Source organism: Sphaerodactylus townsendi, linkage group LG07 (genome assembly GCF_021028975.2).
Source record: "Sphaerodactylus townsendi isolate TG3544 linkage group LG07, MPM_Stown_v2.3, whole genome shotgun sequence".
NCBI classification, from domain to species: Eukaryota; Metazoa; Chordata; class Lepidosauria; order Squamata; family Sphaerodactylidae; genus Sphaerodactylus; species Sphaerodactylus townsendi.
The window spans coordinates 117,547,216-117,617,794 of NC_059431.1; the positions used below are offsets into that span (position 1 = coordinate 117,547,216).

A 70,579-nucleotide genomic window follows, 5' to 3' on the forward strand; every position below is an offset into this window, starting at 1 on the left:
TTTAATTTTAATAGAATGCAATAAATATCCATTTTTATAAAGATTTAATTTTTGGCTATGATTTTCTGTAAAGGTCTATTATAATTATTTTACATTCTGTTATTCTTTTCAATATAAAATAAATAAAACATTTTAAAACAGTCCATTTGAAATTTAATTTGCAATATATTTTATTTCTGCATGTATTTCTTTTGAGAAATTTAGAATGCAATACATATCAAAATTCATTTTTCATACAGATTTAATTTTTGGCTTTCTATCTGTAAAGGTCTACTTACTTGCACACTATTATTCTTTCTAATACAAAATCAATAACATTATTAAAATAAATAAAAATACATTCCTTTAGGATGTTGATAAAAATTAGGAGTCTGAACATTTGTTATCTAGCAATATATTCCCCCAACAATCTTTTTTTTTTACTTCTAACAATCTTACTGGAAAATTACAGATATAATGTAAAAAAAAGATAAATATCAGTAGGATAAGAGATAATTGTTAACGCTACGTCCAGCCTCCCATAAATAATAATATAAATGAACTGAGACAAGTGCATGCGCAGATCGACCGAGGGTTGCCGTGCCTATGAATAAACTGCTCTGGGGCGCATCAAACTACAACACCCAGAATGCATTGCCACGCAACTGCCGCAAAAAACCCTCCGCCGGTCGATCACCGAAGAGGAGGGGAGACACAGTAACGCACGTTAGAACTTTCCGATTCCGCCGCATACCAGGCGCGCCAATTAAAAAAAAACCGAACAGCCGCTCCACCTCCCAAATCTCTATGATGCCCTATCTTGTTTCTTTGCCCAGGTCTGTCAATCGGAAACCGGAAGTTTCCTACGCCCGCCTTTGAATCTACGCCTCTCCCTTCGGTGACAGCCTGAGATCTAAGAAAAGCGCGTCGCGGCGTCTGTCGCTCCATGGCGTGTTGCGTGCGCGGCGTGCGATTGGCCGCCTCTCCCTGCGGGTTGCTAAGCGACCAAGCGTGTGTGGGCGGGGCCGACTTCCTCGAGTCGGCGGGCTTTAACCTAACAGGTAGACGGAAGCTGCGCCAAATGGCTGGCGCAGCGGCGCATGCGCACTGGGGGCCGTCGCAGCCGGCTTCGCCGCGCAAGGACTGAGTGGCGGAGGGAGCGGCCCGGAGAAGGAGGATCCCCCCCCCCTTCCTCCGCAGCACGAGGCCGCCTCAACGGCCGGCCGGGCTGGCAGGTACCGAGAGCGGGAGGCGGGTGAGGAGCGGCCGGTGGGCCGAGAGGGAAGCCGGGAGGGGCGGGTGTGGCTCGGGGCGGGGGGGCGTCGTCGTCGTCGTGTCTCAGAGTGGGCCCGCGGGAGCCAGGTGGACGACCGGGAAAGCCCCCCTCCCCACACGGCTCCGGACGCCGCCCCCGCCCTCACGCTCTCCGCCTGCGCCCAGCGGAAGCCGCGATACTCTGGGGTACAAAAGGCCGGCCCTACGAAGCCTTGGGTGAGAGAGGCGCCTGTTTCTCCCGACTGAAGGTGGGAACGGACTTCGGTGCCTCCTAAGGCGGGCCCTGCTGTATCTGCCCGGTGGTCCGTCTGGCCCAGCATCCTGCGTAACGCACAGGCCGACCGGTGACCAGGGAGGGACAACACCGGGGCGCAGAAGCAGCCAGAGAGGCCGTAGCTCAGTGGGGTGTCTCTGCTTGTCACACAATTCAAAGTGCTGGTGCTCACTTATAAAGCCCTAAAGTCCTAAACGGTTTTGGTCCTGAATACTTTACAGAACACAGCTGCCCATTCCTGTCTAGGCACTGATGTCAGAGGGGGAGGCCCACCGGGCAGTCCCACCCCCTTTGAAGGTGGGGGGAAGCCCACAGGGCCTTCTAAACAGTGGCCCCTGCATTATAGAATGCCGTCCAGGTAGAGGCCCGTCTGGTGCCTTCTCGGAGTTTCAGTAGCTGCTGAAAACGAGCCTCTTTGCCTGCTTGTTTGATTGATTTCCACCGGGATGGGGAGGAATTCAGAGTGGCCTGTATACCCCTCCCACTTTTGGGGGTGGTTAGGTGTGGGAATGCTTTAGTTTAGAACGCATAATGGTTTTAGGTTTGGTTTTATTGTCATGTTGTATGGTTGTCATGTTGTATGGTTGATTGGTTTTATTGTCATGCTGTATGTGATTTTATTATGGCTTTTATTGTAACCCGCCCTGAGACGGTTGTAAAGGGCGGGGAATGAATCTAAATAATGAATGAACGATTAATAAATAATGCAGAAATCACCTAGTTTGATCCCTGGTGCTTCCGCTTGACAAGAACAGGTTGTCAACGATGGGAAAATCTTCTGCTTGGGAGCCTGGAGAGCAGCTGCCAGTCTGAGTCTGGATCTTGATGAATTGAGGTTCTGATTCATTATAAAGCAGGTTCATGTGTGTTGACTGCCTCTGAATGTGGAGGTTCCCTTTATTCACCATGAAGACTAATAGTTACTGATAGACCTGCCCTCTGTGATTCTGCCACAGAGAGAAACACATCTAGCTGTGACATACCTCCAAAGGCAAAACGTTAGAAACAAAAGCGTCCAGGGTCTGCAACCTGTGGCTCTCCAGATGTTCATGGACCACAATTCCCATCAGCCCCCTGCCAGCATGCAGGGGCTGATGGGAATTGTAGTCCATTAACAACTGGAGAGCCACAGGTTGCAGACGCCTGGTCCAGGCCATGGCCACACAGCTGAGGAAACCTAGAACAGCCATTCTGTCTAATCTCCTTTGATGAGCATGGCTTTCACTGCATCCATTGGTGGTGACTCTCTTGACTTTGGCAGTGACCAGGTTAGAAGAAGACCTTTTCTAATTTTCCATCCTGCCGCTGGTTTAGATTCCTCTCCAAGGAACTTAAAGCCCTCTGTTATTTTTTTACTCTAGTTTTGTCTTCATGACCACCCTTTAAAGAAGGTGAGGTTGAGGAAATGGTTGATTGGTTTAAGGTCTGCCGGAAAGGTTCATGTCTGAGTGGACATTTTCAGTGAAACTGTAGTTTGGTTGTGGAACACGTGTTTCAAACGGGGGCAAGTTTAGGTGACGAGGAAGATCTCTCCCGCTGTTGGATCTGCTTAGACCAGTGGTCTGATTGTATACAAGGAAGGTGTGTGTGGCTTGAACCTGGGCCTGACAGTTCATAGTCAGACACTAACTGTTAAATCACACTGGCTCTCTTAGTAGCCTTGCACCTGTAAGTGCAGAGATTGAATATGAAGAGCCTTGGTGAATCTGGCCACTGGTCCATCTAGTTCAGCATCCTGTCTCACAGTGACCAGCCTGTTGCCTTGGAGGACCAAAAAAGAAAACATACAATCTGAGACTTTTTCTTGTTGTTGGTGTGGCTGTAACTTTTATTTCTCTGTGTCTGATAGCCATTGATGGATCTCTTCTCCGGGAGACTGTCTAGTCCCTTGACAAATCTGCGTATGCCCCTGGCCATCACTATGTCTGGTGGCAGTAAATTCCATAATTTAATTGCTTGTTGAACTAGTTCATACTTCCTTTTGTTGGTTCTGGATCTGCTTTACTCCTGCATTCTAGTACTCCGCCATGGGCTGTTCCAGGAGTCTGCAACCTGTGGCTCTCCAGATGTGGCTCTCCAGTTGGCCATGCTGGCAGGGGTTGATGGGATTTGTAGTCCATGAACATCTGGAGAGCCACAGGTTGCAGATCCCTGAGCTATACTGTGTCTCACCAAAAGAAAAAAACAAATTGTAACTTCATTCAGGCCCTAGGACCCAAATGGAGCAATCTAAAACAAAGATGGTCCTGCATGGGACAAATGAAGTTACAGTTTTGTTTTGTTTTTCTTCTGGTGAGACAGCGTATAGTCAAACGCTCGCAGTGTGATCTACCTCACACACCTGTTGAGAGGATAAAATAGGGAACAGTGTAAACCACTTTGGATTCCCAGTGGAGAAGATGGGGGATGAAGCAAATATTCCCAGCTTACTGCGTTTAAGGAAATGTTTTGAAATAAGTAGCAGGGGAAAGCAATTGGAATGCAGATTTTTAGAGACTGTCTAGCTGATTGTGATATATGTGCAATATACTGCTTCCCCTGTAATCCTTTCTGACTTCTGGAATATAAGCAGTTGCTTTTTAATCCAGCAGTTTCCATAAGTTAAGTAAACAAGAGAAATATGTTCTGAGGCTTCTTCATAGTGCTAGGAAATGCCTTTCTTGGCATTTCTGGCAGAAAGTTTGAGCTTAAAATTCAAGTCAGGTAGGTTTCTGTCCCTAACCTAAAGCCTCTTCTAACTTTCAAAATAAGAATTGTGTGTGTTTTTTTTAATTTGCTGTGTTTATTGGTGTGTGCACGCGCACAGTATGAACAGACTTTTTGCTTTTTGCCTATTCAGCCACTGGAACTGAAGATACGGAGGCATTGTAAATAAGCAGCAGCTACTGACGAGGCTGTTGTACATCAGTCAGGGTTTGGGAGTTATCAGTGCTTTTAATAGACTTGATTATTTGGCCAGACCAGCGTATATTTGAAAATCAAAGCTAGTATAATACTCAATTTGCTTGTTTAGTCAGCGTAACTAGAGTGTCTTTAAAATTTATTACAGTAACAGCAGCTGTTAAACAAATCTGTTTGAAGAGCCCTGAAATAGGTTCGCTGTAGGGAAAGCTGCGCTATGCTGCTCGACTCCCCCCTGACAGCTGCAGGGATGGGGGGCGTACCACCCTCCCTCCTGCATTTGTTCACAAATGGTCCTCCAAGAAAGTTGGCATTCTCGATTTTCACGGGATACTGAACAAGATACCAGTATTCATCTCTAGTAGCTGTTGTTGTCTGGTGGGTTGTTCACAGATGTTCCAGCACCTGTCCTTCTACACTGGTGGGTGGCAAAGGTATACTCTGGAAGGGTTTTTTGGGGGAGACAAGAGAAAGCAGATATAAGGAGGCGGGTCTTGTGGGCCCTTGTCGCTGGTCTACAGGGTTGTCTGAGCAAACTATCCCACATGCCTTTATCTTCACTGTGTTACATTCCTAAGGTACTGATCCCCCCACCCCTGAAAATATATAGACAGAAGGCTACTTTAAGTGCGTGCACATTTTTATATAATGTGATAAGAGTTTGTATGCAGGTTGGGAAGCTTTGTGATACTTACTTTTCTGTGCTTCCATAGCAGGTTCATGAATGTGAGCCTGAAAAATATTCAGAACAATGTCAATATCTTGAACACTATGAAAATGTTAGGTGCCATCCGTGTACGGCCAGAACAACTAATAAAAGTACCTTGGTGTAAGAATTTTCATTTTCAGGGAAGCAAAGGTACCTGCTCACCATGGAACTTTCTAGCAAGCGCAGGTTCTTTCAATTTCAGCCATAGATTTTCTACTTGAAAACTGCAGCTTTTTAACTTTGCCCCATCTGAATGCAATCCAGAACAATTGTTAGATAAACAGGCATACAGTTAAGGAAATAAGAGCCTCTATTTTGAAATGGTTAGGTGCATGCGTCCCGCTCTTTACATGAAAGGTTCTGATAACTTTTTTCCACTTCATCTGTTTTGCACCTAGTTTGATTTCGATTAAGTATCACAATTGTTTCTAGAATGGCAGCCTCTGCGTTCTCCAGTTTGAGCGAGCAGTAAATATTTAAAGGTTCTAACTTATGCATATGAACGAGTGTAAATCCTATTAACCCATACAAGATTTATGTCTGAGTAAACACACCTAAAACCAGACTGGAAATTACTTAAATCTCTTGTCAAGACATGTCGAATCAAACTCCTGTCATGTTTATATACACTAATTCCTGACCAGCGTATATTTTCTGCTCGTTTATTGTCATTGCTACTTTCTGCCTTTCTTGCTCCTGACAGCAAATATTTCCCTTCTCTTTACTGATGCTCTTGTTTAGTTGGTTTGGCATTTGGGAACAAACAGATTTCTCTGTACAGAGTATATCCAGCTACTTATTTTGGCTTTCTGAGGCAGTTCTTGCTGAACACATAGGTGTAAGCAATAACTTGAAGGCAGTTCAGCATATAGCACAGAAATTATCTGAAGTGAAGGACAGCTGGGGACAGAGGTTGTAGAAAGCCAGTGAAAGAGAAGACCATAGTAGCCTCTCTCACAAGAGAGAGTATTTAGTTGATGAAAAACATGGCAACAATTTGTTTCCAAAGACTACCTTTGCTAGGTTTTAAGATGGTTCACGCCAGAGTGCTGGTAGCTCTGTTTACAGTTTGGTGAAGTCTAATTTGTGGCCTGTTTTAGGATGATCTCATTAACATATGTTTAATAGCAATTTGTCCTTGTCAATGAGAAATGGGATATGTGGAAACACCTCTTCCAAATTTGGATGGGATGACTAGCAAATAACATCCAGCCAAACGCTCAGTGAATTGATGCTGAATAAATTGCTAAGCCAGCAAAGAGGGTAGAAGGAAGGGGAAGTTTGCTGCAGTACATGTGTACACTTTGCACATTTTTGTGGTGTCAAAGTTGCAGTGCTCACAGCAGCTCAAACACTCTAGTGATCCTCCATCTCTCGGTGCCACGGATCATATCCTCGAAAGGCACTGTGTTCTTTGTTCAACAACTGCTAAGTGGCTCATTGTGCTTTACATTTTGTGGTCATGCCAATAAGTGTGGCACTGAAAACTGGACTATAGACAATGTTAATTTTCAAAATAAAATGATATCCTAGAGTAGACATTCAACATTTGAGACGTCTTCCAAACAAAATAACATCAGTATGAATAATTTTTAAAATTTCCAAAATCTACCACATAAAACCCATTCCAGTGAGCATCAGCAGATTTTCCTAAACATTTTATCGGTACCCAAAAACCCGTAAAATCCGGAGTGGTGGAAGAAACCCGAACTGGGAGAATGTGATCAGAAGGTGCAGCAATAAACAAAGGAGAGCAGCTTTCTTTCACTGGAGAGGAGAGAAAAACAGCACACAATTCTTAGCAAAAACCCTGCAAAAAAACAGGAGTGTTATTTTAGGACAACCCAAAAGTCTAGGTTCCTGGTGAACCTGCGTGGGGAGAGCATTCTGCAGCGGCAGTGCCATCACTGAAAAGACCCTGTGCCTTATTTTCTCTCATCTTGCCCTCACATGCAGCGGGGTGGGTGGGCAGGAGAGCTTTGCAGGCAAGCAGGTTCTGGTCGGCTGGTATTTTTGGCCTTAGGGACGGGATCAGGTGGCCTTGTATGATAGACATATACACATTTTTATTTACATTCTCCTTTCTCGCTGAGACTCAAGGTAGATTGCAGAACATAAAAAATTTGATCAGACAGCGTAAAAAATCCAGTGAACAATTCATTCATTAGAACTAGGATTACAGAAAGCGACTTCTTGTGAGATAGGGGGAGGGAAGGAGGGGGAGGGAGTGTGGGGTGGCATGCAAGGAAGGGGAGGGGCCCCGGCATCTGGATCTGGCCCACCCACCCTAGCAGAGGGAGGGGGAAGGAAAGAAGGGGTGGCATGCAAGGGACAGGGAGTGAGGGAGGGGAGAGGGAAGGGAGGGGTGACGGTGACATGCAAAGGAGGGGGGACCTGTTTAAGGAACGGCAATATGCTGAATGGACAGGGCTGGATACAGTGAAAGCGACAGCAGGCATATAGTCCAATTCCCTTATAAAGGTGACCTGGCGAGGGTCCCGTTATGCAACAGTTGTAATCCCTTTATAAGAAGGTTAGTGATCTGTAGGGTGTGGCTTGCTTATTAGCCCACTACTGTTTTCTACTAGCCAGCTGTAATGTAAAATCTGTCACTGTATTATTGCTTGCAACAATCAGTTAATCTGTAGATTAAGTATGTTCTCCTGCATGGCAGGAGGTGGAACCCAGTGGCCCTTGTGGTCTCTCCCACCTCTATGATTCTGAGGAATTCAACTTCCCATCTTCAGTTTTATCGATCTTAACGAATATATGAAATACATTGCCTTAAAACTGTTTTGCAATTTCTTTTACCCATTTGCCATTTCAAACTTAATTTTTTTCAGCAAATCAATAATTTTCATAATTCTCAGGTATTGTACAACATGTACCTTTTCTGGAAAGGAAATGTTCTTAGAATGCCAAGTTCTTTAAGCCAATTAATTTGGGATTTTGCTTGTATCACAAGACGTACGTGCTGTACAGTGAAGTCATTATAATGAAGTCATTATAAACACTGCACAGTTGCTGCAAAATAGTTAATTTTGGAAGCCTGAATGAAGTAATTTATCACAAAAGCGAACTGACAGGTTTTTAAAAAATGAGTTCTTGGGCAACGTAAAGGATAACATGTTTTCGTGGCAAGAATTCAGTGTGTCCACTTTTTTGGGTACAGTTTTTCCAGGTAAGGAGAAAGGGGCTGTCACTTATTTTGGAGTCTATTTTGTAGCTGCAAACAAATTCAAACACTTGATGTTCTTGCGGAAGGGGTGGTTGGGGAGATATCTGGCACAATGGCTGTGAGTTCCCTTGAACTCCACTGCCAGTCTAGACCCATGGAGTCCAGCCTTTTTATCAATAAGCTGGCTCAGTTTAAGAAAGTGACTTCCTGTTCACAGTGGAACTTATATCAGTGCTAGCAGTAAAGCCCGTTGTACGAACAAATACAACGGGCTCTACAAAACTGTTGGAGAGAGAATGGTGCCCACCAAGGGGGCCAACCCCTCTTGCCTTTCCTCCCCATTTGGTCCCACAATTTACAATTGATAATGAAAACCTATCTTAATTATTCAATTTTTTTAAAAAGCTTACTTACAAATTCCCCCCACACACATACTAAGGAGAAGCACGTAGTGGTGGGAGAAGGGCAGTATGGCTTCCTACAGCAAGAATTGCTGGGAAGTGTAGTTCTTGCCCCTCCAGGAGGAGCTGGAATCTGGGCCCAGATGACTACAATTCCCTGTAACTTTCTGGTTCATCGTCAAGAACACAGTGCTCAGTTATATAATAAGATATTTGCACATGATCTCACTTTAATATGGCTTCTCTCTACATTTTATCCTCACAACAACCCTGTGAGGTGGGTGATGGTGAAAGCATGTGACTTCCCCAAGATCACCCAGGTAGTTAGCATGGCAGAGCAGCGATTTAAATGTGTGTTTGATACTAGTCTGATAGTATCATGAAGCCATGCCGTATCCCTACTGAATCTCCTGTTGGGTTTGAAATTTTGTTTTTAATTCAAATCAGTTTCAAATCTGATTAGGGTTTTTTTTAAAGTCTCCATCACCCTGGGATGGGCAAAATAGGTTACTTTTAGTATTGGTGTTATACTTTGTCTTGTTCTTTTTGGCCAATGATAGAAAGGAAAGCAGCAAGCTGTGACAACAGTAGCAGTAAGGAAAGCAGGTTTTTTTGGATGCACAAGAAATCCTTGATGGACAATTAAAATAATAGTTTTGTGTTCCTAGTGCTGAGAGAGTCTTAAGAGCCCAGTGCAGCAAACTCCTTGACCTTAAAAACTCACGCACCAGGCTGAAAACATCCTTGCCACTGGCAAGTGCTTTTGTGGAACTGTGTTATTAGTACTTGTTTAGGGATGCGACTAGAAAGAAGACAGCAGTGATTCAGGCAAATCCGGGACCTAGCCTTAGTTTATTGAAAACCCTACAGGGTTTTCTAACTGGGACTCCGGGTGGATGACATCGAGCCTTCGATCCTCCCAATGTGAGATATTCAACAAACTTCTGACAGCCCCTCAGCTTGGCTTGGAAGCAAGAACAGCAAGGAAGGAAGCAGAAAGGAGCTGAAAGCGTGATTAATCCTGGTGCCTGGATTTTGCCCTCGTTTCTTCATGCTACTAGAACAGAGAGCAATCAAGGGAGTGCCCAATCCAGTCTGAAGGTCCCATTCATAAACGCAGTTCCGTCGATTATCGCCGGGTCTTCATACTTCACAATATTTGCCTTGATATACAGTATATACTCATGTATAAGTTCACCCGAATATAAGTTGTGGCACCTAATTTTACCACAAAAAACTGGGAAAACTTATTGACTCGAGTGTAAGTCTAGGGTGGGAAATGCAGCAGCTACTGGTAAATTTCAAAAATAAAAATAGACACGGTCAGGTGCTATTTGGGGGTTTCTGCCACTGACCCACCATCTCACCAATCCCAAGGTCTCTGCCACCGACCTCTCCATCCCGCAGCTTGTCCAGCTCACCCAGGTCGACTGGCTGTCACCCGCCGAGAGCCAGGGGCCGGCCGCTGCCGAGAAGGCTGCAGAGGCAGAGAAAGTGGGTGAAAGGGGGAAGGCAGAGAAGAAGGCAGAGGAGAGCGAAGCAGAGAAGGTGGCTGAAAGGGGGGAGGCAGAGAAGAAGGCAGAGCAGGGCAAAGCAGAGGCAGAAAAAGCAGCTGAAAGGGGGAAGGCAGAGAAGAAGGCAGGAGAGAGTGAAGACGGGAGAGGGAGAATGCCACACAATAATTAAGTGGGACCCTCACTCGCGTATAAGTCGAGGGGAGGCTTTTTCAGCACAAAAAAGTGCTGAAAAAGTAGACTTATATGTGAGTATATAAGGTAGTTGACCATTTTATAGCAGTGACTTGAATTCCGCTGTCGCCGTAATAGGTTATGAGAAGCTGGGAACACCTTGCCATTTCCATGTGTTTATCTTCAAGATAGTGACCTACTCATATTCATCACTAGGTCCGATTCCCCAGCATGTTGCTGAGTAGTTCTGTATCCAGCAACAGCATGATAGCAGCTTTGTCATCATCCATTTACAGCAGATACTATCTGGATGCCTCTGGAAGTTCAAAAGCCAGGGCATGAAGAGACAATATGGTGGATGGTGTTTGACTAGGATCTGGGCTCAAATCTCCACTCACCATGACACTCACTGGGTGACCTTGGGCTAGTCTCGGCCTAATCTTTGCCACAGACAGGAAGGGAGAGGACAATGTGTCCTGCCTTGAACTCCTTAAAGGCGGGGCAGACTAAAACGATACTAAATAAAATAATTATAACTTATTATTTGTCCTCCGTAACTAATAAAGCATGCTGAACATGCTGTGTAGTTATCATGGCCAATTCATAAATCTTTCTCTCTCTCTCTCTCTCTTTTTCGTAGCTATATAAGCCAGTGCTCATTGCTGTCCCTTTCAGTAGTAAATTCTGTCTTGGTTAGTAGAAGGAAAAGGAGAGAAGGGAGCAAGAAAAGGGGAGAAGATATAGGGGCTGCCAGAAGGAGGGACAGGGGAAATAGTGATTGAAGGGACATGGGGGGAAAAAGATGCCCCCTCTTTCCCTTCCCTGGTAGCCCCTATATCCTCTCTTCTTTTTCTTCTCTTCTTTTCCTCCTGCTACCCAACCTACTTCTCCCCCCAATTTTCAGATGAGTTTATTCATTTATTCACCATTTTTCTCTTCAATGGGGACCCCAAGCCTCCTACATTATTCTACTGGTCCTTCTTTTTATCCTCACAACAAACCTGTGCAGTAGGTTAGGCTGAGTTTGTGTGACTGGTCCAAGGTCACCCAGTGAGCTTCCATGGCGGCGTGGTCTCCCACATCCCGACCTGAAATACTAACCAATGCACCACACTGGATTTCATGCAGTGGCAGCTCTTGAATACTAGCGAGCAGCCAGGCCCTGCCAGTGGTTGCCGCTGGACCTGGCTATCATGAGTCCTCTGGCAAAGGTCTAAAACAGGCCTGGAAAGAGCCTTTCCCTCTCTACCTTTTACTAGACGAAACCAAGGCCTGAAGGCTGACAATATTGTTGTGATTTCTTAGCAACCTCCACAAAGCCACTTCATTTGTTTTTTTTTAAAGGTACAAGCCCTACTTCAATTATTTTGGGTTTTTAAAATCTCACCCCAGGTTTTTGTTTTGTCTTTCTTTTTTTAAGATTTCAGATTTTTCTGCAAGCCTGGGGCTTTTCTTGGGTTTATAGAAAGAGCTGCCTTGCTATTAATGGCCCCAGTCTGTCGATTTAAATATATGCAGATGGGACCATGTTGAGAATTAGACAGGTTGGTGATATGAGGATGCTGTTTTCCTGTCCACTTGCCCAGGGCTATTCACAATTTTATAAATCTCTGTCTGACTCCCCTTTCTTACTAATGAAGCTTTTAAAGTGGAGAACGGTCCCATAGATTGATTTTTTTTGCCTGATAAGATTGTACTTCAACTCCTTAAATGCTGATCCACCAGAAACAGTCTTTTTCCTAATTACAGGTAGTTTAGATCCCTACCCCGGATGTTACAATATATGATGTTACAATAAACCATAGCTTGTGAACAGTGCTTTTTTAAAACTTTTAAAATTCAGGCCAACCAACAAGCTGTGGTTTGTGATGGCTGAATGCACAATTCCTTGTTTGTTCAATAGCACTGCGCTCGTCAGGCAACTAGAGAGAGACAACAGCATAGGACAGCAGAAATCCTTGCTTTCTAATGGCACTCCCTCCTTCCTTCTGCCTTTTCTGACGCCCCACCCGCCAGGGAAGACTCACCAAGCAGGATTGTGTTTCAGAAGCTTCAGCCTCTCCCATGGGGAAATGTTAAAAGGTAGCCAGACTAGGCCCTGACATGGATGGTCCAAGCCAGCTCAATCTTGTCAGATCTCAAAAGCTAAGCCAGGTCGGTCCTATCTGGCACTTGGATGGGCGACCACCAAGGCATACCAAGGTCACTGTGCAGAGGATTCTAGATCAAATCAAGAAGAAGAAGAGTTGGATTTATATCCCCCCTTCTCTCCTGTAAGGAGACTCAAAGGGGCTGACAATCTCCTTTCCCTCCCTCCACCACAACAAACACCCTGTGAGGTAGGTGGGGCTGAGAGCTCAGAAGAACTATGACTAACCCCCAGAAGCAAAGTTCACCAAGCCTGGATTCTATTACCAGGAGGCCTCCTGGAGCCACCTTGAAAGGCTGGCGCCTCTATCTTCAAAAATGGGCTGCCAGTGCTTACACACTCAGAAATTCCCCAGAATCTGCCAGGCTCTTCAGCAAGTTCTATGGTGGGATAAATAACTTTTCTCATCATAGACTTCAATGGGGCTAGCTGTTATGCCCAGCTGACTCTGTGGTAGAGGTTTCAGTGGGGAGGCAATCTGGTGGGGGTCTTTCTCTGGGTAGGGGCACTTATTTCCTACAGGGCTGCTGCTGTGAGTCTCCTGAAAGGAACCTGCCAAATTTGCTAAAGTTTACTTGGGAGGGGCAAATGCTGTGGGCATCAGGTTCACCTTCAACTGGGTGCCCACAGCATTTGCCCCTCCCAAGCAAACTTTAGCAAAGTTGATTGGTTCCTTTCAGGAGACTCACACCAGCAGCCCTGCTGTAAATTAGGCACCGCTACCCAGAGAAAGACCCCCACCAGAATGCCCCCCCACTGAAACCTCTACCACAGAGCCAGCTGGGCAAAACAGCAAGCCCCTTTGAAGTCTATGATGAGAAAAGGGTGGGGGGGAGTTGAGAGAGTTCTGAGAGAACTCAGCCTGCAGGCTTCATGTGCAGGAGTGGGGAAACAAAATAAGCTTTTTTGGGGCCCATAAAATTGAACCCCCAGAAGAAAATTTCACCAAGCCTGGATGCTATTACCAGGAGGGCCTCCTGGAGCCACCTTGAAAGTCTGGTGCCTCCACCTTCAAAAATGTGCAGCCTGTTTACACACTCAGAAATTCCCCATTGGCTACAATGGAGCCAATGGAACCAAAGCAGAGAATCTGGGCAAATTTCCTGGGGTCCTTGTCAGGGGCGCACTTTTAAAGCTAGTGGTACCAAAATTTCAGGATATATTCTAGAGACTGTCCTGATGATACCACCCGAGTTTGTTGAAGTTTGGTTCAGGGGGTCCAAAGTTATGCATCCTCAAAAGGGTAGCCCCATCTCCTGTTAGCTCCCATTGGAAATGGGGGATGAGGCACCCACTTTGGGGGTTCATAACTTTGGGCCCCCCTGAACCAAACTTCACCAAACCTGGGTGGTATCATCACGATAGTCTCTGGATGATACCCTGAAATTTTTGCGCCACCTGCAGACTAAAACGTGAAGAACTCCCAAAAATACAAAAAAATTCATACGAACCCGAATTTTTCGGATTTACCCAAATATTCGGGTTTATATGAATATGTTATCTTATTCAGGCATACAGATAATTTTATGCCCAAATAAATCCAAATCCGAATTTTACGGAATTTTTAGGATATTAACCTACCCTAATGGTTACCAGAAGGAGCTGCGTGGCGTAGTGGTTAAGTGCTTGCACTGCCACTCACACGGTCAGGAGTTCGAGCCCCCTGTGGGTCAGATATCCTGGCAGCTGGCTCATAGTCAACTCAGCCATCCATCCATTCCTTGGTCGGTAAATGAGTACGTAGCACATAGCTAGGGGGTAAAGAATAGCTGGGGAAAGCAATGGCAAACTACCCCACAAAAATGGCTTGCCTATGAAATCACTGCTTACAGTGGTACCCCAGGGTCGAACACGACTGAAGGGGAAACTTTACCTTTAACGGTTACCACAATTTTTTTTTAAATATTGTTTATCTCTCCAGTGTAAGAACATTTCCAAATGTTTTGTTGAGAAAGTCCTCCGACTTTTTCCTGCCATATACTTAGAATGAATGGCCTTGTTTTTCACACTAGCAAAGAGAAAAGATTTCATGGTAGGTTTTTTCCAGTCCTCGAATTGTCCCTATTTTTCCATTGGAAAAATATTCTCAACGTGGGTTTTTTTTTCATATTCTGCACTTTAGAGTATGGAAAACCTTGCCTTGAAAAAGCCCTTTACTTTCTCTGCAAGGGAAAGTGTTTCATAGGATTTTCTTTGAATTATTCACTATGCCTGTTTACGTTCTCATGAAGGACAACTCTTTTGCCTGGTAATCTCACTCCTCGCTTCTGGAAAGTTTTGGGCACTTGGCACAAAGTCCAGTGTGTCTCACACTCTCCTGGTCTGCGGCCTTTGTCTTCTAAGCGATCTTACTCTGTGACTTGGCATGTGAACACTGATCCACACAGAAATCCCCTCATTTAGCAGTTACCGCTTGTCTCTTAAACAGGAGGAACTGAGCTATGCAAAAGCCATAAGTCCTGAACAGCAAGGAGTTTTTGATTGCGCTCCTTAGTACAGAGGCTGCATTTAGTCAGAAGTAAATAATTTCAGTTATTTTATATAGCAACCAGCTAGCGTGTACGCATATGCTGGAACTGCATGAATGACCAAATGGGAGATTTTATCTGACTCTAATTTGAATTGGTCTGGGTGATTGAAATTAATCTGCCTTGTCCCATCAGGATGAACATGGTTCAGTTTTTCATCCCTAAACGTATTTTTCTGCATTTACTTATTTTAAGGAATGTCCTCCTAAGGGCCACCGAGGCAGCTACAAAATTAAAAACATGCATAATAAAATTAAATCTTAGAAAACATTAAACCTAACAGGAGCACAATGTTAAAACAACCAGCTTAGATTTAGTTTGTATTTTGATGACTCGCGTTGTTTGAAAGGATCCGTTTGATCCTCTGCATACCCAGTTTGAACTTTCAACGTCATGAACGATTGGATGTCACCACAGAATTGACTGCCAACAGTTTCTCTCTGCCACCAGATCAAATGAGTTAAAATAATAAATAGTATTGGTTTCAGTGTGTGCCCATGGGGTCGCCGGCTGATTTCTTCTTCCATTGTGAAAACCGTTCATTTAATCTCAGCTTCTTTAATCAATTTTCATTCTGACACCCATGGCTGCTAGATGGCCCTTAGCTGTGTTTGTTCAGCAGACATAAATAATTTTTAAAGTTTGCAGTACAAGATTTCCCTTTGCAAAGCCATGCTGACTTTCTGCATTTTGAAATGGAAGACAATAAAACCACCACTAGCGGTACCCATGGGACCCTGATCTAGCCTGTATCTTCTGATACAGATTACCTATTTATGTGAATGCTGGTGTGTGTGGTTTCCAGAGCCTTTTATCTGTTGCCCATGTGCGGTTCTAGTGATCCAACAGTCCCTATTTATCACTTTTGTTTTTGTTTTTTAATGTTTCCTGCACTTCCTCAAAGATGCTCAGGATGATGCAAATTATTCTCCCTTCCTCCATTTTAACATTGTTTATTTATTTTCTATTATATTTATTATATTTATTTTGTATTTATTTGCATTTATTCCCCGCCCTTTGTTTCATTCTAACTCTCAGGACAGATTACAATAAAAACCATACAACATTTAAAATACCAACAGCAAAAATCCAGCCACAGTAAAATCGCAATAAAACCCCATCCTAAAAAGCCGACACAGTCTAAAATCTCCCGCACCCATCCACAAAAAGGGGACGAGTGTACGGATATCTCGGGGCCCACCTCCCAGCAAGGGGAGGCAGCCAAATGCCTGGATGAAGAGGACAGTTAAGAGAGTAGGTGCCTGGTGAACCTGTGGAGGGAGGGCATTTCACAGTGTAGAGGCCACTGTAGAGAAGGCCTAACCCTGTTCACCTCCAGAGGGGGCAGCACATCATGACAGCCCTGTTAAGTAAGTGAGGATGAGACAGAATAACTGGCCCAAGGTTCACACAGTAAATTTCGCAACTTTTTATTTGTTACTTATTCAGTACACTGTTACCCTCCCCTTCCACCCATGAGACAAGTGGCCATTTGAACCTGGTTCTCCTCAGACTGACACTTGCTAACTACTGCCCCAGACAGACAGTAGTTGAAGGCACAAAAATTGCTTGCTGGATGTATATATATATATTTTTGGGGGGGGGGGTATATAAAATTAAATTGCTGTGTAATTTCTTCTTAGTTTTCTTTTGAAAATTCATTCCGATAGAGAAGTACTGCAAAGTTTGAACTCTGAAGAAAAGAGTAGATTGTAACCACTAGAATACATTTAAGAAATAACTAATAAGAAATATAGTCTTAACTATGTATGCATGAACCTAGAGATAACATTTAATCAGAGCTGGGATAGCTGGAATTCAATATGTGATGTGTAGTGGGTTGTGGTTTTTTAAATGTTTGTATGTTTTGTTTTATGTGTTGGAAAAAAACCCCAAATTTTTGAAGTTGCTTCTTAGTTTTCTACAAGTGTGGTGCCTCTAGTCTTCAGCTGTAACATGTTAGGCCAGTGGTTCTCAACCTGGGTGTCGCGACCCCTTTGGGGGTCGAACGACCCTTACACAAGGGTCGCCTAAGACTCTCTGCATCAGTGTTCTCCATCTGTAAAATAGATAAATGTTAGGGTTGGGGGTCACCACAACATGAGGAACTGTATTAAAGGGTCGCAGCATTAGGAAGGTTGAAAACCACTGTGTTAGGCGGTGGTCTTGTCTTGGGTTTGAATAAAAATAAGTAAAGGCTGCTTTCCTATGTAGAAGACAAGCTGCTGCCAGTCCTGGCTTTTAAAATCACCAGTAGCTGAGGTAGATTTTGTTTCCTGGTGCAAATGAGGGTAGTCTCTTGGGTATTACACACCCTGCTTGTTCATTCTATGCCCCTGTGCAATTTACGACTTCAACTGGGGTCGCACAGGTAGGGAATATACAGCTTCTTCTTGTAATTAAAATCATCCTTCCTGTCACCTGCCGTGAAATTCTTACTGTGCACTAGATATATTTCTGGAAGACCTTATAAGGTTGTTCAGGTAGTGCTTGCAGCTCTGAAATTCTGCTTCTTTATCAGTACTCCGGGGCGGGTTACAGACCAGTGGAGCAAAGGCGGAAAGGGTATTCCTGGTTGACAAAGTAGCTCGGAGTGCATTACCTTTGGAGGGAGGAGTCGTGATTTCTGTTAGGCTGAAGTTCAGGTTTATTGTGCCGTTCACCACTCATGAACCCCCCCTTCTGAGGCAATTTGAGAGGGTTGTTTTCTTAAAAAAAACCACAACCCTCCAAACTCCCAAGTGATGTCAACATACAACCTACCATCATTGCTCGATGAGCCATATAACGAAGGACCGGTCCAACACCATAGTCCCACTTCACCAACTGATGCTGGCTTCAGTATATGTGTGAAATGTTCAGAAAAGACACTATTAGATGCAGATCCTTACACTTCAAGGGAAGTGGCTAATTCTTTGCACCTTTGTGATTGAAGTCCACAGTAAGACCAGTGTCCTTGAAAACGACAACGAAACATTTTTAATTTTATAATTTCTTAAGAAGTATAAATGTTTTGTTGTATTTTATATAGAATGTTGATTATTTTGTCTGAAACGTGTGCTTTTTTAAAAATGTCAGTTTTATTAGTTAACGTTTTCTGAAATCTGTGTTCTGATGTTCACTGATCTGTGACCGTAATAAAGTTTGATTTGATCTGTAAGTTGAACAAAGCATAATAGGCATTGGTAAAAGGTAAAGTTTCCCCTTCAGTCGTATTCCACCCTGGGGTACCACTGCAAGCAGTGATTTTATAGGCAAGCCGCTTTTGTGGGGTAGTTTGCCATTGTTTTCCCTGGCTATTCTTTACCCCCTAGCTATGACCTAGGTACTCTTTTACCAACCAAGGAATGGATGGATGGCTGAATTGACCATGAGCCAGCTGCCAGGATGTCTGACCCACAGGGGGTTCGGACTCCTGACCACATGAGTGGCAGTGCAAGCACCTAACCACTACCCCACGTGGCTCCTAAGTATTTGGTAGCCTATTGTTAATTGGGTTCAGCCTCTAGTTCAGTGGTGATGAACCTATGGCACGGGTGCCAGAGGTGGCACTCAGAGCCCTCTCTGTGGGCACACGCAGGGTGGCCCCCCCCCCGCCCCCGGCACACACATCTAGGCTGGCCTGGGCCGCTGGGCTCGATTATTAGCATTAAACCTAAGACCTAGTTTTGGGAAAGCAGTGTACGTAACCCTGTTAAGGGCTGTTAAACCCCACTCATTTTCATGTGAAGAACTAAAGTGCGATCCTTTACCTGGGAGTAAGCTTGGTTGCTGGCAATGGGGCTTGCTTTTGAGTAAACCCTCCTAGGGTCGTGATTTACCCGTTGGAAATGTTGCACGGTTGCTTCAAAGCAAAGCCACCGACTACCACCAAGCTTATCCCTGAGTAACACACGCCTCAGAGCCAACCGGTTTTCTAAACTAAAACCTCAGTATCCAGGTTAAATTGCCGTGTTGGCACTTTGCGATAAATCAGTGGGTTTTGGGTTGCAATTTGGGCACTCGGTCTCGAAAAGGTTCGCCATCACTGTTCTAGTTCCTAGAATTCAGTGTTGGTGAACCTGTATAGTCAGTGAAATGACGTTTGAGGCCTGAAACATTTGAGAGAATTGACTTGAGTGCTAGTATCCAACTCTTAGGATCTTATTTCCGGTAGATTTAGTAGACAACAAACTTGGACTTCCATCACATAACTCCTCTTCTCCACTTCCCCACCACAAGTTTCTGGTAGTAAGTGAACTTGCTGGAATGGGAATTGAGGAACATTGAGGAACAGCGTCAAATCTCTGGTCTTTCAAGGTCAATATTATCTATTCTTATTGGCAGAAATCTTTAGCATCAACTATTGCCTGATTCTTTTCACTAGAAATGCAGCTTGGGATTGAACCTGAGGCTTTTAGTAAGCAAAGCTACCCCTGAGCCACAGTCCCTACCTGTGGCATTAACCTTGTAAGGTGGAACAGGAATGAAAGCTGCGGACTTGTTATAGTAACAAAGAATTGGTGTTATGGGTCACTGACCCAGGAGGAAACCTCCTTTTTGACTCCTGCCTTCTTTCTAACAACATTGTTTAGAAACCATGACGACTTCAGGGAAAGAGAACCTCCGACTGAAGAGCTATAAAAACAAGTCTTTGAATCCCGATGAAATGCGTCGCCGGCGGGAAGAAGAGGGCCTTCAGCTACGGAAACAGAAACGAGAAGAACAGGTACGCCAGAGTTTTTTCTAAAGATTGGGCTGCCAAGAGATGACTAAGCCTCCAAGGTGGAGTAGAGGTTTTGTCTACACTAAAGATTTGGGTTGCAAGAGATGACCAAAGCTCCAAGGTAGAGTAAAAATCTGGTTGACGTGCCTTCTGCTTGCACTGTATTGTAGGTTCCCTGGCTTAGGGGATCCAGACATCTTCTGGTGCCAAGCCATTGGCATGTGTATTGGGCAACTTGGTTGCAGTCAGACCATTTTCTTTTTAAAGTCACAGATCCGCAAGGCCCTGGTCGCTGCGAGGACCCAATTAGTTGAATCAACTTCCAGTTAATTTGCAAAGCAAAATCGATCCCAGAATCCTCTGCGCTTTGTCCTCTGATAGCAGCGTGGTCATACTGTTAACACCGGCAGGCCCTCAACTGCTTTGGCACAGACAATTTTTCCTAGTGTAGACACTGCAGCCATAGTCTCTGAAGTTCAGAATTGGTTGACTGTTCGTGGATTTGTGATCTTGAGACTGAACCATGGTATTGAGGTCCAACCATGTATAATTTCTGTAAATCTGCTTCTGAAACGTGCTGTCTTCATGAAATAATTCGCTTTCTGAAGTTCTCCTCTGCATAGCAGGAGATTCTGGGGGATGTTAGAGAGTGCGCTAGAATGCACTCAGAATACTTCATATGCGGATACGTGTGGGTAGGCTACATGCTGTACGTAACTCTCCTTTTTTCCTTGCTTAAGTGGATAACCTTAATCAGAGCCAAGCCATTACTTTGTTCTTCTGTATCCCTTCTCATTGGGTTAGCTCCCCTCAAATCAGAAATCAGTACTATATGCTAATACTATATGCTGAATACTGTTAAATACTCGTCCTCAATTATGACCTCCTGTTGAAAAATAACCCCAGTTCGGCTTCTCTCTCTCTCTTCCTCCAGTTGTTTAAACGCCGAAATGTTGCTACTGCTGATGAAGAAGCGGAGGAGGAAGTTATGTCCGATGGCGGGTTCCACGAAGCCCAAATGAACAACATGGAAATGACTTCGGTGAGTGACGCAGATGGACGATGCTCGGCAACACCGTTTAGAGCTGTTTTTACGGGGCCGAGTGTTTGTTGAAGGCTGCGGGATTGCTTTCTTTGTTTGCCGTATTTAGTAGCTTCTTTTCCAAACAGGAGATTAAACAATCATAAAACCATTACTATCTCAAGTAGTGTGCTGAGGGCAGCTGCATAAAACAGGCAGCATTTGAAAGCTCGGTCAACAGTTCCGTAGAAAGCAGTCCTGTTAGTTAAAAGACCAGTTAACAGGGACAACTTTGGTCCTTGTCAGAATACTGGTAGAAATGAGGTCAAAAGGAATCTCTTGGGGGCAAATATTCCAGAGTTCTGGAGCGGCTGCAGAGAAGGCCTTGTTACGTGTGGTCATCATGCTGACCTCCCTGTGAGCCTGAACATTAGACCAGGACTCTCTGGGTGATTTCAGTGAACTGCAGTGGGATTAGGATTAGACCAGGGGTCTGCAACCTGCGGCTCTCCAGATGTTCATGGACTCCAATTCCCATCAGCCCCTGCCAGCAGGGCCAATTGCAGACCCCTGGATTAGACATTCTAAAACCGTGGTGGCGAACCTTTGGCACTCCAATTGGCCATGCTGGCAGGGGCTGATGGGAATTGTAGTCCATAACATCTGGAGTACCAAAGGTTCACCACCACTGTTCTAAAAGATGTGGCCAGTTGACATCTCTGGTCCTGAGAAGCATTGATGCAATATCAGATATAGAAGTGCAAATATTGGGTCCGGTTTTTAAAGTACAGAAATACCTTTGAGACACTGTTGCTGTTCTTGCTGTTTATGCTTAAAGACCACTGCTTTTCATGTATGACTTTTGAGCCTATTAGTATAAAGGACCCACTCCCACCCCCCTGCTTTCAGAGGTTAGGTGGTGATGATTTGGGACGGGATTTTCTGTGGTGCCCGGCACTCGCTTTACTCCCTTGAGGCACCAACCTAAAGCCAACCTTTTCCCCAGAAAAACCCTGGGGTTATATCTAATCAGCCTTTTCAATTAAATTGCCAGCTTTTTAAATGAGGGGTTTTATCTTATCGGCTTTTTAACGGCTTGTGCTTTGACATTGCAGTTTTTTATTCCTGAGCAGCCCCAAGGCAGTGTGGAAATGTTACACGTGAATAAGTAACTCTTGCCCTGAGATGCTGAGAGATATTTGTGCCTTTGAATTGGTGGCCGCAGTCTCTTGACTTCCCTTCCCCTTTTGTGCTTGCAGAGTGCAGTGATCACCTCTGATATGACTGAGATGATTTTTTCCAATAGCCCCGAACAGCAACTCTCGGCTACCCAGAAATTCCGGAAGCTTCTCTCAAAAGGTGAGCATTGGCACAGAATTTAAGAAGGCATAGCCTGTGGACCCAGCTTGTGACTAGATTAGTGAAGTAACAAGGCATTTTTTTTGGGGGGGGGGCATCTAAACAGTAGGATGAGGCAAGGGGGTGCCAGCATGCCAGTTCTGTTCCTCAGCCCTATGTTTACAGATGTGTCATGATCCTAGGCCTAGAGCAGGGATCTTCAAACTATGGCCCCCCAGATGTTCATGAACTATGATTCCCATCAGCCCTTCCAGCATGACCAAGTGGCAGGGCTGATGGGAATCATAGTTCATGAACATCTGGGGGGGCCATAGTTTGAAGATCCCTGGCCTAGAGTGTGGCCTGCAGACCCTAGGAAAGAAGAAGAGGAGGAGGTGTTTGGATTTATACCCCACCTTTCTCTCCTGTATGGTGGCTTTCAAATGCCTTTCCCTTCCTCTCCCCACAACAGACAGCATGTAAGGTAGGTGGGGCTGGGAGAGTTTTGAGAGAACTGTGACTGGCCCAAGGTCAGCTGGAACGTAGGAGCGGAAATCTGCTACTCATAAGGAAGAGTGGGGAATCAAACCCAGTTCCCCAGAGCAGAGTCCACTTGCTCTTAACTATTACCCCACGCTGGTGTAATATAAGTAGGCCTATATTAAAGTAGCCAGCAGGCCTACATATCTATCTGGGCCTTGTGATTGGTTAAAAGAGGATTCAGAGGGAAAAGTAGGGCCAATCGGCCAAAAGTAGCATTTTATTAGCTTGTTTACTGGCTTTTCCTGATCTCATCCTGTATGTGGCTTGAATTATTGTTACTAGACCTCTTTCATAAGCTGTTTGTTGTTCTGCCTGGGTCCTCATACCTCATTTGGTCACCTAAAAGGTATTCCCTATTAGGAAAAGAAACAGGCTGGGGCAGGGAGGGAGCTCTGGGCCCTCTTGAGTTAGGCCCATACCCAAGTGGTGGTAGCCAATAAAGATCCCCCCGCCCCTGCCACTTCTGACAAGATGGAATTGAGATGACAGGGATGCTTTTTCTGTTGCATGGGCCATCTTCTGAAATCACTTCCTTTGGAAAGGTATCTGGGTTTTCTGTGACTCTCTTAGGATAAGCATGACAGCAAGCCTGTGACTACTATGGGTAGGCAGCAACCTCAAGGGAAGTCTTCGGGCCAATAAACATGATATGGTGGCCTTCAGGCACGGCTGACCAGCCACCATGTGAATCAGTCTGCCGGGCAAGATGGATCACTGGTCTTATCCAGCAGAACTGCCCTTCTGTTATTAAAATACAGAAAGGGAAAGCTGTGGATTGTACTTGAAGTGGTAATGCTGATTTACTCGGTGGCAAATTACTTCTTGTGCCAATGCATAAATCCATTGAAAGGGTGGAAGCTGTTTTTTAAAAATATATATATATTTTTAATTATACAGTTTATAAAGTACAGTTACAACTAGTGCACAATGTAGCAAATAAAAATAAAAGAGAGAAAAAAATAGAAAGGAAAGTATTAAGCTAGTCATTAAGTAGAGAAGAATGAGGTGTGAGAACAAAGAAGGCATAATAGAAAGAAAAAAATATTGTGCAGTACTATTAAAAAGGAAAAAAGGTAGAAAGGATGGAAGAAAGAAAACAAAAAAGGAAAGGGGGAAAGAAAAAGGCGCAATTAATAATTATTGGTTGACTTCCCCCCAACTATCTATACATTATCTAAACTTGTATAACGATAAACAGAATAGTATGGACTCCCTCAATTTTAATACACAATAAAGTTAATAATTCTATATGCAAAAAAAACCTATTATGAATTGTGTCTAACCTATAAGTTATATCTATGGCAGATTCCTCATGGGCCAAAAACAGTGGTGTGAAAACGGTGTAAGAGGGTTTAAAACAGTGTCAAGGGGTTTACACCGTTTTCACACCACTGTTTTCGGCCCATGCCGAATCAGCCTATGTTTTAAATATGCATTCAATTTTTCCAGGGTAGAAGCTGTTTTGATACCTTCTTGTTTTGTATCTTTCTCAACAGAACCGAATCCTCCAATAGACGAAGTCATCAGCACGCCGGGAGTGGTGGCTCGGTTTGTGGAGTTCCTGAAACGAAAGGAAAACTGCACTTTACAGGTGTGCCCTGTGTAGATCTGCCTACCTCCCGCTTACCGATTTGTTGAATGGACTTTGGTAATGAAAAGAAGGCTGTGAAATTTTTCAGGGAACCTCTGCTTTATCACAGAGTAGTCTGTTGGTCATCTTTAATCCCCCTCTTCCTCCACAGAGGGCAAGATGGCGTTGCTCCACTCCTGTAGTTCAGCTTTGGTGGATAAACTGGATTCGTTTGTTGGAGAAATTCTATATGTCCAGTTGTTTTTGGACACGATTAGGAGGAGGCATCCAGCTGGGAATGCCTCTCTGTTTATTCCTTCACTTAGGGCAGGGGTGCCCATCCTATGGTGCTCCAGTTGTTCATGGACTACAATTCCCATCAATTGGCCATTCTGGCAGGGGCTGATGGGAATTGTAGTTGACGACCATCTGGAGCACCATAGGTTGGCCACCCCTAATTTAGGGGATTGGTGATTAAAAAAAACTCTCACCCGCTCCCAGCACCCCTGCAGACCGTTCTGCTTGGAACAAAGTTGCAACATCCACAGAGTCGGAGGTCAAGGGCCTTAAATTATGGCGAGGACAGGACATGCTCATTTCACGTTGTTCTATCCAAACATCTCCTCACCCCCCAGTCCTTATCTCTGTTCTGTGCTGTTCTAGGGATTAAAAGATTAGGCCTAGAATGTGGATAAATCATAGTCACTCCCCCATGACACAGAGTGGTAAACTGTAGAGCTGTAGTCAAAGCTTTGCTCCTGACTTGAATTCAATCCCGACAGAAGTTGGTTTCAGGTAGGCAGCTCAAGGATTGACTCAGCCTTCCATCCTTCCAAGGTCAGTAAAATGAATACCCAGCTTGCTGGAGGTAAAGTGTAAATGAATGGGCAAGGCAGTGGCAAACCACCCTGTAAATGTAGTTTGCCTAGGAAATGTTGTGATATGAAGTCTTCCCCTGTATCTATAATGACCCGGTGTTTGCACAGGGGGTCTACCTTTCTCTTTTTATGGATAGGTCCCTTACAGAGCCAGCCTCAGTAAAGTTGCATTCTTCTAAGCCCACTGAACTCAACAGAAAGTGCTGGCTGTGAAAGGCTGCCATCAGTAACGCTGCTTCCCTAGCTAGAAGGCATAGAATCAGGCTGTAAATGTAGGAGATCTGTCATTTATATTAATAGTACACTTTGCAGTTAAAGTCTTGGAGGGTATTCATGCTGCTCTAGAACTAGAGTCAAGTCCACCTTAGAGATCAACAAGATTTCTGGGTATTTGCTTTTGAGAGTCTTCATTAGCCTTTTGGGGGGCAGGAAAGACCTAATCACTGGTATCTGCCCCTGGTAACATCTGGACTAGATTACTGCAATGTACTTTATGTGGGACTGCCCTTGAAGACTGTCTGGCAGCTACAGTTGGAACAGAATGCTGCAGCTGGAATGTCGACTGGAGTGGGTCATAAGGGTGCCAGCATACCTTAAGGACCATCTTCTTCCTTTGAAACCTACTCATCCTCTCCAGTAATTTTCGGATACCTTGCTTTGGGTGCCCCGACCTTTTGAGGTCAGGCGGGTGGCAACTCAATAAAGGCTTCCTTGATCACGGCTTCAAAAATTATGGAATTTCTTCTGAGGGAGATTTGTCTGTCCTTCTCCTATCACTCTCTTCCATGAGGGTGTGAATACTTTTTCCCAGCATTCCCTCAAAAATCCATCCTCCCTGCCCTATCTTTGTAATTGATGTATCGTGTTTTATTTATTTATGTTTAGACTTATACCTGTTTAGACAACACACGCCAACTGGGGGACCTTGGGCTAGTCTTCTGAGCTCTCTAAGCCCTACCTACCTCCCAGGGTGTTTGTTGTGATGGGGGAAGGGAATGTAAGCCCCTTTGAGTCTCCTTGCAGGAGAGAAGGAGGGGATATAAATTCAGCTCTTCTTCTTCTTCTTCTTCTTCTTCTTTTCTTCTTCTTTTCTTCTTCTTTTCTTCTTCTTCTTTTCTTCTTCTTCTGCATCCTCAGATCAATAGCACAACCCTCTGAATGGATGCTGTGTGTCCTCTAACAATTATTGAAGGTTGGTTTCCTCTTGTCTGTGTGTTCCAGTTTGAAGCTGCCTGGGTCCTGACAAACATCGCCTCTGGAAATTCCCTCCAGACCCGAATTGTGATCCAAGCCGGAGCCGTCCCGATCTTCATAGAGCTGCTGAGCTCTGAATTCGAAGATGTGCAGGAGCAGGTCAGTAAAGGATGCGATCTGTGGGGATGCAAGGGTAAAATAGGCCTGGATTTGCGTAAAGTCCACATCTGTCAGAGGAAAGTCGGAATGAGTACCTGTTACCATTCCTTGTTGAGCACAAGTCATTGGACTTCTTCTTCCTATTCCTTGTTTCTAGTCAGATGAACCCTGTCTTTCTGGTCAGCCGTTTAGAAAAGTCGGAACCGCACAAAGCCAGCCTGGATTCCCCCCCCCCCCCGCCCCGTTTAGCTTTAATGTTTCTGTGCTAGTTCTTTGTGAGTAAAGCTTGAACCAGTGTGCCAGATCACAATCTAAAGCAGGGGTCCTTTAACCTGTGGCCCTCCAGATGTTCATGGGCTACAATTCCCATCAACCTCTGCCAGCATAGCCAATTTGCCATGCTGGCAGGGGCTGATGGGAATTGTAGTCCACAAACTTCTGGAGAGCCACAGTTTGCAGACCCCTGATCTAAAGCAACAAAGTTGTCATCACTGAAATTCTGGTAGGCAAGCTGTGCTTGTGTCCTGCCAAGAAAATGGCTTCCATGTGTATTCCTCAGCTTTAGGAAAGACTGACTCTTGAAGGACCTGTGACCGTTTCTGTCACCGCCTGGATTCTCTCCCAAGACAGAGTGCACAGATGTTGTCTTGAGTGGTGATTGGCCCCTATTTGTTTGTTTGTTTTAATTCATGAGCCACCCTTTCCCTTATGGCCTCAGGGTGGTATGCAACATCCGTTGGCAATAAAATCAATTAAACCATAGTTCAGAACATCTTGGTGCCACAGCATTCTGCTGAAGGGAATATTAATCGAAATTTAAACCATCCCCTAAAGCACAGGTGTCAAGCTCGCGGCCCTCCAGATGTTATGGACTGCAGTTCCCATCATCCCCTGCCAGCATGATGCTGGCAGGGGATGATGGGAACTGTAGTTCATAACATCTGGAGGGCTGCGAGTTTGACACCTATGCAAAGCCTCACTCACACCAAGGTTAAGAGGGAAGAGAAAGGGAAAGAAGGGAGGGGGAGCACTTGCTGTAGCACTTGTAAATACTTGCAACATTCTCACAGTGGTTGGAAATATACCAGAGTTACTACTGTGGAAATTGTTGGGTATACAAGAAAATTTCCCCCCGTCACCTCCTCTCCCAGCTCTGCAGTACTTCGAACAAGAATCTGTGTCGGACAGTTTCTGTGCCTTGTGTGGCATCTGACGTAATGGTTAAGACTGATGGATTCTAATCTGGAAAACTGGGTTTGATTCTTCACTCCTCCACATGAGCAGCATACCCTTTTCCGGCGCACCTGATTTGTTTCTACACACGACGCCTGCTGGGTGACCTTGGGCTAGTCTCAGTTCTCTCCGAACCCTGTCTTGTGGGGAGAGGAAGGGAAGGAGTTTGTCAGCCGCTTTGAGACTCTTCGCAGTTGACAAAAGCAGGATATAAATCCAAACTCCCCCTCTTTTTCTAACACCACACCGTGACAGAGCTTATTAACCTGCTGTTGTGAAAGAGCAGAGGGCACACTTCTTGTCCCAATACCACAACCTTCCACACGCTCCGCTTGCCTCATTCCCCGAGGTCTGCTGTTGCTGAATATCCTGCCAGTTCTCTGTTCTGAACCAGGGTGCCGGCCTCGGGCAAAAAGAGCCAGCTGGGTAATGCATGCAGAACACACGTTCTCTCTTCTGCATGCGCTCTACTTAGCCAGCTCAGGCTTGTGCTCAGTGAGTGGTTTTGTTGTGGAATGTGGTCCGAGCTGATCAGGATTTTGTAATCCATGTGTGTCTTGAGGCAGATGCTGTCTGGCGACCTTTTCAGGAGCCACCCAGAGCAAGCAACTTGGAGAGCGTGTGCCCGGCCATCGAGCCTGGTGTTCGTTCCCCAAAGAGGTTTGTGTTCAGCAAGTGACAACTGAACTGGTGGGCCCTGATCCAAAAGCTGGTGATTTTGGCTCGGGCCCATCCTGGTGGAACACTTTGTCGAGAGAAACCGTACAAGGCTTAGGATAGCTTTTGCAAGGCCTGCAAGATAGAGCTTTTCCATTAAGTCATAAACAGTATCCATTCGAACTGGTTTTTCTTCCCTTTCCCTGCCGTCCCACCTTTTTCTCCTGTGTTTCCATAATATGTATCCATGTGGAGTAAATATTAAAATATTGGCACTGGGACCTAGATAAAATGTATTTCATTGTCGTGTTTGGTGCTCTGAGCCCGTACAGAGCCTGTAAAATCAATCCCAACCCATCCCCAATCCCACCCCAATAAATAAATAAATGGACTCTTATTTTTCTGGACAAACTCCTTCTGTTTCAGCTTCCGCAGGGTTACTTCTGATCCCTGTTCTTCTGAATAGATTTCAGGAACAATTGACTTATGTTAAAGTTTGACTTTGAAAGAGTTGGGCGGAGGTGGGTGAGATGGCGTACGAAGCGGCGAGCCTGAGCCGCCTGTGATGGGCAGAAGTTGTAATTAGCTGTGGGCTACTGTGGCAGAAGCTTCGGTGTCGGGCTGCCGGATGCTGGAGAGAGGTGCTCTGTTTCGGTGACATTGTCCCGTGTGCTTCTTTTGGCAGGCCGTTTGGGCTCTTGGCAATATCGCAGGTGACAGCACAATGTGCAGAGACTACGTTCTGGACTGCAACATCTTGCCCCCTCTATTGCAGTAAGTCTGGCGGACAGCGTACGAGTTCATTGTACTCGGGCATGCTGTTTGCTGCTAATGAAGAACTAGGTTCCATATGCAAAGCGGTAGAGCCAGATGTAGACAGGTGTGCCCGTCTAGTCTGCTTTCTGTCAACTAGTTGCTGGAATATGTGCAGTTGGGAGGAATTTAGATAGAGAAGTGTTTCACCATTTGCCGTTCCTCCCCAGCGATATGCTGCAGACTTAATCATGCAAATAGGTTGCCACTGAATTCATTGGTCTACACCCGTGGTGGCGAACCTTTGGCACTCCAGATGTTATGGACTACAATTCCCATCAGCCCCTGGCCATGCTGGCAGGGGCTGATGGGAATTGTTGTACATAACATCTGGAGTGCCAAAGGTTCGCCACCACTGGCCTACACCTACTGTGGGTTTTTCAAACCTGCTGCTGATGGGGTAGGGCATGCCAAATACTGAGAAGAGAGTATCAGTCCATGCAACCCCACATAGAAGAACTTCTTGGGAATTGCATCTCACTCCGTCTTCTCTGTGCGTCTTGAAATTTGGGCGGATGAGCGCTTCCCTGAAGGCCAGGACGTAGCCGGAGCTCTCTAAAGGGGCACATATCCCGTTGATTCAGCGGATGAGTGACTGAGCCAGCTATTCTACTACAGATTTAACAAGATTAGCTACAAAGCGCCAACGTCGTTCTTGGTGTTGCAGAAGTTTTGTGCTGGTGCAAAAATAGGTTATCGTTGTGGGAATCCTTTTACTTGAATAGGGTGAACATTGCTTGGCAGCTGCGGGTTTTCTGGACTGCCACTCACGTGCTGCCCCGCTATATCCAGAGGGCTTTCAGGCAGTGTCGGGAGACATGAGAAACAAAAAGCCCCTCCAAAGCTGCCCAAAAGGCCCCCGTAGGGGAAAATGGAGTTATGCCACTCAAAAGGATGGCATAAGTCCAGGGGTGGAGTGAGGGGGAACTGCGCCCGGGGTGTGCACCCTGCGTCCCTGCCCCAGTGTACACTCGGGGCGTCATCCCCGCCTGCCCTGCTGACTCTACACCACTGCATAAGTCTGTCCTCCTTACCGCGGCATTCCTGGGGTGAAAGCCTGCCTCTGGGAATGCCCAACTAATGTTGGTTCTGCCTCCAGGAACACCCCCGGATGAGAAGACCAACAATTTAGGCTGACACTGACCAGGAGGGCAAACATGTTGGCATGAGCTTGCTCCGCCTTTTATGCCCTTTCCAACCCTCCCATCTGGATTGGCTGTTTTGCTCCTAATGTTTCGCTCTCATCTTCGCCTGACATCTTCAGAGGCATGTCACAGTTAGCTGTGTTTCTCTCCATGGCCCAGTGTTTCTCTCCATGGCCCAGTGTGGAGTGTCCATGTAGATGGAGAGAAACACATCTTATCATGACTTGCCTCTGCAGATGCCAGCCACAGATGCAATAACATTTTAGGAGATAAAACTACGAGACCCGTGGCCACAGAGCCCAGAAAACCCACAGCAGCCGGTTAATTCTGGCTGTGAAAGCCTTTGGCAATACAAGCATTTCTTATTTAAACATCATCTTACAAAATGAGTCTGGGTTGCTAAAAGACTTGAGTAGAAATGAGAGAAAATGATGGCTCACCTTCCGATTCCATCCTGTCTAGCTTGTTGAAGTCACTTTTTAAAACTCAGTTTCACATCAGAAAGTAGAGAGACGATACGGGGCAGGTCACTTCAATGCCTCTTCATTCCTAGAATGCCTTTCATCTTGCCATGGTTCTGGTGGAAAACATTTTCTTCTCTTTCCAGATTGCTTTCAAAACAGAATCGTCTTACCATGACTCGGAATGCTGTGTGGGCGCTCTCTAATCTTTGCAGAGGGAAGAATCCTCCTCCAGATTTTGCCAAGGTGGGAAATAATACCTGTAAGGGGCTGAGATGTCCAGTTATAAGTGGGCTGGGGGTTATAACCAGATTGTCTTCAACATTTCCCACAAGGACAAATAGAGCAAGAAATGTGGTCAGAAGTCTAAAGGAGCAGCAGTGGCGTAGGAGGTTAAGAGCTCGTGTATCTAATCTGGAGGAACCGGGTTTGATTCCCAGCTCTGCCGCCTGAGCTGTGGAGGCTTATCTGGGGAATTCAGATTAGCCTGTACACTCCCACACACCCCAGCTGGGTGACCTTGGGCTAGTCACAGCTTCTCGGAGCTCTCTCAGCCCCACCTACCTCACAGGGTGTTTGTTGTGAGGGGGGGAAGGGCAAGGAGATTGTCAGCCCCTTTGAGTCTCCTACAGGAGAGAAAGGGGGGATATAAATCCAAACTCTTCTTCTTCTTCTTCTTCTTCTAAAACAAAATGGAAACAGCCATGGAAAAAAGGGGAGAAATCGGTGATATGAGGCAGACAATTTTCTGATTGGTGTATTTTTCCCAGGAAAATTCTCTGTTCCATATGTGTGAATATAGTCTGTCGATATCAGGGCTGTTGTGTTGCAAATCAGACATGTTAGATGGGATAAGTGTGGGTTAGGAAGCACGGACAAACCCCAGTGTCCTTTTGCTGCTAAACATTAATATTTAAAATTTGAATCAGAAAATTTGCCAGTTCAGATTTTTCTGGGGAGCCCACGACATTAGAAAGAATCAAGTTGAAGAGGGTGCACTACAAGAGGGTTGTCCTGTCTTCCCAACCTACAAACCCTGCAGCTGTTATGAACACTTAGCATGTATGGTTTTGTCCTCTGAGGTTAGAGGGTAACCACTATTCTCCCTTCCACCTCTAAGACTGCACTGACCTTTTAAAGAAGATTCAGTTTCATCTAGTTTGACACTTAACTGCCGATTATTCACTGCCTGCGCTCCCTGCCGTGCAAAAAGGTGCGACAGAAATGCTCTTGCTTTCCCCGGGGAAAACGAGAAGCATGTGCGGGGCAAGAGGAAGTCCATTGGGACAAAATATCGTGCCCCGATGCACCTCCTCTCTCAGCGCGCCACAAACAGGAAGTGTGTCGGGTCAAGATTTCTTGGCCCAATGTGCTTCCTGTCTCACCGCACACCAGAGCGCCAGTGGGAGTTGTCCAATGAGTACACCTTTTAAAACATCTGGAGGTTTCTGAGGTAACTGTGGGAGCTGCACAAAGGTGAATTTGTATTCAGTTGTATGGTCCGGCACTTGGTGGCAAAGGAGATAACTTTGCAACTCATTTCATGTGCAGTATTAGCTTTTTAACTTTCCCTCATGATCACTTTTTCTAAATTATATGATAGAAACTCATCTTTGCTCCTCTTTAGAATCCCTCCTTTCCTGATGGGAAACCTGTTCAGGCGTGCCCCTTGAATAGAAGCCTGCTTTCTGGTGGGTTTGCTGTTAGACTAGCTGCTTGGCATACAGCAAGTCCCAGTTTGGTCCTCAGCATCTTCAGCTAAAAGAGCTAGGTGATGAGAAAGGCATGCCGGAGACCCTGGGAACCTTTGGCAGCCTGCCTTTGAAGGGCCAAGGGTCTGATTCCATTTAAGGCAGCTATCCTCAGATAACCTCACGCCTCTCCCTTCTTTGCAGGTGTCTCCCTGTCTGAGCGTGCTCTCGTGGCTGCTGTTTGTCAACGACACGGATGTTCTGGCCGACGCATGCTGGGCGCTCTCGTACTTATCTGACGGCCCCAATGATAAAATCCAGGCTGTGATCGATGCGGGAGTGTGCAGGAGACTTGTGGAGCTGCTGATGTAAGGAATTCAGAGCAGGCCATGTGTAGTCCTCCACCCTTGAAGGCACGGGCCTCTTCCAGTGTGGTGTAGTGGTTAAGAGCAGGTGGATTCTGATCTGGAGAATTGGGTTTGATTCCCCACTTCCTCCACCTGAGTGGTGGAGCTTATCTGGTGAACCAGATGTGTTTCCTCACTGCTACATTCCTTCTGGGTGACCTTGGGCCAGTCACAGTTCTTCGGAACTCTCTCAACCCCACCTACCTCAGAAGATGTCTGTCGTGGGGAGAGGAAGGGAAAGGAACTTGTAAGCCACCTTGAGTCTCCTTACAGGAAAGAAAGGTGGGATATAAATCCAAACTCCTTCTCCTCCTTCTCCTTCTCTTTCTCCTTCTCCTTCTTCTTCTTCTTCTTCTTCTTGAAACGGGATTGGCTGCCACCTTTTTTGTTTGCTTCAGTGGCTGGAGCGCAGAGTGATTCTCTGGGCCAGAGTCTTGTTGCTTGAAATAGTTTTTGCACTATAGAAACCTCCTTCTGGGCAACTCCTCACCTTTGTCTTTGATTGTGTTCACAGCATATGCATTTCTGTTATATTGCATGCATAGCTATCATAGCGAATTACAGAATTACAGCACTAGTAGTCAGTAAAAAAGGATATAAAAGCCAGAAACACCAGCTCTTTCCAAAAGCCAAAAACTTCCCATTCCAGAGGACAGTTTTATTAAACATAATAGTTGAAAAACCTCTCTCCCATTTGCCTGCCAGATGTCACCTCTGACCAGGTGAGCATATGGAACAGGTGTCAGTTGGTGGTCATGTGCAAGTTCTGTTGGGTAGAGGTAGTCTTCCAGATACGCTGGTCCTAGACTGTTTAGGTTCAAGGGGGTCTTTTTGAGCTTGCAGGAGTATTTGCAATTCTGACATATAGTAACAGAATAGTGCAGGAGGCGGAGCCTGCCACAAAATGGTTGCCACGGCTTAACTTTAGTAACACAGTGTAGATTCTTATGCTATGGTGGCAGCCACTGCTGAAGCAACATTTTTTTAAAAATCTGCACAGCTCATCAAATCTTCAGTGGTCAGTCAAAAGCCCTGCCTGGCCCCAGCCTCTTCCTAAAAATGCTTGGGTGCCAGAAATCATGTCGATGGACTCCATGTTGCCCAAGTGCGCCACATTGGAGATCCCTGGCTTAGGACTTTAAGGTCACCACCAGCATTTTTAATCGGTCCCAGAAAAAATAAGTGGCTATAAAGAGCCTTGGAGTGGCAGAGGTCCCGATGGCAGGCCTCCCATTTGGGATCCTTGTCCGTTCGTGTTCCCAGATCCTAATTTGGGAGCTACAAAGACGTGTGTGTCCCTAGCATGAGATCCAGCAACAAGGCGGTTTAGCTGGCAGTAAAGGTGAGAAGCCTTTAGTAAGCACAGGTTAAGAGCATCCTTCAGGCTGAGGGTTAATTGGTTTGAAATATTTATCAGCTGTCTTTCTCAGCGAGACTCAAGTTCCCCTGACGATCTGAGCACTCCTGCCAAACACCCCTCACGTAATGGAGGTCCTCGTTGCCAGCGTTATTCCCAGGGATACAGAGAGAGCTCAGGTGCTGCCCTATTCAGAATACCAGAAAGGCGAGAGAGACAGCCCAGAAACCACCTAACACAGGGAGAAAGAGACTTTCCTCCTGCTGTCTGGTTGCACAAATCGCTGTAGTTCAATTTGGCGGTGGCAAGTTCTTCCCTGGTTAAAGAAGAGTTGTTGGGCTACAGCAGGGCAAGGCCATAGTTAGATAGTAGACGAGCATCCGCTTGGTACGGGGAAAGTCCCAGGCTCAGTCTCCGGCATTTCCAGTTAAAAGCACCAGGTAGGAGGTGATATGACGGACCTCCACCTGAGATCCTGGAGAGTTTCTGCCTGTCAGAGGAGATCATACGGTCATGGATAGACCGTGGGTCCAGTTTAGTAGAAGGCCTTTTCACATGTTCAGCACCTGCACGGGGTTCAAATGAGACCATGAAAGTAGAAATACGAAAAACGAGGCTGAACTGGAGAGGGCGCGGAGAGAGAGATGGTGAACACTGACACTGCAATGAGCGTGCTAGGGGTGAAATATTTTTACAACAATCAAACAAAGGGAATGGTCCCATTTCTCTGTATGTTGTCAAATGTCTTTTCTGTATAGCTTTTCTGGTTTGTTGAAACCTGCTTCTTTCAGACTGAAAGGCTGACATGTCATGTGAGTCTCTCGGATTGAACCCTTGTCTCTTTTCAGGCATAATGACTACAAGGTCGTGTCCCCGGCCTTGCGTGCCGTCGGGAACATCGTGACAGGAGATGACATCCAGACCCAGGTACTGACTCAGATGAGGGGTTGCGGGTTTAGAAATTGCAGAGGGACTTCAGCGGCGGGGGGGGGGGGGGGGGGATAAGTATGCATATAAATAAATAAAATGAGAAATGTGTGTTGCATTTAGTTCTCAAAACGGAGAGAGATGCACAGGGCAATTCTGTGCAGAATTACTGCAGCCTATGGCAGGACTGAAAAAGGCATGTCCTTCCAGCAGACAAGATGCCTCAGTTGGCCTCTTCCTTGCCTCAGAGGCTGGCAGTCAGAAAGACGCGTCAAGCTTGTCCTGAGCTTTCTTGGCCTGCAGACTGCCTGAATCTGTGCCGGTTAGCTGGGGCAGCCCATGCCATGTTCTGTGTGAACTACGCTCTTCAGTGACCACTTCCGCACATGCAGAATAATGCACTTTCAATCCACTTTCCCAATTGTTTGCAAGTGAATTTTGCTATTCTGCACAGTAAAATCCAGCTGCAAAGTGCATTGAAAGTGCATTATTCTGCATATGCGGAAGGGGCCAGTATGTGTTTGTCTCTGATGCCTCAGATATTACTAGCACTCTAGGGCCTTGGAAATCCTTTCCCCCTTCAATCTGATCTCTTTGGAGACCTGCTATTGTTGTGTGCCGCCACTGTTTCCTCCAGTTTTCTGCTCCCACGCCCACCCCTGAGTTGTTTCTCTAGGTTTTAGAGCAGCAAAAAGCTCTTGTGCCTTTCTGCTTCCATTGATTTCATTTTCCCCCAAGCACAATCTGAGCTCTCTGTTTTTTCTTTCTTTCAGGTGATCCTGAATTGTTCAGCCCTGCAGAGTTTATTACATTTGCTAAGCAGTCCTAAAGAGTCAATTAAAAAAGAAGCGTGTTGGACAATATCAAATATCACAGCTGGAAACAGAGCCCAGATCCAGGTAATTGAGCTGGTTTGGTTGAGAGTGCATCTTCCCTCACCTCCCCAAGGACAAAATCCAAACTTATCTTCCCTCACCACCCCAAGGACAAAATCCAATCTTGTCAGTGAGACTTTTTCAGTGACAAACTGGGAGACTTTTTTCCAAAATGTTTATTTAATAGCACATTAGATCCATCTTTCAGTTACAAAATCCATACATCAAAACAAGTAGAAAAACATTCTAAAGAATGTCAGAATCTCTGAACTGTATCGCAAATTTCAAACCGATAATGGCTGCATCAGTTCCTTTGGCTTCATACTATTCCAGTATTTTATAAATAGGAGCCATCTGTGGGTGAATAGTTTTTGTCTAGGCAATCTCTTCTCTTTGCCTAAATCAGGGGTCTGCAACCTGCGGCTCTCCAGATGTTCATGGACTACAATTCCCATCAGCCCCTGCCAGCATGTTGACAGGGACTGATGGGAATTGTAGTCTATGAACATCTGGAGAGCCACAAGTTGCAGACTCCTAGCCTAAATGTTGTGATCTTATCCATCAATATAATATGCCAACATCTCCAGAGCCAGGACTCAACAGTGTCTTTTGATTCCAGTGCTTGCTACCGAGATAAAATTTCTTTAAAAGTACCCATTTCTTTTTCTCCAGCTGCGGGTCTGTCTGACCAAACAATATGAGCATTGTGGTACATTTCACCTCCTCTCCTACTATGTCAGTTAAAATCCTACAAATCTTAAGAAATCAGAATTGGGATTTACGGTATATGCAGAGGCTTGGGAACCATTAGTAACCTTCCTAAAAATAAAACATCCCTGTATGCCAACTTGAGGTTTTGAATTGCAGGCAGTATGCGAAAGAACCTGTTGTGAATTGTATTTTGTATAGTTTGAATATTCAATAGTACCACATTGACAGTATATTTTTGTGTTTCTTTTTCAGTGTATTTAATGGGACTTTTTCATTTTTTTTTAATTTAGGAAGAGTTAGGCATTGATTTCACTTTCTCACTGGCAATAATTTCTCACTGGTTTTTGACTATCTACTGAACGAGCTGTTTTTTGGACAATGGTTAAGAGATCATATGTTACTGAACAACAAAAATATATAATTGTGGATACTAAATTGTTGATGTGTATCAGTATATAGCAGTGGCGCAGTGGTTAAGAGCAGGTGCACTCTGGGAGCAGCAGGTGCACTCAGGGAGTAGCAGTGGCGCAGTGGTTAAGAGCAGGTGCGCTCTGATCTGCTGGAACTGGGTTTGATTCCCAGCTCTGCCGCTTGAGTTGTGGAAGCTTATTTGGGGAATTCAGATTAGCCTGTGCACTCCAACACACGCCAGCTGGGTGACCTTGGGCTAGTCACAGCTTTTTGGAGCTCTCTCAGCCCCACCCACCTCACAGGGTGTTCGTTGTGAGGGGGGAAGGGCAAGGAGATTGTAAGTCCCTTTGAGTCCTTCAGGAGAGAAAGGGGGATATAAATCCAAATTCCTTCTTTTTCTTCTATATATATATATATATTTACATTGTATTCAATAATGGTGTTAAAGACTTTTTAAAAAGTACTACAAATCTTTGAAAACTAGAAGGTGCGAGACAGCTCCGTCGTAAGTGGATAAGGGATCTGAGCTGGGGGGCTTTTCATGTGCCTTCTCTTGGGAGTACATTTTTCAACCAGCATGAAAAACAGAAGCTCCGAACTGAAAAGCTTCAAGAGAATCTTGTTTGTTCCCACACAAAAAAATGTCGGTTTGAATAGAGATAGATGTACAGGAGAATTCCTCTGTGATCATGATAGTCCCTGCTGCATCCTTTCCTAATGGACTGGAGGGTACGGCTTGAAGGCCCAGGCCCAGCCATCCAGCTGGGGACAGAGAAGTGCTTTTAAAAGCTTGTGTTGAACTCCCAGGAGGGAGCAGGGTTTTAAGTGAGTGATCATTCAATTTGTGTCTGACTGCGTTTTACTTTTCAGACTGTCATAGATGCCAACATTTTCCCAGCCCTAATAAATATTTTACAAACTGCTGAGTTCCGGACAAGGAAAGAGGCGGCGTGGGCTATCACCAACGCAACCTCCGGCGGCTCTGCCGAGCAGATCAAGTAGGTAGCCTTTGGGAAGGCCTTTCCCTCCTTTCTGTTCCTTTTCCCGATCCCTCTTTTCCTTTTTCCCTATCCTTTCTCCCCACTTGTTGGGACACTGGTGGGTTCCAGACCCTTATAGATTTGTGCTTTTGCCTCTTGGATTAGCTGAAATGATTGAAGTGTTGGAATGTTTTTGTTAAATTTGTAGATGTCTTATTTATACGTACACATTTTAATCTATGCTGTAAATTGCCCCAATCCTCGAAAGGGGAATGGTGACCTATTAAGTCTAATAAATTAAATGAAAAATAAAGTTCCCAGGAGAGCCTTTCAGCAGGATACGGTTGGGTTAAGAGCTGATACTATAATGCTCCCACTCTGGGTGGGAAAAAAAATTAAATGGTGGTTGACAAATGTTCTGCAGATAGGTCTGTCGCTGGTTATGGAATAGAGGCAGGATGCCTCTGGCTATTTAATGCTAGTCAACAGCTTAGCAGTGTATGCAGCAGTCTTTGCTGTGGGCCTAGAGGAGCCGAGTTTGATTCCCCGCTCTGCCGCTTGAGCTGTGGAGGCTTCTCTGGGGAATTCAGATCAGCCTGTGCACTCCCAACACATGCCAGCTGGGTGACCTTGGGCTAGTCACAGCTCTATGGAGCTCTCTCAGCCCCACCTACCTCACAGGGTGTCAGGGGGAGGGGAAAGGAGATGGTCAGCCCCTTTGAGTCTCCTTACAGGAGAGAGAGGGGGGATATAAATCCAACTCTTCTTCTTCTCGAGCCCCTTGGAGTTCTTTGACTTTCCATGGTCTGTTTCAGATACCTGGTAGAGCTTGGCTGCATCAAACCCCTCTGCGACCTCCTTACCGTGATGGACTCGAAGATAGTGCAAGTGGCCCTCAATGGGCTGGAGAACATCCTGAGACTTGGCGAACAAGAAGCCAGGCGTGGCGGCACCGGCATTAACCCGTACTGTGCGCTCATTGAGGAGGCCTATGGTAAGTAGGAGCGGAGGTGGAAGCTGTGGAGCTGAAGAATATCGAGCAGATTTGCTTTCATACTGGACCCGCTGACAGTCTGCCGGCCTTCCAGTTATTAGTTCTCATTTCATCCTGAAGCTGAGGGGAGCGTGTCTCCTGGCAAGCGCTGGCTTCTGTGGAATCACAGGATCTTTTCATTCACAGTCACAGATCTTTTCATTCGTAAAGTTTTGCTTCCCTTTGTGAAAACTGGTGGTATAGTCTCAGTCACCTTTAAGCCTAGAGGAGGGGTTTGCAACCTGCAGCTCTCCAGTTGTTCATGGACTACAATTCTCATTAGCCCCTGCCACCATGGCCAATTGGAGAGCCGTAGGTTGCAGACCCCTGGCCTAGAGATTAGGCCAAGAATATGGATAGATCATAGCGACCCATGTGGCACAGAGTCGTCAGCTGCAGTATTGCAGTCAAAACTCTGCTCACAACCTGAGTTCGATCCCAACGGAGGTCAGTTTCAGGTAGCTGGCTCAAAGTTGATTCAACCTCCCATCCTTTCGAGGTTGGTGAAACGAGTGCCCAGCTTGCTACGGGTCAAGTGTAGGTGGCTGGGGAAGGCAAGGGAAACCCACTCCGTAAACACTAAGCCTAGAAAACGCTGTGATGAGACAGTGGAGACGCAGTGGCGTAGTGGTTAAGAGCAGGTGTATTGTAATCTGGAGGAACCAGGTTTGATTCCCTGCCAGGCCGCTTGAGCTGTGGAGGCTTATCTGGGGAACTAGAATAGCTTGTGCACTCCAACACATGCCAGCTGGGTGACCTGGGGCTAGTCACAGTTCTTTGAAGCTCTCTCAGCCCCACCCACCTCCCAGGGTGTTTGTTGTGAGGGGGGAAGGGAAAGGAGTTTGTCAGCCCCTTTGAGTCTCCTTACAGGAGAGAAAGGGGGGATATAAATCCAACTTTTCTTCTTCATTACCCCATGCGTCAAGTAATGACCCTGTGTATGTTTTTTAATCTTCTTTATCACAAAGAAAACAAATTTATCTTTCATCACCCTGCATCAGAATGCACTGTCATTGATTGCAGTGCTTGAGGGCTGCAGGGTACATTTCCTGGGACCTCATTTTCTGGCCCTAAAGCAGCAGATACAGAGCCAAGAGCCATGGAGAGGTCCCCTTGGGCCTTTTGCCTCTGAAATCTGTGGACGGATTTATGCCACATCTGCTTTTGCAGCAAGACCTGGCATAAACGTGCCTGCTTAACCTATACTTCCCTGGCTCATCCACACAGTCACCCCCAAGCCACTAGAAGTTTTTGGGAGCTCTTTTGGAAAACAAAGTAATTGACACAGTGGCGGAGTGAGCAGCCCCGGTGATGTGTCGATTACGGATGCTGAGCTAGGACTGTAAGAACAAAAGAACAAGCCAGCTGGATCAGACCAGAGTCCATCTAGTCCAGCTCTCTGCTACTCGCAGTGGCCCACCAGGTGCCTTTGGGAGCTCACATGCAGGAGGTGAAAGCAATGGCACCTGGACTGTTACGGCATTTGCAATCTCAGATCAAAGAGGATCAAGATTGGTAGCCATAAATCGACTTCTCCTCCATAAATCTGTCCAAGCCCCTTTTAAAGCTAACCAGGTTAGTGGCCATCACCACCTCCTGTGGTAGCATATTCCAAACACCAATCACACGTTGCGTGAAGAAGTGTTTCCTTTTATTAGTGTTAGTTGCACTTGGTAACTGACATATCAGTAGGGTTCAAAATCTGTAACTGATTAAACCAGAATTGGTTAAAGTCCTCCGTTGTGTGTGGAAGGGAACGGCAGCTTCAGTCGAGTGAAGTAAGGAAAATAGCTCTGATGTGGCCGGGACCTGCAGAGACACATTCCTTCGTGCCTCTGTGGTAGCCAAAGCACTTTGACCTTTTCTCAAACGATGGTGCAAAACCACATTTGGGAAAGATCACATCTGGTACAGCACCTCCAGTTTAGATAAGAAACTGGAGGAAAAATTCTGTGTGGGAGTGGCTTCTGTTGACAGGACAGGTTGAGAGCCAGGATGGTGAGGTGCAGGGGTGTCCGACTCTGGCGCCCCAGATGTTTATGGACTATGATTCCCATCAGCCCTTGGGACTGATGGGAATTGTAGTCCATGAACATCTGGGGCACCAGAGTTGGACACCCCTGGTGTAGTGGTTAGGAGTGGCGGACTCTGATCTGGTGACCTTGGGCTAGTCATAGTTCCCTCAGCCCCACCTATCTCACACGGTGTCTGTTGTGGGGAGGGGAGAGGAAGGGAATTGTAAGCCTCTTTGAGACTCCCTTATAGGTGCCAAACTGTTCCAGATTGTTAGTGGACTATAAAGTCTCCTATCATCCCCCTTCAGCCAGCATGATGCTGGCAGGGGATGATGGGAACTGTAGTCCATAACATCTGGAGGGGCGCGAGTTTGACACCTGTGCCCTAAAGGGAGAGAAAGTGGGCTATGAAAACCAACTCTTCTTCTTGAGGCAGCCTTCGCGGCCACTTTTTTTTTGGTGTTATCTTGTTCTAGATTTGAGGAAGGTTTTGTGTTTTCTTGGCAGGCTTGGATAAGATCGAGTTCCTGCAGAGCCACGAGAATCAAGAAATCTACCAGAAAGCCTTCGACCTCATTGAGCACTACTTTGGGACGGAGGAGGAAGACAGCAGTATTGCCCCACAGGTGGATCTCGGCCAGCAGCAGTACATCTTCCAGCAGTGTGAGGCTCCCATGGAAGGCTTCCAGCTCTGAGCTTGCCTCCCCTAGCTCTGTGTTGCCATGCCCGGCCAATCTGGTTTTAGAGCCCCAAGTCACCCATTGAGTGGCCCCGTTTTCCATACACCCGTCTGCGCTCTCTTGCTTGCTTTCTGCGCACACGCTTCCTTAAACACATCTGGAAAACGTATTATTGGCTCTTTGTCATGGGATACCACGTGGGTCGGGGCTTACAGCGGTTGCCCTGTTTTCCATCTCTCCGGAGCCGGGGTGCTTCTGTGAGCGACAGGTTGTCCATCTTTCCCAGCAGAGTGCACACTAAAGCGATGTAGTTCCGGTTTCCAAAACAAGGGTTGGAGTTTGCTCGCGGTGTTTGCGCCGCGGTGTGTGTGCAGTGTTTTTTGAAGTCGTAGGACGGAACCCTCGGAGAGATTGCTTTTTCAAGCACTCCCTTCTTCGAGGTGCCCACTTCATTTAGATGGGTTTACGAGAAATCTGTTGGTGCTGCCCCGAGATGTTTTGGATGGTGGCTTTTCTCTGTGTGCGTGCGTGTGCAGCAGCCTGGGATTCTGGTAATATATAAATATACCTACGATAACTTCATGGATATTGCTCCCCATTCCCCGTATTTGTGGCCGCCAGCGGATCGGCCGCTCCAGTTAGTAGGCATGCCGAACAATTGAAAACTGTTCTCTCGAAACTGACTCTTGCGGGCTGCTGGTTTGGCTGCCCAGGATTTGTGCAGTCTCTTCGGGAACTGAAAATTGGTCTCCGCTTCCTCCGGTGGCAATTCAGCCCTTTTCCCTTCTTAGAAGGTGCACCCAGTCAAGTCGGGGTGGAGGAACCGTTCTGTCCGTTTCCCGTAACGTAAAGCAACACCCTCTATGTTCAGCTTGACTCGCGTTTCAAAAGTCCTCCTCGAGAAGGCCGTCGCAGTCGAGAAATCCTCCGCTCGAGCACTGCATCCAGCTTGATCGAACAGGGTTCTGTACATCACCTTTAGTTGCGAACTCTTAATATACTAAACAATAGATGCAAGAGGACGAAGGTGTCTCCCATGGATTACATCTGCTTCTGTGGACTTGGAGTTCTTCAGTCGAGTCAGAAAGGACACCGGAGCATTACCGCTTTCGTGGTATGCCGCCCAAGCCCCTTTGATGGAATTGAATCTGACTAAGCAAGGTCTGCCATTCACAGCTACACTACAGACATTTCCCCGGGAATGGGCCCCTCTAACCTTTTTTTTTTTTTTTTTTGATGGAATGCCAGCTCTTCAGTAACTTTTCCCCACAACCGACTCTGGCATGACATTTCTTCTGCATATCTAGAGAGGGCATCAGATTTGCAGCCCTCCGTGTTCTTGGAATGAAGAAGCTGGATACAAATTCTGGTCGTTTTGATCTTTTCTCACGTCGAGGCCAGCCAGCCTCGATAGCATAGTCTTAATTTAACAAGGGCATGGGCCGCTATCAGCAAAGTGGTTCATTCTTCTGTGAACACAAGGATCCAGCCAAGGGGTTTTCACTTTCTCCTGTATCTCCTTTCGTCCAGAGCAAAGACTTCTCCGATGCAAATATTGTATGCCCGTAGTCAGTTCTGTCATGATACTTGCTTGAGGGATGCTCCGTGTGACAATTAATCGAACGCTGATTGGGAGAGCAACACTCACAGGAAGCTCCGCTTTGTCGAACAGTTAGAATGTCCGGTTTGGATCAGCCTTCCGTGCGTCTGACTCCTCCTTCTTCCCACCAGCTGGCATCCGCTACAGCATCGTATCAGGGTGGTTGCCTCTCCAGCCTTCTTCTGCCCGCTGGTTCGTTGCTGATGCCTCCAGCCTCCAAGTGAACGTCTTCAGTTCACCTGAAGAAACACCTTTGGGGCGTAAGCTGTAGTTGGCCTCTTAAGTTGGACTTCAATTGTTTGTGAATTTAGGGTATTGAAATTATTGCAGAGATGAAACGGGAGGGGTTTTTCACAAAATGCCTCCCCAGTAGTTTGGGGGAGGGCCATGTGTTTTTCACCCCATGTGTGGGCAAGAAGCTGTGCTTTCATTCCAAATTTTGGCTTTCGTGATGCAGCACAACGTGTAGCTAATGTGATCCCTGATTGGCTGGGATTGGCGCCCGGTGGGTGTGGGACGGAGAAGCCCTGTTTAAAGGAAGAGAAGTATCAGAATTTTTTTTTGGGGGGGGGCAGTGATAAACAGGGAATAAACACTGCACGAAAGGGGTAAGTGGGTGGGAGGGGTGGTTTCACAAAACCTGTAGCTCCAGATTATTTTGTGGTTGACAGTTTGGAGCAGTACTATTTAAAGCTTAGTTGGGTAACTTAAGACAAAAAAAATCTCAATGTTGCCTTTACATCCCGTAGTAAATAACCATCCTCCTTTCTTGAAAGCTCTGGTAGAAGCACTGAGAAGTAGCGATCTTGTTTCAGCTTCCAGAATTTTTTTTTTCATTATTATTTTTTTTGTGGCTGGATTTTTTAAAGTGTAAATTACCGATTGAAGACATGTCATTTCTATATAAGATTTGTTTTAAATCATGTACTTTATTGGATAGTATTGGGGAGGGGACAGCTACATATTTTGTAAGCCAACTTCAGTGAAGTGTGTGTATGTGTGTGATATAGAAATGTCTCACATGACACAACCACTGATGGTGTGTGTATATGTGTGTGCATACATAGAGTATATATGCACATACACACTCCCGTGTGTGCGCTAATGTGTATGTATATATGTATATTTACACACATCCTATATCTTTCTCACACTGAAAGTTTTTTCTCCCAGGCTTGTGAGAACGTGGTGCATTTGTGTTCCTGCTAGGAAATAATGACAATTCTCTCTCAAAGGGGTGAATTAAACCATAAACTCATTCAAACGGAATGGCATCTTCTGTTTTTGAACGGAGACCTCCCATTGGCTGTCTATGTAGTAGTATCAGTTGCACAAGGTACAAATTGGAGTGTTACCCTCATAGCCAAAATCTGCATAATACAGGAAGTGGAAGCTGATACAAGAGAGTTCTGGCTGGTGGGTGGGTAGGCCTAGAACGGGTCTTCAACTTTTTCTTTTTTGAGCCCACAGGCTCATTTGGAATTCTAACCCAGCATGGTGAGCGCAGCAATCATGTGGCTGCCACAAAATGGCTGCCAAAGGAGGTGGAGCCAGCCACAGAATGGTTGCCACAGCTTCACTTCTGTAATATAGTAGATGTTCATGGACTACAATTCTGATGGGAATTGTAGTCCATGAACATCTGGGGAGCCACAGGTTGCAGACCCCTGGTGTAGATCCTTGTTTGGTGGTGGCAGCTGCTGACAAAACAACTTTAAAAAAAAGACCTCCACAGTCAATCAAAAGCTTTGCTGGGCAAAAGCCCCTCCCGTCCCCAGCCACTTGCTAAAAACACCTTGGCAGGTACCAGAAAAGGGGTCGGCAGACACCACGGTACCCCAAGCACCACGTTGAGGACTCCTGACTTTGAAGGACATGGAATAGGGGACTGGAGAATCTTTCTCATTGGTGGGGAGAAGTCCAGATCTTGAGTTCTGCCTTCAGTGCTTCCCCCCCAACACACACACACACACACACATGCACTCTGTGGTTGTCGATTTGCATCTGACTGCTTGAGGCTGATGAGGGTGGCGGATGGGATGGATGAGAAACTGGCCTCGGCCTGGCAACTTGATCGCATATTTGGTTAATGTGGCAGACTGCATGGCAGAAAATAGTTACTCACTAACCTCACGCCCGCATGGCAGGGAGGGGCTGTGGCTTGGTGGCAGGGTATCCGTTTGGCACACAGAAGGTCCCTGGTTCTGTTCCCAGCCTGCTTTAGTTTCAGGGAAGTTCATCTTGTAGCTTCAGATGCCATGGATGCGCAATTCCCATCGTAGCCCCTGCCAGCATGGCCTGATGGGATTTGTAGTCCATGAACATCTGGAGAGCCGCAGGTTGCAGACCCCTGCTCTAGCTGAAAAACCCAGGTAGGCGACCCTCTGCCTGAGACTCTGGAGAACCTGTGCCAGTCTGAGGGGGACCAATACCTACCCCAAAAATAAACCCTAGTGTGATTTTTGGAGGATGCTCGAAATACAAGCCCTACTCCAAAAATAAGCCCCAGTTACAGATTCCCCAGCGCAGCTGATCTGGTCAATGGGGCAAAATCATGGGGAATAATCATCCCCTGAAAATAAGCCCTACGTGTCTTTTGGAGCAAAAATTAAAACAAGACCTGTCTTGTTTTGGGGGCAACATGGTAGTCTGGTTCAATATAAGGCCACTTCACGTGTTTAGGTTCTCCGGTGGGGAGAAAGCAGGAAAAACCCCACTCATCTGTGACACCAGGATTCAGCCTGAGGATTAAATCCATGGTTCTCAGAGCAGCCTGAATAATCCACTTTAGCCAGAGCTTGGCCAGTGTAGGGGTGTCAGTCAGAGGTTAGCATTTGGATCAGAGACCACCCAGGAACACAGGTGGTTCTGCAGAGGACGGCAACTGCAAACCACCTCTTTTCCTCCTGGAACACTCCGTGGATGCGGTATTCAATTTGTGACCAAGTGGCACTTTCTCAGACTGGTGCTAGCATGGCATAGAGGTCAGTGTGCCCGACGAGGATCTGGGAACCCTAGGTTCGAATTCCCCCTCTGCCACGGCAGCTTGTTCGTTGGGCTTAATTTGAGGCCCTTCTGCCACGCTTTCAGCTTCCAGTCGCTAAGGATCAAATGGAAGAGGGAGAGCAAGATTGTCCATTGGGGAGAAAAGTGGGGAATGGGAGGGACGCTGGGGAGCACTCTTTCCAAGAGATTATAGTTCTGGAGGCAGATTTGTTGATCCTCAGCCGCTTGGTCTCCCTTGTCATCCTATTCCCTCCATCCCGTTGCTTTGTCTCAAGATTTTTCTTCTTCCGACCTTCAGGAAGGAGCTTCTCCGACCAGCATTAAACCGAATGCCAGGATCTCATAACAGATTCTGCCCAGCAGGCAGTAACAGAAGTCAAGTCATACAGAAGGCATTTGGCCGGGGTAGGACAGGATGTATGCCCAAAGTAAAGTCAGGGTGTGCTTGAATAAAGCCTGGATTTCAGGGCAGGAACACTGAAGCCTGCAGCCCTGAGCGTGCGCCAGCACTTCTAGGCCGCACACGTCATCTACCTGTAAATATTGTCGGACCGGAGCTTCTTGGAGTTAGCAATCATCGTGCAAGGAAACCGCAAATTCATTCACCTGCCGAACTTCTCTGCCGTCTTAAATGTGTTTCTTCGTCTGACATCTCATCTTACATTGTGACAGCTTTGCCCTGAGGCGTGGAAGGTAGTCCGCATTACCTCAGTAGATTTCCCATCCGCTCTGAAAGCTATCTTCACAGTCTTTCCAGTTACGCAGTAAAGCCAGGGTGTGCACAAGGGAGAGACAAGCCCAGGGACAGCAGGTGGGCTTCTGTCGAAAGACACAACTCTTGCCGTTTTCACAATTTCCAGAGAGGAGATCAGGAAACGAACCCAGCCCCTTTAAGGACTGGACAGTCATTCAGTCATCTTTTGAAAGATGAGGTGAACTCTCCCTTCCCAGCGTCAAATTCCTCCCGGCTCTCTTTAGCACCTTTATCAAGGAGTCCTAAACGGCCGCTTCTCCCGCCATTTCCCCCTGCAAGTTAATTCTCGCATGAAATCTTCTCGCCTACGTACTCCAGACAGCAGCTCCCTTTCTGTCCCACTCAAGCTTATTGGCTCCTGTCAGGCTGTTTGTTCTGATAGTGCAGTGATGGCGAACCTATGGCATGGGTGCCAGAGGTGGCACTCTGTGGGCACGTGCACACAGAGTTCATCATGTGGGGGGTGGAAAATCACCCCCCCCACACACACACAAACATCTAGGCTGGCCTGTGCGTGCACCACTGTAAGCAGGGAGGACTCAGCTGGCGGGCCTGGTACCTGTGCTCGAGGTGGCTGCTGCCCGAGGGGGAGGGTGCAGAGGAGGCAGAGATGCTAGAGAGGCACAGAGCGGTGCGCGTGGGACTTGCTGGAGGCTCAAGCAGGCTGGCCCCTGCTTGAGCAGGTGGGGGCGGAGGAAGAGGGAGCCAACTGGTTTTTTCTAAACTAAAACCTCAGCATTCAGGTTAAATTGCCAGGTTGGCGCTTTGCGATAAATAAGTGGGGTTTGGGTTGCAATTTGGGCACTCGGTCTCAAAAAGGTTCGCCATCACTGTGATAGTGGCATTCCTCGGATAAGGCAGTACCCTGGAAGGCGGAAAGGTTGCTGCCTCGGCCAGCACTTCACTCTCTTCTGCCCCCCCCACAGCCTTCCTGTTTGCAGAATCACTACTTGTCCACAATTTACTGCTTACAAGGTTGCAGATCTTCCGTTTTTAACTATAAAAATAGAGAATGTTTGCCACGTCCATGAAGGGCAGACCCTCCAAAGAAGCTGATGATTCCAACCATTGTTCTGACCACCTGTGACAAATAGTGACGGTTCAGAATCTGGGAAGCTTTTAATTGACACGTTCCTGCCAATTTTCTGAAATTGATCCAATAGATTTCCTAAGGAGGAGACAAATCGTCTTAATTTTATAACAAATGACCTGCTAGGCTCCGCCATGAGAGAGCTGGAAAAGGATGCAGCTGTGGCAGTAGTTGTTTCATAGGAAACCGGTTCTTCTCTTTGCCTGTGAATCAAAAGGGGGGGCTCTGTTCACGGTCACTCTTATTTTCTAAGGTTTGAAATAAATGGGGCCAGTGAGCTGGGGTAGAGTTGAGCAAAACATAACAGTCCAGGTGCTCGGGAGCAGCAGCAGCTCTGGTGAGCGTCCTTTGCTTTCATTGTCCTGCATGTGAGCTCCCAAAGGCACCTGGTGGGCCACTGCGAGTAGCAGAGAGCTGGACTAGATGGACTCTGGTCCGATCCAGCTGGCTTGTTCTTATGTTCTTATATCTTGTAACAGACATTGAGACTCCAGCTGCAAGGGTCACCTATTGCTGTTTTTTTTTCTTTCTCCCGTTAACTGGTCGTCTCCTGAGAACGCTGTCTGTGAAGATGTTGGTGAGAGTTGCTTCCCGAATGCCATATCACCGTGCATAGCTAAGCCTCTCCTGCTAGAGAGCCATGCAGCGGATGAATTGCAGCCTGATAGTAGCCAGGAAAGAATAAGTCTGAAATATTCCTAAAAGGGTGTGTGTGTGTGTCCTTTTCTTCTACTTAAGGCCTGGAGAGCAAGTTACTTTTTGACTCAGGAGGAGGCCTGTCCCTCAGCTCTGCCCACAGGCATAGCTTCCACCTTGAGCCATTCAGAGTGAGTGCTATTATACAGGGTGGGATCAAATGTTAGGCTGCCTGAGTTTCTGGCAGAGGACATAAAAGGAGACACCCGTGAACATCCAGCTGAGGATTCCTTCCATGTTCATATTGCTGTTATTCTGTTACGAACACCTATACCTGTTCTCCTCACCCCCACCCCCCCAAAAGTACCTCTGCCAAATGCAAATCAATGCAGGCCTGAATTTCCTGCTCGAGCAACGGCCTTTCCAGTTACCTGTTACTGCTACTGCCAAGCAAGAGCTAGAAGACATTCTGGAAGTGGTTCTACTCCATTGTGGATGCTTAGTACCAGCAGTGACTTCTGCACAGCTTAAATGATCTCAGCGGGTCATGAAAGAGTTGCTAACGCTGTTTAAAGCGAAGCATCTTTTTAAACACTCATTTATAGCTCACCTTTCTCCCCACCATTCGTTCTCCCTGCCTCCAGTGTTTAACCTCACAGCAATCTTGCAAGGTAGGTTAATCTGTGTGTGTGAGACAAGAGAATCAGGCCTAAGGTCACCCAGCAAGTCTCTATGGCAGAGTGCAGATTCGAACCTGAGCATCCTATATCCCAGTTAGACACTCTAACTCAGTGGTGCGCCAGATGTTCATGGACTACAATTCCCATCAGCCAATTGGCCATGCTGGCAGGGGCTGATCGGAATTGTAGTCCACGAACAACTGGAGCACCATAGGTTGGCCATACATCATACTGGCTTATTCCAAACAACATGCTATACCATGCAGCGCAGGTTTCATTTCCTTCATCTTGCATTGCAATTAACATGCATGACTACAGATACGCTTTGCAAAGACTGTAATAGCTAGGGCAGTATTTCCCAAACTTTTCGAGGTCAGGGTACCCTTGACCTCACTCTTCATATCTCACGGTACCCCTGCCGCCACCCTCCACCTTCCCCTCCCATTGCCCCTGCTTGCCACACCTCCCAGGGTGAAGGGTGCAGCAACTGGTAGTAGTGGCTGACCTTATGGCAGGCCCTGCCCTACGGGCCAGTCTCCATGTCTGCTACGCCGTGGGAGACAATAACTACATAAAAATAGGGTAGTGTTGCCGTGGTACCCCGGGGACATGCTCACGGCACTGCAGGGTACCAGGGAACCCTGGTTGAGAATGGCTGAGCTAGGGGGATGTTCCTTTCAGGCAAAAGTAAGATTCCATGTATTGGCTTCTGAAACCATCCTTCCCCCCACAACCCTCTCAGGGAATCGACGGCAGGCTTTCCCCTGAAAATGCAACACCCTCAACAATAGCGATAGAAGCAAAATCGCTATTACCTTTAAAGGGTAGTGTCAATCTTTCCCTTTGAGCAACACGGGGAGCAGGTGATCACGAGCCGTGCAGCACACAGTGGGGCAGCTCCTTGTGTTCAAACAGGGAAGCATGAGGAGACCCCACTGCGGAGGGACTGCGGGGCTAGAAGCCCACAGGAAGTGCTTTGTGCATAATGGGTCACTGTCCGAGGTTGCTCCAGTATTAAGCTGTCCCTCTCCTAATCACTTCTGAAACATGAAGCAGTTTCAATATTATCGGCACATCGCCGGAATATGGTAGTTGGGAATAGTGGTTGTGGTTTAAGCAGTAGTTTTTTCCTGATATAATTTGTGGGTGGCTGGCATCTTCAGAGGATCCTCTGAAGATGCCAGCCACAGATGCAGGCGAAACGTCAGGAGAGAATGCTGCTAGAACACGGCCATACAGCCCGGAAACCACACAGCACCCAAGTTTCAATATTGTCTTTGGGAGGACTCATTTTCTACCAAAGGTCACTCATAGTTCTGGCTGAGGGGATAGGCAGGGGACAAATGGAAGCAAACAAATAAATAGCTACCAGCTATCCACCGAAACAAGGGCTTCTGCAAATCTCAGGGTTAGCGACAAGGGCTTTGGGGATTGTTACCATCACCAAAACAAGCAGCTATCAATCACTGCAATCTACTGTGCAAAAAGTTAGCTTTTGGGGGGAGGGGGGGTAACATCGTACGAACAAGCAATAGTGCAATTTTTAATATATATATATATATTCCGTTGCTGTTGCCACAGTGCATGTTTACATAACTGGATTAAAGTATAAGAGGAAATGCACCGTGTGAAGATGTCTCCGCTTCTCGTTTCAACAGACCAAGTTTACATGCATTTCTCCCCAGTCAAGAGCAGTTCAGTGACTTTTACAGGCCTGTCCGTGTAGACAAAGTAATGCGCTTTTTGCAAGCTACTAGACCAGGGGTAGGGAACCTGCGGCTCAAGAGCCGCATGCGCCTCTTCTGTCCTTGCATTGTGGCTCCACGAGCCGAGCCGCCGGCCCCATCCTTGCCCGCCCTGCAGGCAGCAGGGCGGGCGCACCAACTGCCCATGGTCGGCCACGCCATGGGCTTGCCTTCTCGCCCGCCCCGTTGGAGCGGGGCGGGCGCTCTCCCAGCTGCCGGTGAGGCTGAGCCGACGGTTTCATCCTTGCCCGCCCTGCAGGTAGCAGGGCAGGCACATCCATGCACTTCTCAGAATGAGTGGAGTAAAAGGTAAAAAAACCCTATATATATAGTGTTATCTTTATTTTAAATGTCAAAAAATATTTGCAGCTCCAAGTGTTTTCTTTTCCCATGGAAAACAGGTCCAAATGGCTCTTTGAGTGTTAAAGGTTCCCTACCCCTGTACTAGACCATTAATACGCTGGTAAGTGAACACAAGGGTGGTGGATTTAATGCTTGAGCACAAAGTCCGCTGCCTTTATTAACAGGTGCTTAACACAACCAAACCATAAAGTCCTCATCGAGAAGGAATGGAACTTCAGGGATATTACAAAATAATTTATTTTCTGATTCTGAAGCAGGGGAAACAACACCTTATGCCCCAGCATTCTTGGTCAGGGCTTGGCCGGGGCGCTCTCGGCCTCCTCTCTCCAGCGAGCTTTTTTCTCCAAGTTCTGGCTCGTCAAGGATTCGTGTCTTTTGACAGCCTGCAGGAGAGGAACAGAGGGGGCAACTAAGATAAAACTGTCCAGGAACAGCATTTCAACAACAGGGCACTTCAACCCAGAACCCAGAAATAGACACACCACGTGCTCGGGCTCACCAAATCTACAGTGGGATAATGCTACTGAGCATTCCAAGTGCTTCCCAATTTTGACAAAGGACCTTATAGCTGTGCATCTATTTGATTTTGCAGCTACAGATCAACGCCGTCTAGAACATCTGGAGAGATGGTGGCAGAAATAAGAATGAAACAAAGTTCCTACTTCACAGCCCCGTCTCAGTTCTCTTGAACAGCAGTGGTGTAGTGGTTAAGAGCGGGTGTACACCAATCTGGAGGAACCGGGTTTGATTCCCTGCTCTGCCGCCTGAGCTGTGGAGGCTTATCTGGTGAACTAGATTAGCCTGTGCACTCCAACACACACCAGATGGGTGGCCTTGGGCAAGTCAGTACTTTGGAGCTCTTGAAGCCCCACCTACCTCCCAGGGTGTTTGTTGTGAGGGGGGAAGGGAAAGGAGTTTGTCAGGCCCTTTGAGTCTCCTATAAGAAAGAAAGGGGGGATATAAATCCAACTCTTCTACTTGATAAAAAGGCAGATTTTTTTTTTTGGCTTAAGCCAGGAATTCTGTCTAGTCAGACAGGTTTATTGCAGATACTGGTACACCTTGCGTTGTGTTTTAAGCGTCTCCCTGCCCCTGAACAGCATGTCACAGAACGGGGGTAATTATTGCACACGACAGAAAGGGGAAATTCCGGTTCTGGCTTGTCTTTTTGTACTCGCCTGTTTTCCCGAAATCACCATGACCACGCAGCCTACAATGGTCAACCCAATCATCAAGTAGGCCATCCTCACTCGCATCTTGTTCCTCGCGGCGTCGATCACTTCGAACCTGAAAAGAGCCCCCAGGACAGCGTCAGGCCCTCGACCGCTTAGGCAACTTTGCCGTCTAGCTTTTACCCGAAGAGAAAATAGCACCTGAAGGCCTCTGGGCTGCAAGGTGAAGGGTTAAAGGCGGACTTTAATTCACCCCTGGGCAATTGCATTGTCCAAATAGGACACAAAAGGAGGTGGAAGGAACAGCAGACTTGGGCTGGGAGCCCCTCACACTTCTTGTTACCCAGACAGACAACTACGATGTTGGCATTTCATCCTCTGACCACGAGGCAAGGGGGAAGGGGCAGGTGAATTTAAAGGCAGCGGAAGCACCTCAAAGCCACTCCCTCACCTTTACAGCATCTTCCTCATTGGTCCATTTGCACAGCATCTTTCTCATTGGTCCATTTGCACATCTCATTCAGCAACCTTCCAACCCGATGGTCCCAGGAGCCTTGGACTAGCCACAGTTCTCTCAGAACTCTCTCAGCCCCACCTACCTCACAAGGTATATTCTGTGGGGAGGGGGAAGGGAAAGAAATTCTAAGCAGTTTTGAGTCTCCTTTAAAAAGGGGAGAATAAAAACCAACTCTTCTTTCTCTTCTAAATTAAAAAAAAGCCAAAGACTTTAGCTTCTCATCGTCAGGGAGGTGCTCTTGATCTTTTCTGCACCTTTCTTGGGTGTTTTTTTTTTCAGCTTTGCAATATTCTTTTCAAAACTGGGCAACCAACCAAACGCCTTCCACGAATTGCAAGCATGTCACGTGTTTCTCCAAAAGCATTAAGGCCAACTCGCGACCCTCCAGATGTTATGGACTAAAGTTGGACACCCCGGCTTATAGCATGATGCTGGCAGGGGATGATGGGAACTGTAGTCCATAACATCTGAAGGGCCACGAGTTTGAAACCTGTGCATTAAGAGGCTGGCCGGGCAATAAGATGACCCTTTGCCAATGATCACCCACTGGGAATTTGCTCTTTCCCCGGCTGGCACAGCATGCAGGGTTGCGGCAGTAACTACCAAGGGCCCTCTTCAGTTCAGCCTTAATACTTGAAATTCTTCACCAGCCCCACCGACATGACTAGGAGCTGAGCCAGCACCACCGCATCACAGGAAGCCTTCGTTGCCTTTAAACGAGAAGAACTGTTGGTTTTTATACCCCGTTTTTCTACTCCGAAAGGATTCTCGGAACAGCTTTCAATCGCTTTCGCTTCCCTTCCCCACAACAGTCAGCTTGTAAAATAGGTGGGGCTGAGAGAGTTCTGAGAGAACTGTGATCAGGCCAAGGTCACCCAGCAGGCTTCATCTGGAGGAGCCGGGGAACAAACCTGGTTCCCGAGATAAGAGTCTGCGGCTCATGTGGAGGAATGAAGGAATCAAACCCAGGCCTCCAGATTAGTATCCATCACTCTTAACCACTACACCACCTTGGCTCTCTTTTATCATGCCTTCAGTCTTCACATAGCACCCAGCACACCTCTAAACTGGTGGAACAGTGGAAACCAAAGAGGAAGAAGGAAAATAGGGTCTCGTCTATTTACAGGAAGTTTTGACCATAGAGTTTTTTGTGATTCCTAGAGCTACCTAGAAATGACCCAGGTAGCTCTAGCAGTTGCAAGAAACCCAAGGTTAAAACTCCCCAGAAGTAGAGGATGCCTTATCTTTCTTTTTAATTTTTCTCCCCAGGATGATTATGCCCCCACCTTTTGACCCCAATTTCTGCCTGCCAATAAGCTGACGCTCAGGGGCCAAGAGCTGCAATTGTCCAGTGATCTGTTGCTATAAGCCGGGGGGGCCAACTCTGGTGCTTCAGATGTTCATGGACTACAGTTCCCATCAGTCCCTGCTAGCATGGCCAATTATGAACAACAGCTCTTGCTTTTTCAACAAGCAAATCCTACTAAAAAAGGATGCAGCAAGAAGAACTGGTTGGGCTCTGTGCGAGCCAGGATGCTGGAGCAGACTGCCCACTGGTCCGATCCATCAGGGCTCTTCCTACATTCGTAACATCTTCACGAAGCCCACACACAGCAGGGCTTGCCAAAAATCCTTTCCCACTGCAGGCAGAGTTGAATTTCCACCTCAACTTTCGCACTCAAGTCACAGTAAAACAAGTGAAGGTGAAGGAAAAGAGATTCCACCTAAGCCTCAGGGAAACCTTCCTGACAGTAAGGGCTGTTTGAAAGTGGAGTGTGCTACCTCGGAGTGTGGTGGAGTCTTGTCTTTTGGAGGTTTTTAAACAGAGCACTCTGTCAGGAGTGCTTTGATTGTGTGTTCCTGCATGGCAGGGGGTTGGACTGGATGGCCCTCGGGGTCTCTTCCGACTCTATGATTGTATAAGTGATTTGCGAGCCTGAAAGCAAGGATAAAAGCCTGACAAGAAGGGGCCACTCTGGCCTTGTCTTCCTGAGCAGCATGTTGTAACCGCTCTTGCTTAACCTTTCGGGAAACAGTTGGGAGAAGATAAAGAAGCAAGAAGCTGACCGAGTCCATAGGTTTCCATTCCTTTTTTAAGCCACCTTTTCTCCCTGGGGCCAAAAGCAAGTGGCTCTCACAGAAGCCAGGAAGGAATCTCAACATACTTAACTGGGCAGCTACGTGAATACTTCACTGGTAAGGAAAAGAAGCTGCAAAAGAGATTCTCTGAGACAGCTAGACAGCAGCTGCACGAACCCAAGCAGCACAGAGAGACAGTGCACTCCGATGTGGGGTTTTCTCCCCTTCTAAATCCCTGAGACTAAACCCTTGAGAAATTCCTAGAGGTTTGGGGGTGGAGAAACCTCAGTGGGGCACAGTGCCGTGGAGCCTATCAGAAGAGTTTAAAGCGGAGTCACTCGGGTAAGATGAGAAGATCTACAGTCTGCTTGCACTCACTGCAACCTCCTAGCGCACTTGGAAAAGAATACTCTCCACACAAGATGTTCTTTCCATAGGAAGGTTTTACTTTAGCAGTTGCAAGGTTACACAAGTCTATTCTATACAAGACTATAAAGCTATACAGAACTCTTCAGCAAGAATAAAGTGACCTCCTACACTGAACTTAACACTCGATCTGAACTTAGAATATACAATACATTCAACAAGGATATTTTTCCCCTGCCCCTGCAACAGCCTCTCATTGGTCTGGAGTCACAGCTGAACTCACCAATCATGTTAAAGGTTAACTGTTGCTACTTCTTGTCCCTAGACCAGTGATGACGAACCTTTTCGGGACCGAGTGCCCAAATTGCACCCAAAACCCACTTATTTATCGCAAAGTGCCAACACGGCAATTTAACCTGAATACTGAGGTTTTAGTTTAGAAAAAAACTGTTGGCTCCGAGGTGTGCATTCCTCAGGAGTAAGCTTGGTGGTAGTCGGTGGCTTTGCTTTGAAGTAACCGTGCAACTTTCCAATGGGTGAATCACAACCCTAGGACGGTTTACTCAGAAGCAATCCCCATTGCCAGCAACCGAGCTTACTCCCAGGTAAAGGATCGTACTTTAGTTCTTCGCATGAAAATTAGTGGGGTTTAACAATGCTTAACAGGGTTCCCTACACTGCTTCCCCAAAACTAGGTCTTAGGTTTAATGCTAATGATCGAACCCAGCAGCCCAGGCCAGCCTAGATGTAGTGGGGGACTCTGTTTGTGCGTGCCCACAGAGAGGGCTCTGAGTGCCACCTCTGGCACCCATGCCATAGGTTCGCCACCACTGCCCTAGATTGACTGTCTCCAACCTTTGAGTTGGGCAAACTTCTGCTGACTTAGAAGATGAACCTTTTGTGACGCTTTCTTTTTATGTATATCATAACAGAGCCCACGCTCCAAAGCAGTCATTTGCTCCAGGGAAACAGATCCCTGTCGTCCAGAGTCCGGTGGTAATCCCGGGCTAACTCCAGGCCCCACCTAGAGACTGGCAACCCAAAGTCCCAGACTTCAGAACACCGACGAACATGGTTGCGTGCAACATTCACCACAGTGGAAAACTGTTTCAGGGTCCTCCCCCTACATTCTCCCAAACGCCGTCACTGTAAATAACTCCAGTATTTCAATAGGTGGAACGCTACCAATAGATGGCGATTCGGTTTAATAGGCAGAATTCTGTCATGATTGATTCTTTTGTAACTATAATGCTGATGCATCAATCAGGCAAACAGGCTTCCTGTCTTGACTCTACAAGCCGTGACCCCAAAGGTCAAAGGGGGGACAAGCACAACATTTGCCCAATCCCCACAGATGAGAGGAATCAATATGCTGGGGAGGAGGTGCTCCACCTTGAGGGCACCGAGAACAGTTAACCCCCGTCGTGGTTAAGAGCAGGCGTATTCTAATCAGGAGGAACCAGGTTTGATTCCCCGCTCTGCCGTTTGAGCTGTGGAGGCTTATCTGGGGAATTCAGATTAGCCTGTGCACTCCCACACACGCCAGCTGGGTGACCTTGGGCTAGTCACAGCTCTATGGAGCTCTCTCAGCCCCACCCACCTCACAGGTGTTTGTTGTGAGGGGGGAAGGGCAAGGAGTTTGTGAGCCCCTTTGAGTCTCCTTACAGGAGAGAACGGGGGGATATAAATCCAAACTCTTCTTCTTCTTCTTCCCCCCGCTTTCAACCCTTTTTAGAAACTAACACCTCTGAAGCAGGCAAGTACAACAACAGCAACAACAAGCTTTATTTGGCATTTAAAAATAGGTTCTAGAGCGTTGCCAGACATTTTTGAAATACAAGCAGGCAAGTAAGTGGGCACTTACGACATCGTTTCAGGGATGTCTTCTTCTTTCTTAAAACGGCCGGTCCAGACCAAAAACTTCCTGTCCCAGTTGGAAGGCTTGTGACCCGGCAATTTGAAGGAGGCGCCTGTGGAAAGCAGGGAACAGAAAACGCACACCTGAATAATGCTACACTGTTCCGGGCTGGCGCCGCAATCGCTGGCAATGTTGCCGGGGCTTGGGGGCGCAACTCCTCGCTGGCTTTGGAGCCAGGGGGTACAGCTTGTGCCGAGTGTCACATTTAAGAGGCAGAAGTGTTAGAGAGGAGGAGGAGGTGGACGTGCTGCGATCTGGGTGACGGGATCGGCTCCATGTTTCAATGGGCTCTGGGTAGAGAGTTCAGGGCCCCTCTCCCCTCCTACTCCCATTCACACCTCCCAGCCATGTGACCAGATGATCTTCGGGCTCCCTCGGCCCCATCCACATCATCAACATGGGCGGGGCCAAGGGAGGCCAAAGACAACAGGGCACCGAGACCCGCGGGGGCGGTGCCCAGAAGACGTTTTGTCCCTTGGCGCCATTTCCACCCCATACACCTCTGAGTTGCACACTCTCAGCCTAACCTACTTCACAGGGTCGTTTTGAGGATAACACAGAGAAGAGGAGAAAAATTTCAAAAGCCGCTTTGAGTTCCCATTAAACCAATCAATATCTAAATAAATAAATGTGAAGCTCCCCCCAGTATTGAACAAAATGGCTTAGGCAGCACTGTGCCAATCAGCCAGGAGGAAGGGAAATTCCAAAAAATAAGGAAAAATCTAGCAGGCACAGTCACTGTTACATAGTCTGTTGCCCTTAAGAACTGTCAGCTATATAAAAGCGGCACTTGAAGAATGCGTTCAAAGGCCATTTCCGGCTGGAGTGATCTGAAGAGATCTCCAGCTGTGTTGCTTTGGAAATCGCAGAGAAAAGTGTCTTCGCTGGATGGGAAAGGCCAACAAAATTCCCCCAGCAGCTATTTTGTTACAAACAGGGCCTTTCTGCTATTTTTAAAATGAGCACAAAAACATGCTTGTTAAACTTTGTTGCAGAAATCCAGCCAACCTTCCTCTGGTGCTGAAGAAATACTCAAAAAACTCCGTGTAGTTTGAAGCAGAATTACACGCTTCTACGTCCGTTGACTTTACTGTGCTTCAGTGTCAGGATGGTCACCCAGGAAAATGCCATTTTCCCACCCAGTTGCTGTATTTTTAAAATCTAGATTACAGCTACAGAGCAGGCCTTGGTGGCTCACGCATCCGCCGAGTGACATGACCAGAGGTAGGATCCAGCAGGTTCTCACCAGTTCCCGAGAGTGGGTTACTAATTATTTGTGTGTGCCGAGAGGGGGTTACTAATTGGGTCTGCTTTTCCATTAGAAATTCCATTAGGTCCAAAAATCATAAAGTCCTGTTGTTTCCTATGTGGCTGGTTAGCGAAGGTAGAAAAGGGGTAATTCTCCCTGTTGGGCTGTTTTAGAAACATGGTAAAGTTCCTTGTTGAAGGAAAGTATCCTTCTTTTGATTTCTAGAAACAAAATTAAGTATTTGAAAGTATTAAGTATTTGACAGGCAGTCAATTAGAGAAGAAGTAGTTGTTTCTGTTGGCAGTAGACGATAGGACTTGCTATAATGGGTTTAAATTATGGACAGAAAGATACCAGCTGGAAATTAGGAACTTTTTTTTTACAGTAAGAGCTTTTTACAGTAACAGAGAAATTATTAATGCCCCGGCCCCGCCCCTGTCATGCCCTGCCCAGCCCCATTGGCGCTACGCCACTGTTTGAATCCCACCACCATGGGAACTTGTTACTAAAATTTTTGGATCCCACCACTGGACGCGACATCACATCCGCTCCATGGTCCCTGCACCTCTAGGCCTCACAAAAGCAATCCACGGCGCTGAGCAACAGGACTGTGGACAGAGACCAGGGCAGAGTGCAACGTGCGCAGCCAACCCAAGGCCCGGTTCCCCATCTTGCCCGTTAACCAAGTCAAAGAATGCTGGCAGAAAGAGCTTCAAAAACTATTCAGCCATAGCGAGACACTGAAATTCACTGGTTAATAAATCTTCCGTGAATGAGCTTTGAGTGGCTGCCATACAGCAGGGAAGCCCCGGCTTCAGCGAACATCAAGCCAAACATTTCAGGAGCGCAAAGCATAGCAAAAGACAATAATCCCCCTGGAACTTTCAAAATGGCATGTGTTCTCATCCGGAATGATAAAGCCCAAATAAATACTAAAAGTTACATGCGTAACTGACTGCTTGGACCTTCCCCTCAAGTACCAACAATATTAACCAAACTATCCTTGACAGCCACCATCAGGGTGGTATAGCGGTTAAGAGCAGGTGGATCATAATCTGGAGAACCGAGTTCGATTCCCCCCCTCCTCCACCTGAGTGGCAGAGGCTTATCTGGTGAACCAGATGTGTTTCCACACTCCTACTGTGTGTGACCTTGGACCAGTCACAGTTCTTCAGAACTCTCAGCCCCACCTACCTCACAAAGTGTCTGTTGTGGGGAGAGGAAGGGAAAGGAGCTTGTAAGCCACCTTGAGTCTCCTTACGGGAGAGAAAGGTGGGGTATAAATCCAAACTCTTCTTCTTCTTCTACCATGCCAAAGTACCATTTTTCCAAGTCATAACTGACTTATGGGAACCCCAACAAGGGACTTTCAAGGCAAATGAAAAGCAGAGGTTGGCTTCCTCTACAGCACAGGTGTCCAACGTGCGGCCCTCCAGATGTTATGGACTACAGCTCCCATCATCCCCTGCCAGCACGATGCTGGCAGGGGATGATGGGAACTGTAGTCCATAACATCTGGAGGGGCGCAAGTTGGACACCTATGCTCTACAGAATCTTCCTTGGCAGTCTCTTAGCCAAGCACTGACCCTGTTTGGCTTCCGAGATCTGACGAGACCGGGGTATACCACGCTGCCTTCCCTCTTGCTAGAGCCGTCACTAGATTTTCTAAAACAGCGTGAAAATGTTTCCGTCGGGAGGACATGTGCTAGCATCCACATGGTGAAGAGAACTATGGGAAACCATTGCTGTGCCTCTGAACCCAAAAGCAGGGCGGGCTCTTGGTATTCTGCCACCCCCAGCAGGCCCAGCAGAGCCAACCAGAGAGAAGACAGGCATCTGCCGTCTCTTGGACCTGTGATGTGGCTGGCCAGGAGGAAGATGAGTACAGTTGGCAGTCGTGTAGTTGGTAGCTGGGACTCCAGTTGAAGGTGAACCAACCCATCAGGACTGGCGGTAGAGTTTGCTTTGGACTGGGGGGGGGGAGGACACAGGTCACGTCAGCCCCCACATCCCGTACCACCACCCTCCTTAATCTGTGGCAGCCCAAGCAGCCATCCGGTTTGGTTGCACCACGAACTGGCCTGGCACAAAGCAGGAAATGACCTCGGCCCAGCCACATTGGAAAAGTTAGTTACTAATGTCAACGGGGAAAGAATATCCAACCACAGTCCTTGACTGTCTCCCAGGAGAAGAAGGCCCAGCAAGGCAAGGCTGCCAAGTGGTCACTGGATTGGGGCTGGTCTAAATGCAACGGGGCAGTCACAGAGGGTTTATTCCCCTCTCTGCCCTGCTCACCCATGGACCAGGGTTTGGGGCCTATTTCGTTACTCAAAGAGGTGAGGACAGCTAATTGCGTGTCTGTGTCAGACTAGAGCAAATCACCACTTTGGCACTGAAGATCACCTTAGCAGTACCTTCTTCTAAGTCAGTGGGCTGAGAAAGAAGCAACTCCGCAGCAACCCTGGGCCAGTAGATTTCAGCCTATCTTACCTAAGACAGTGTTGTATAGTGGTTAGAGTATCAGATAGGATCATAGAATCATAAGAGTTGGAAGAGACCACAAGAGCCATCAAGTCCAACCTCCTGCCATGCAGGAACACACAATCAAAGCACTCCCGTGTTCATCCAGCCTCTGTTTAAAAACCTCCAAAGAATGAGACTTCATCGCTCTCCGAGGCAGTGAATTCCACTGTTGAACAGCCCTGACAGTCAGGAAATTCTTCCTAATGTTTAGGTGGAATTTAAAAAGCTTTAAAAAGGGTTTGGACAGATTTATGGAGAAGTCGATCTATGGCTACCAATCTTGATCCTCCTTGATCTGAGATTGCAAATGCCTTAGCAGACCAGGTGCTCAGGAGCAGCAGCAGCAGAAGGCCATTGCTTTCACATCCTGCATGTGAGATCCCAAAGGCACCTGGTGGGCCACCGCGAGTAGCAGAGAGCTGGACTAGATGGACTCTGGTCTGATCCAGCTGGCTTATTCTTATGGAATCTCTTTTCCTCCACCTTGAATCCATTACTCCGTGTCCCAGTTTCTAAGGCAGCAGAAAACAAGCTTGCTCCCTCACCAACATGACATCCCTTCAGATATCTAAACATGGCTATCAGGTCACCCCTTAACCTACGCTTCTCCAGACCAAACATCCCCAGCTCCCTAAGCCTCTCTTCATAGGGCATGAACTCCAGACCCTTTACCATTCTGGTTGCCCTCCTCGGGACCCACTCCAGCCGGTCAATATCCCTCCCGAACTGCAGTGCCCAGAATTGTACACAACATTCCAGGTGAGGATGCCAGAGACACAGATTTCAATTACAATTCAGCCATGGAAATTCACTGGGTGACCTTGGGCCAGTCACTCTCTCTCGGCCTCACCTACCTCACAGGATCGTTGTGAGAATACAAAGGAAGAGACAGCACTGCTTTGGGTCCCCATTGAGGAGAAAGGCATGGTGTGAATAAATATATGTTGTTGCAATGATTGCACGGTTTACCCATGGACACTACCCCAAGTTACTTGGGGGAAGGGTTTAATTAATAACAATTAAAAGTCTTCTCTGCATTATCTCTCTCTGCTCTGTTGCTTTGCCCTCAGGAAACAAAAATGTTCCAAGCAGAAGAGCACAGTTGGGTACGGTGGGGAAACGGACAGAATTTAGCTTCACCCGTGCGCTCCTTCCTTTTTTTGATGAAATCATCCAGCACATCTTGTTTTTGGAAACTGAATTTTCGGATCTCTTTCTGCGATAAGACCCCTTGCTGTTTGCAGCTTTGGGTATACGCGTGCGTGCGTGCGTATCTACCAACTGAAGTCAGCACTTCACGCCCCTGACAAAGCATACTGTAGCTCTCAAAAGCTTCTGCCACAACAAATGTGTTAGCCTTTAAGATGCCACAAGACTGTTATTCTGGCAGATGGTGTCTTACACCATTAGCCTTCAGGAACAGATCTACTTCCATGATGCCAGCTCGGATCAAGCAACACAAGGCTGATCTTGGGCTAGTCACAGTCCTCTCTGAACTCGCTCAACCCCACTTAAGTCACAAGGTGTCCGTTGCGGAGTGAAAAAGGGAAGGAGATTGTAAGCTGCTTTGAGATGCCTTACAGGAGAGAAAGGTGAAGTACAAATTCTCCCCCCCACCCCCAAGACCAGAACATTAAAATTCGCAAAGCCAGTTAAACTAGTGACCACAGTAGCATCGGGACAGGGGGCTCAGGGTATCTACCAGGCTAATGGCAGGTTTCCAACAAGCTAGCAAGACAACCCAGTCTATGGCTGAAATCGTTTACAGAACTGGTTCCCAAACATTTTTCACCCACGTACCTCAGCAACCCATTTCACTTAAATTGTACCCATATAGCAAACCCATTATGTAATTTTTCCCATACCCCCAAACACTCTGGCGAATACCCCAAGGGATATGTGAACCCCGGGTTGGGAAGCTCTGCATTACGGAATGGCTTTAGGGTAGATCCCTCTGAACCCAGTAAATCTTACTTCAGAGGAAACTCTTAGCTTGATCTTATGCATATGATCAAAGACAATTCATTCGGGCTTACCCGAAGGCCCACCGCTTGTCTTTGGAGCATCTCCTTCTTGAGGTTTACTGCACAGCCTTCTGCTGATTGGCCAACTTGTTCCTCTGGTGATCCGCAGAACAGAAAATATATGTTTGTCCAAACACCTAACAACTGTACCTAAGGAAGGGGAAAAAAACATATAAAAGGTTTAGTGGGGGAGAAAAGTGCAAACCTTGCTGAGTTGAATAGTGGTCTAACATTGTGGACTGGGATCTAGGAGAGCAGCCCCAGAGCACGGGCAGAGTATCTACTATGGGAGCAAAGGATCCCAAGTTAAATTCTTGCCATGCAAAAGGTCCCATGTTCAATTCTCAACATCTCTAGTTAAAAAGACTAGGCAGCGGGGAACGATTCCAACCCAACAACTATTCTCCCTGTTGGGAGTAATTTTTACAAATTATTTGATGTTTCATTGCATAATACACAGCATTACACACGATTGGGTTGCATTTTTTTTTTCAAATATAAATGCATATGTAAATAATTGTTTCTCGGCGGGGAGGGGGTGACACTCAAGAAGAGTCAAGTTGGGCATTTCCCAAATTTCTGACATGCAGAGCCCAAAAGGTTTGCCACTGCTGAACCCATCCCTTTCTCGCACACACTCACTTGCACGCACACAATCTCATCTACCTACAATGACAGAGGTGGTGGGGGAGAAAAGTGCACACCTTGCTGCCAAAACGTCCACCAAGCATCCAGCATCGGTGCCAGAACCCATTCAGAGAATTCTATCAGTTTCTGTCAGCATGGCCAATTGGCCATGCTGGTAGGGGCTGATGGGAATTGTAGTTCCTGAACATCTGGAGAGCCGCAGGTTCCCTACCCCTGATCTAGGAGAAGAGCCCCTGAGCATGGGCAGAGCTTTTCCTACGGGAGCAAAGGATCCCAAGTTGAACCCTTGCCACGCAAAAGGCCCCGCTTTCAATTCTCAACACCTCCAGTTCAAAAGGAAGAGATCTCGAGGGCCATCCAGTCCAACCCCCCTGCCATGCAGGGACTCACAACCTCACAGGGTCGTTGTGAACACCAGAGGGTGAGCCGTGCAAGTCTCCCTCCAGGAAAGGGCAAGATTCAAAATGCCAGCTGCATGCACTCTGGCTCCTAAATGTGCAGCCCAATTTAGAGCAAGTTGCGCTTCCTCGGGAGTAAACCCCACTGAAGCAGGAGAGAGGCGCGGGTTGCCAGCTGCATGCATGCATGCCCGCCCGCCCCTGGCTGCAAAGGCCTGACCTCTTTCCCCTTCAGGCCGGCCATGGGGGTCAGTCAAGGGCATGGGAAGGAGGCGAGGGCCGAGCACTCACCGGCGGCTGCAGGCCCCGCCATGGCGACCGGACGCCCCCCGCCGACCTTCTGGCCGCCCCGAGGCTTGCGAAACGCCGAGGAGGAGGAGGAGCGGCCTGCGAGGCCTGTCGGCTGGGCCTGGGCGGGCTTCCCGGCTCGGAGGGCGGAGTTGCGGCGGCGACTCTCCCCCCCGAGGAGACGGGGCTGGTCTCAGCCCTCCATTGGAGGTCCTCCCTTGCCCCGTTGTGGGAAAGAGCAGCCCTTTATTGCTTCAGGGAGCCGACACGTGTGACTGGCTAAACACGTGTCGGGTTGGGAAGGGGCAGCGACATTCTCCTGAAGGGACCCTTGATAGCTCCGGGTAGGGAGGATGAGCTTGGAAAGGGGGATCAGGTGCCAACCCCTGTCCTCTCTTTACGGGCACAAGTGATGCCCATGCAGGTGCCAGTTGGCAAGAGTTAGAGGGTTTATAGGTAATAGAACAAGCCTGTTTGTAGAGGAGGACAGAAGATAATAATAGTTATTATTTATTTATTGCAGTCACAGACCATCCTTAAAACTTAGAATAAGCCAATGCAAATTCCAATTATATAACAAATAATTCGCATTCAGAATCATGCCCTTGACTGGCCCCCAGAGATCTTATTCACATATAATATGTGACTTAAGAACTGGGAAATAAGTATAACAATCCATTCAAACTTTAAAACCAAATTCTTTAAAACCGATTATTCTCAAATATTAACCATATTGATATTTATAGGAAAATATAAATGGTTATAAAATCACTGTTATGGTAATATAATACAAATAATTTTAATTAAAAAACTCTCAGGTTCAGATAAATAACATTACATTTCTCTATCCATTTGGTAATATGAGGCCCACCTTAATGACAATTCAAATACAATATCAGTTGTCCCTTATGTTCCTGATTTTTAAATACTATCGAAGCAAATTTAGCTACTTTAAGCATGATTCATAATTTTTTCTAGAGAGCATCATCACTATTATCCTTCCTGTCCCTTCCTGGAAAATGGGCTATTATAGGGCTAATAAGAATCCTTCTAATGCTACCATACCACTAGCAATCGAAAATAATATGCTCAAGTGACTCCCGGGATCCAAATAGTTGGGCAAAACCTCTACTCTCTTTTGAAACATTCCTTGCAAAATGCAGTTGCTTGCAGGAGCCAGTGTATAGGGATTGTATATCCCCTTTATTGCAATTACAGAGACTACTTTATGGTCCCTATACACTGGTTACCAGGATGCTTCCAAGCCCAATTCAGAGTGCTGATTATTACCTATGAAGCCCTCTATGCAGTGGTGGGATCCAAAAATTTTAGTAACAGGTTCCCATGGTGGTGGGATTCAAACAGTGCCGTAGCGCCAATGGGGCTGGGCGTGGCATGATGGGGGCGTGGACGGGCATTCCAAGGCCGGGGCATTAATAATTTCTCTGTTACGGTAAAAAACTCTTACTGTAAAAAAAAAAAGTTCCTAATTTCCAGCTGGTATCTTTCTGTCCATAATTTAAACTCATGATAGCAAGTCCTATCGTCTACTGCCAACAGAAACAACTACTTCTCCTCTAATTGACTGCCTGTCAAATACTTAATACTTTCAAATACTTAATTTTGTTTCTAGAAATCAAAAGAAGGATACTTTCCTTAAACAAGGAACTTTACCATATTTCTAAAACATGTTTTTTAAACAGCCCAACAGGGAGAATTATCCCATTTTCTACCTTCACTAACCACATAGGAAACAACAGGACTTTATGATTTTTTGACCTAATGGAATTTTAACGGAAAACCAGACCCAATTAGTAACCCCCTCTCGGCACACACAAATAATTAGTAACCTACTCTCGGGAACTGGTGAGAACCTGCTGGATCCCACCTCTGCCTCTATGGTGTTGGGGCAAGTTACTTGAAGGACCACCTGTTTTCATATAAACCTGTTCACTAAGATTATCCAGGGAAGGCTTATAAATATAATAAGTAATAACAATAATAATATATTTCCAACCCATCTGTTCAACTGGTAGGGACCCAGCAGAGTCTTCTCCGTGGTGGCATCCAGACTTTGGAATACAGAAACCCAGTGTGCTCCTTCCTCACTTTCCTCCCATTAAGTGAAGACGTTTTTAATTTCAAACAGCGTTTAACGCCCAGGTTTTAGCGAGCAGTGTTTTAGGCTATGTAGATGTATTCTAGTGACTTTTATAATATGGTATGATTTTACTGTATTGAGTTTTATTGTCCTTGATTTTATTGTTACAATGATCTGTTACAGTACAAAGATGTTATTGTATTCTATTGCATTATGTTAGCTGCCTTAAACAAATAAATAACAAATTTAATTTTTCATAAGAAACCAGTTACCAACAAAAAGATGGGAACCGACAACAAAACTTAAAGACCATTCTAAATATAAAGAGAGAGCCATTAGAGCTGTACAAATGACGTTCTTTAAGAGCATAAATTGATCAACATATTCAATCACAATCATTATATCCTATTTCCCCCAAATTATAAAATCTGTACGATAGGCTTCTTCTGTCCTCCACTGTATCACAACACTAACATCCACAGGTACTGATGAGTCTATGTATGTCTGCTACATTCCCACTATTTGCATTTCATTGTTTCTTTTAGGAATAATATGAAAGTACAAGATGTACAGATAGACATTCAGCAGAATGAATGACTGGGTGGGTGGGTGGTACCACTTCAGACTTGATGGAGGGGGCACATTTTTCACTTCTCCCTTCCACAGGAAAAAAACCATGGTTTTTCTTTAAGCACAAAGTTAGCAAACTAGAATCATTGTCCCTGGTGTGTGAATTGTGGGAGGGGGGAGTACCTACAGGGATTTCCCACCCCCACAGGGACATTCAAAAATAGTTCAATAGCCTCCCACACTCATTCAGTCTTTAGCAGCATCCATTCATTCACTGTGTCGCATGTGGCTGGCCTGAGGCTGGCCTGACTCCGGCTGCTTGTTCTGGATTTGCAGAAGACAATAAAGCCACGATGCTCATAGGCTAGAAGCAGCTCTAAGCCAGACCCGGGCGGATTTCCAAGCAGCCAATGCCAGCCAGCTGCTCTTCCTCCTCTTCCGTTCCTGTACATACTGTCTTAGAGTAAAAGTGACGCCGTTCAGGCAAAAGGATTCCAGCGTGAGACTGCATGCTCTGCATTCTGGAAGCATTTATGTGCTAAGAGACGCCACCCCTGTAATGCAGGCCAGCAACCTTCAGAGCCATATCCTCAAGAACAACAGGTTCCCAGCGTACCATTAAGCCCCACGCAGCGGTTTATATAGTTCTCCCCTCCATTTTATCCACACCATATTGGGTCTATTGGGAATCGTAGTCAATGAACATCTGGAGGGACGGACACCCCTGTTAGGGTTTTCAAGGGAAGAGGTGGTTTGCCATTGCCTGCCTCGTCATAAAGATTTTCTCTGTGGTCTCCCACAACTGCTGAGTTTCCAAGATCTGCCCGAATCAGCGCACGTGTGAACGCCTCTTTTGGCAGACCGTGCGGTCGCCTCCCTAAAGTCTTAGCCGCAGCCACACGAGGACGACGAGACTCCACCCACTCGCTAGGACCCGCCTTAACGCGCCCGACTCTGCTCTCCCGGAAGTTCCGGTCCCCGCCCCTCGTGCCTTAATCTATCCCTAGATAGGCGGGGCTTCCGAGCCGTTGCGCCTCCTGATTGGGCAGTGCCGAGGTTCTCCGGGTTCGCCAAGATGGCGGCGCCCAGCAACCATTTGAACTGTGAGGACTTCGCTGAATTCCAGGTAGGGGACCGGGAAACCGGCGCGGCTTCCTGGAGGCCCTTTTCCCTCGCTGGGGGTTCTGAGTCGCCGGGTGTGAAGGCTGCTCTAGGTGGCTCGCTTTCCTTCCTCCTTGTCAGGCTGGAGGTCACGGGAGGGAGGAGAAAAGCCGCCTCGGCAGCTCGGTCTCGCGCCCAGACGAGCACCTGCCCCCGGCGGCCTCTCGGGGAAGAGCGGGGGCCGTGGCTCTGTTCCCCCCACCCCGCAATTTTAGCCAGCCCCTCACTTTAAACTAAGAAGAAGAGTTTAGATGTATATTCTACTTTTTTCTTCTGAAAAGGGTCTCAAAGCACAACAACCTCGTTAGGTAGGTAGGGCCGAGAGAGTTCTGAGAGAACTGTGACTGGCAGAAGGTTGTCCAGCAGCCTCCATGCATAGGAGCAGGGAAACAAATCCAGCGCACCAGATGAGAATCTGCTGCTCATGTGGAGGAGTGGGGAATCAAACCCGGTTCTCCTGATTTGAATCTTCTCTGCTTAACCGCTACACTACGTATCTTAACAGTGAACTGGTTGCCACTCAAAAGCCATCCAATGGGGCCACCTGCATTTCTAAAAGCCATCCAATGGAGCCACCTCCCTATCTAACCGGGTGGATAGGAAACTTGGGTTTGCAGAAAAATGGGACTTAATAGATTCATTGGGAGAAGAACTAACTTCTCTTCTCCTCCTTCAAAGTCTGATGAGTGTGACTGAGTGCTAAAGGAAAGGAGACGGGTTTTGAGATATTAGTTTTCTTCAGACCCAGAAAACAAATACTTGAAGACATACTGGAATGCGGGTTTCTAAACTTGCTGTCTCCTCAACACACACACTATACTAGCGGTTCTCAACCTTCCTAATGCTGTGACCCTTTAATACAGTTCCTCAAATTGTGGTGACCTCCAACCATAAAATTGGTATATATAAAACATAAAAAGACCATTTTCCGATGGTCTTAGGCGACCCCTGTGAAAGGGTCATTCAACCCCCCAAAGGGGTCGCGACCCACAGATTGAGAACCACTGCACTATACGCCCAAACACAGTTCTTTGCAGGACCCCACCTTGACACTTATGAAAAATGCCATGTATCACACTTCATACTTATGAAGAAACATCTTGTTGCATTCCTTACAACTGCCCTGCAAGGTAGATCAGTAATAGTGTCCTATGTCTTGAGTGGGAATCTTGGCTTAAGTTGGCTGAGTCTGAAAAAATCATGTATTTAAGTCCATGCCTGAGATGAGGTTGTGGAAGACGAAAATTGCTGAGCAAATCCACTGTGTTACAGCTCAGACTAGTGGTGGCTTGACGAATATCTTTTCTTTCACACAAGTTGGTTTCCTGTTAATCCCCTGGATAGTTTGGGATTTATTTAAAAAGTGTCTTTGGGTCGGACCTTCTTTACACATGCATGTGCACAACTTGACAACTTAATTCCCACTCAAATGGCAGACAGGTAGGTGCTTTAGTCCACAGCAGTAAAATAAACAAGTGTTCAGTGGTCTCTTTATATGCTAACAAAATTTGTTTCAGCGTAAGCTTTCATGAGTCATCTTGCTTCATCAGATGCAGAGGATAATAAAGACTCTGACTGACAAAAGAGTATGGTGTCTTCAAGGTATTAGTAGACTCCTTGTTTTATTTTCCCAGGAGCATTCAACTCAGTGTGAACTGACTTTCTTGAGCGTGCACACAAAGGCACATCTTTCTATGATGGACATTTGTAGTTGTACACAAAAGACTGTCTCACTGGCAGGAAAAATGTGAATTAGGTGTGGCTGTAATTTACTGCATTAAATTATTCATTGATTAGACTCTATG

The 70,579-nt window shown here is 46.6% G+C and overlaps 3 protein-coding genes across 4 annotated transcripts in view; 2 read left to right on the forward strand and 1 right to left on the reverse strand.

Annotated features, from left to right (window-relative positions):
• Positions 1-1,027: 1,027 nt before the first annotated feature.
• Positions 1,028-44,750, forward strand: KPNA1 (karyopherin subunit alpha 1). 2 transcript variants are annotated; one of them, XM_048503278.1, is made up of 14 exons: positions 1,028-1,234; positions 19,657-19,790; positions 20,722-20,829; positions 22,068-22,167; positions 24,186-24,280; positions 26,359-26,490; positions 29,066-29,154; positions 30,946-31,045; positions 32,695-32,858; positions 35,103-35,181; positions 35,955-36,080; positions 38,049-38,176; positions 38,974-39,152; positions 41,714-44,750. In XM_048503278.1, exons 2-14 carry the CDS (start codon positions 19,662-19,664, stop codon positions 41,899-41,901), a joined length of 1,617 nt encoding a protein of 538 aa, XP_048359235.1. In that variant the 5' UTR covers positions 1,028-1,234; positions 19,657-19,661; the 3' UTR covers positions 41,902-44,750. The 2 variants fall into 2 exon arrangements, with proteins under 2 accessions (XP_048359235.1, XP_048359234.1); XM_048503277.1 differs by having other exon boundaries at positions 1,029-1,214.
• Positions 44,751-51,880: 7,130 nt separating this feature from the next.
• LOC125437155 (protein FAM162A-like) lies at positions 51,881-65,101 on the reverse strand. Its single transcript, XM_048504552.1, has 5 exons — positions 64,946-65,101; positions 63,621-63,758; positions 57,759-57,864; positions 52,939-53,047; positions 51,881-52,143 (listed from the first exon to the last, which is right to left on the reverse strand). The coding sequence occupies exons 1-5, from the start codon at positions 64,965-64,967 to the stop codon at positions 52,051-52,053; spliced, it is 468 nt and encodes a 155-aa protein (XP_048360509.1). The 5' UTR covers positions 64,968-65,101; the 3' UTR covers positions 51,881-52,050.
• A 3,498-nt stretch (positions 65,102-68,599) lies between these two features.
• The window catches only part of MIX23 (mitochondrial matrix import factor 23), a 5,475-nt gene continuing 3,495 nt past the window's right edge, over positions 68,600-70,579 (forward strand). Inside the window, exon 1 of the mRNA XM_048503835.1 lies at positions 68,600-68,739. Within this exon, the coding sequence (XP_048359792.1) occupies positions 68,689-68,739 (51 nt within the window). The 5' untranslated portion in view covers positions 68,600-68,688. The remainder of the gene's footprint in view (positions 68,740-70,579) is intronic.

Excerpts from the sequence above, each read along its gene's own strand:
- KPNA1 (XM_048503278.1), top strand. The coding sequence starts at position 19,662 with ATGACGACTTCAGGGAAAGAGAACCTCCGACTGAAGAGCTATAAAAAC. Across the intron at positions 24,281-26,358 it reads AGGAAAACTGCACTTTACAG|TTTGAAGCTGCCTGGGTCCT; the intron begins GTGTGCCCTGTG and ends TGTGTGTTCCAG. Across the intron at positions 39,153-41,713 it reads GCTCATTGAGGAGGCCTATG|GCTTGGATAAGATCGAGTTC; the intron begins GTAAGTAGGAGC and ends TTTTCTTGGCAG.
- LOC125437155 (XM_048504552.1), bottom strand. The coding sequence starts at position 64,967 with ATGGCGGGGCCTGCAGCCGCCG. Across the intron at positions 63,759-64,945 it reads GGCGGGGCCTGCAGCCGCCG|GTACAGTTGTTAGGTGTTTG; the intron begins GTGAGTGCTCGG and ends CCCCTTCCTTAG. Across the intron at positions 57,865-63,620 it reads GACAAGCGGTGGGCCTTCGG|GCGCCTCCTTCAAATTGCCG; the intron begins GTAAGCCCGAAT and ends TGCTTTCCACAG.